This window comes from Coffea arabica, chromosome 7e, assembly GCF_036785885.1.
Source record: "Coffea arabica cultivar ET-39 chromosome 7e, Coffea Arabica ET-39 HiFi, whole genome shotgun sequence".
NCBI lineage: Eukaryota > Viridiplantae > Streptophyta > Magnoliopsida > Gentianales > Rubiaceae > Coffea > Coffea arabica.
Genome location: NC_092323.1, coordinates 17227961 through 17300049, shown reverse-complemented (window position 1 = coordinate 17300049; position 72089 = coordinate 17227961). Strand labels below are relative to the sequence as shown.

The window sequence follows — 72089 nt, the reverse complement described above, 5'->3', positions numbered from 1 at the left end:
GAACCATGATGAGAATACTACTGTTTTAGTAGCAATATGAACTGTGTGTAGCACAAATTGAAAGAGTAACCTACATGTTAGCAACCTTGAGGTTCATATACATGGAGAATAATGCTGAACTCCGTCTTTATACGAAGAATTTTCGGGAGAATATAATTGAAGAGGTACACTAAAGAATCCAGTCAAAAATGGGATGAAAGTGGTGAATATAGGCCAAATATTGGAAATTTCTTCAAGAAATTTTAACAAGTAGAAGCTTAAGTCCAAGAACCTCGAATGTGATTTGCAGCTGTTAGTAATCGATTACACACTAATTTTTATGCAAACGAATTATGTGAGTGGAAGAGTTTTTTTTTTTTTTTTTTTAATAAATATTTTCTAGTAGAAGAGAGATGGGATTGAAGAAGCAGCGAAAGGAAAAGTGGAGAACGAAAGAGTTCCAAAGAAGAAAATTATGTTCTTCATCATGTGCTTCACTAAGTATTTATATTTAGCTTCGTCATAGTTTAGAATACAATTTAAGCTACTATTCATTTACGTTGTTTAGCACATTATAGTTATTTATTTGAAAGATCATTTGTATTTAAATTTTTTTGTTTGTTTGTTATGTAAGTTACCATAATATTTTCAAATTCCTAAGTGTAAGGATAACGGATAACTGATGGGTCCTTTTTAGTCGTATTCAATTACCATCAAACATCCACATTCTAAAGTTATATTCTCTATAAAGAAAATAGAGACAGAAAATAATTTACTTCTAACATGATGTGGCTTTTTTTTTTTTTTTTTTTGCAATAATAGAAAATTCAACTTTGATCATGTATCATGTTCTGATTTGTTTACTTAGGTCAATTTGTTCTAGAACTGTGTTTGATTAACGTTCTTTGTCCTATTTCCAGAACTGTGTTTGATTAACATTCTTTTTAACAGTCAAATGGCAACAATTCAAAAGATTAGAAAGTATAAGATGTCCGGTGACTAATTGATTTATAAAAGGTAAGATTTAAGATAATTAATTGATTTATGAAAATTTCAGTAAGATTGTTACCCAAATTGGGAATAATTTCCAATTTATTGAGGTTTTTTCTTCTATTAAAAAAAAGTTAAAATTGCATTGCTAGGAAGGATCGAAGGAGGAAAAATTGAATACTGCCGTGAGGATTACAAACTTTTTTTGAAGTGACTTTATCCTCTCTCTCTCTCTTTTTTTTATGCTTCTTTGTCTTTTATTCTCTTTTTGATCATTTGTGGTGTATAATGGATTTAAGCCAAACGACCAACTATTGGATACAATTACCTCATTAGGTCCGCCAAAATGGGAATAACATTTCTTAGGGATTTTGCATAGTTTCAAATAGAATATGCCATAGATTTATTATTGGTAAACTTTCAAAGTTTGTATGATCCAAAGCATATCTACATTTACATCACCATTTCACTTGAGTTTGAAGTGAAACTTGTTGCTGAATATTAAAGAGGAAATTATTTCTATTTGGTTTTACCTAATTGAACAAACTTAAAATCAGGTTTAAGTTATTCACTTATCAAGCCAAACTCGAATAATACTCAAGTAGTTCTTTTTTTCCTTTTACATATTAAAATCAAGTCACACTCGAGTCGAGGTTGAAATTTTAATAAATATAAATGCCGTTCTCGTTTCGTTTGATTAGTTGGTGACTCAAAATTTGAAAGAACTCTTACTAAGCATGCTTAATGCAAGTATCGAATAGTTTAGTTTCTGTATAGCTAGGCTACCACAGAATTTGTTTCTTTAAGGGAAAAAAAAAAATTGTTCCTCTTATGGATTTGTTGTGGTTTCTCATAGACTCAAAGAGGTCCATGTTGATGAAGATTGGCCGAGTGATATTGTGCAAATATAAGTATTCTATGGTTTTCCCACTGAAAGACAAAAAGATCAAACCAGTCAATAAACCATATTAAATTTCCAAACCACCCAAAATGGCAAACGAAAAATCTCCATAAGGGCCAATATCATTGAACCAATGTTTTGATTCTCAGCCCCGGAGGATAAATCTATCATATACGTCTGTGAAAAGGACGGATACATTTATATTCAAAGTTGATTCAAACTTCAAAGATTCATCAGCAATTGGAGTGCTTTTCTTGGTGCGACACTTTGACTGAATGATAAATATTGGAGCAAAGAAAAAATGGGTCCCCATCTTAATCATTCTATATTATTGGTTGCAATCTCTTCAATACTCTCACTAGGATAAGGCCCCAGCTTTTGGTTTGGGGCCATCTTCTAGTGTTTGTATGCTGCAATAATCTTCTGATCCTTCCAACTAAGATCCCATACTCTACAGCTTTCCTCCTGTCTCTTAGCTTTAACCGTTCACTTTCACACCCCTCTTTGTTTGGATTGTGATTTTCCCTAAGTATAAATTTTAGCTTGTCATTTCAAACTTATCCCTTGTATCTAAACTGAAAATGCATTCAATTCTTGAGCTATTTTAGCAAGTTTGGAAGCATTTTTACGGTTGCATACTTGCCTAGTCGGAGTTGTGGGAGTTGATGTTCCACATCGGATTTAGTCCTTCTAGAGGCCAGCTAGTCCTGAGGCATCATTGATTGGTACTCATCTTCATCATTTTATCTCTTATGAGAATTGTTCATTGCCTGAAGTTTTTTTGGTTCATAAAATTGTAGAACTGGTTTATCAATCCACGAAAGAAAGAGAGATGGCTATTCCACCTTTGTTCAAGTGTCCTATCAGTCTAGATTTGTTCACAGATCCAGTAACTCTTTGCACAGGACAAACTTATGATCGATCCAGCATAGAAAAATGGCTTGCTGCTGGAAATCTAACGTGTCCTGTCACAATGCAGAAGCTTGATGATCTTTCCATGGTTCCCAACCACACCCTTCGCCATCTGATAGATCAATGGCTTCAAGAGGATAGCCAATTTTGTCTTGATTACTGCGAAATGATCAATCACGTCGATTGCATTTCTGTACTCAAGCACAGACTTGATTCAGAGGATTCCACATTGGAAGAAAAGCTTGAAATAGTTGAAAAAGTTTACATATTATCTGAAGAGCTTCCTTTGCAGAATACTTGCTTGATCCAACTAGACTTCTTTCCCTTACTGCTAGAAAAAATTTTCAGAAAGGTCAATGGTTCTTGTTCTGAAGATGATTTGAGGTTTTCCGAACGAGCATTGGCTTGTGCCTTGAAGTTGTTACCATTTAGCGATCTCACATCATTAAACATGCTTAAAGAAGAACCAGTCCTTGACTGCTTCCTTTCACTCTTCTACAGAGGCAATGTGAACATCAAGAGGTACTTGTGCCATATTGTTGAGGTAATTTCTTCATCCATGGAAACACAACAGGTTTCTATTATGCTAGGAAAATCAACCAAGTTGCAGCAAGAACTTCTCAATCTTTTGGCTGAAACTTCTGAAGCTTCTGAAGCTGGAATCAAGGCCATTTCAGCACTATCTTGTTTGGAAACAACTAGAGAAAATTTGGTAAGAGAAGGTGCAGTTGAAAGGCTAATAGCATATATCCTGGAATCCGAAAAATATCAAAGGAAATTAGCCCCAACAGCAATAGCAACAATCGAAAGGCTCTTGGTGGTGGAAAGTGCCAAAGAAGTAGTCATCAGTAATCCTAGTTGTGTCAGAGCTCTAGTCAAGATGGTTTTCAGAGTATCAGATCATCAAGGAAGTGAGAGTGCTGTGAATTCATTATTAGCCTTGTGTTGTGATTCTAATCATGCCAGGGAAGAAGCAATCTCTGCAGGTGTCTTGACTCAGCTGCTTTTACTCCTTCAGAGCCAGTGTAGTGGGAGGACCAAGGCCAAGGCAAGAATGTTGCTCAAGTTGCTAAATTCCACTTGGGTTGAACAACCAAAAGAGGCTGCTAGCCCCTAGTTGGTGCCTCAGGTGGAAAAGTTCCAGAAGCTGTATTATACAATCTCTTTCAGCCAAAAATGGTGAATTAGTTTAAGATGTACATTATTTGTCCAAATACACGTTCCAAGAGAAAAAAAAAAACAATAAAAAGAACCCAAGCAATCAAGCATGCCTTGTATTGGTTTATAGCTTGATGTCCAAGAGGGAATTCTTTGTCATTGATTCATGAGCATGTCAAATTCAACTTTTGTACCGACAATTGTATGAAAAGCTAACCGTCTTTTACGACTTAATCTGGTAAACTTTAGACTAATTTTAGAAATCATGCAACTTATTCTTGAATGGTCTTGCAAAGAATGTAAAAGTTCTGAAAGTAGTGGGAAATGAATAAGCATAGGGAGCCCTCAGTTCCATCTTACCAAGTTTTAAGGTTTGGCCAGTGTCATGGGGTTGGGAGGTTATGGACCCTATGGGGCACAAACAACGAATGGTTTTTGCATTTAAAATTAGGCCGCGTTTATATATTATATTTGAACTGCACAATTTGCGCAGGTTCAAGTATAGCGTTGACTATCTGGCCTAGCACGTACCAGCGGTGTGTGCTGCTGAACAACCTGCCATGGAAGAGAAAGAATTGGTAAGAAACCAATAAATAGTAATATAGAATGGCAGTTTTGTATGGCTTCCATTCATGCCGTATTTGAAGCTGACTTTAACTCTGTACCCGACCATCATCTTTCAGGGACCAGGCCACCGAGGGTTGTCGGTCAGTGAGAGCCGTTCCGAACAGTGTAATATTTTTTGAATAAGATGTAACTCTATGTAAATTACTTATAAAATTTTATAACAGAGATGTAAGTATTATGCATGTGATCTACATGGACAGTAATAAAATATCGTGCCTATGTTGTAAGGATGTATAAGCAGTTCACTCAGAATTATAAAATGTTCAAAAAATGTTACACCGTTCAAGAATAACCCTGAATTGAGAAACTAATTTATACTTTTTTATATTTCACAATTAAGCATTAGTTGGCTACTAGAGGAGGGGTTAAGTCCCTCCCTCGACACGAGCCGGAGGGCCGAACCCCCATGACTCCTTTTCTTCTCTAGAATTTTCTGAAGCATGGTTAAAGATTTTAGCTCCTTACGAACCTCTCAATTGATTCAATAGGTCTATCCGTCTCTCCTATCCCTCAGTATAGGACCAATTGTAATAATATTGTATTCCAAAGAAAAAAACTAAATAAAACAATTAAGCATTGAAGTCAGATATATCTCTCGACTCCAAATATGCCTCTAAAATATAGAAGGTAGACGCAATTTACCAACTTGCTTCATGCTTGTATGAAAGTGCCGAAAAAGCTCCAATGGTTAGACTATCTATTGGACTACTAATTCTCCCTCTCTGGATTCACACTTCATTTATTAACGTAAGGTGTAATTTTTAAAGCAATTAAGTAGACCTGTTCATGTTGCAGGGCGACGCATCTTCAATTATCAAGCTCATTAATGATGAAGATGATCTTCTATCTACCTTTCCAAGTTTTATCAAGCAAGTCGTGTTAGACGATATCCAGTAATCTTATTAATGAAGTTCTTTCTTTTCTCAAATTTTTTTTTTTAAAAAAAGAATATTGGGTATGTTAACATTTAAATTGAGGCTTCATTGTGGTAACCAAATTTTAGTGGCTTCTTATTCTGGGGATGATCCTACAGGAAATCTTCTGAAATTTTCTATCTCATAATAAGAAAGAAAAAGAAAAGAAAAGGGAAACCCCCCCCCCCCCCCCCCCCCCCCCCCCCCCCCTGGAAGTAGCAGAAAGCTCAACTTAAGGGTAGTACGAAATAATCATCTTAATAGCACAAATGTTGAGATGAATGAGAGAAAGTTGTAAACAATATTTATAGCAGATGTTATCCTAAATCTAATCAATGAAAAAAAAAAAAAAAAGAAACCATAAACAAGCCATTTGTCAAATGTTGAGCCAAAAGAGTTCCCAAAAAAAATTCCAGTTTGCACAGCAATAACAAGTTATACAATGTGGAAGCCAACTTGTGATATCATTGCTTAGATCAAGTTTTATACAAGTAATAGTGGCTAATAACTGAAGGGATCAAAATAGGTGTTAGAAGTTTTAGGAGAAACAAGGATTAGCAACAGCTACTTGAGGAAGTGTCAGATTCCAGTGGCTTTTCTTTGAATATGTTCTTTTTCACACCCTTGCAGCCCTCAGCTAAGAGGCTTTCAGTATCCAGAATCTGTTAAGAAACATAGTTCATTAGGAGTATAATAAAAATGAAAGAAATTGAATCCATCAACAAATGGGAGAAGTAATTGCAGCCCAAGGATTGAATAGCAGCAAAACTTGTTTGAAAAAAATCTGTTGATAAGGTCTACAAAACAAATTTGTTGATTCAGATTTGACTAACCTTCAAGATAAGCTCTTCGAAACAAAGCTGCACATTGAGTTGAGTTTTTGCACTGCATTCGATGAAAAGGGTTCCATATTCCTTAGCAAAATCTATTCCTTCCTTTTTGGTTACCGAACGTTCACCCTCCTGGAAGAATCAGAGAATTAGTGCCTGATATCTCTGCTCAAATGTGAAGAAGACTTCGTACTGGAATTGAGATCACAGAAAACTTCAAGAGTTTCAAAAACAAACAATGATAAGTGAAGAAGAATAAGAGTAGAAAAAAAGCAGCAAAAGGCGCATAATGTATGCAAAATGCAGCTTGAATCCAACCAAAACTGGGGGAGAGATGCCTTCAGGAAACAAAGAAGTCCAGAAGCAACACATCTTGGAGGAATTTTGAACATGAACAATGAAAAAGCTTCACATATCACTTGACCAAAATTTCATGTTTCAGAAATGGAGTGTATGCCATATGATTTGACAAGTCATGTAATGAATCAAATGAAAATCATCAAACAGAAGCACTAGACCCTCTTATGTAGTAGGACTATAGTCTACAATCAAACAAGAAATGAGGCCTATAATTGCATATACACAAGGAAAAACAGAATACGAAAAGTAAAGCATGAGATGTTTCGACTAATATAGCATGAAGGATACTTTTTCAGGTTCAGCGTCTTAGTTGGAGACAATGCACGAAATCTGTCAAGAAGTGATTTTACGCCCACTGGCAAAAGATCCAAGAGTAGGGAAGGACAAAAGTCCAACAGAAGATGGGACAAGGGCAAAAATCAATTCTATTAGCACCTAGTTCGTATTTACGAGTCTCTCAAGAAATCAGGACAAGTCCACAAACATGTAAATTCTTTTTGGTTATGTGCATATGTACGTGTATATTGGATGGAGGGCTATGGCAGGAAGAAAGGCAGCACATGATAATAAAATTTTAGCTACTGAAGGATTTGTGTTACACCATTAGAAGAAAAGAAAAAGATCATTCTCTTGGGCTGATTTATGTAAGAATTAGTTGACAAGACTATAAATGCTTCAAATTCTGAACTTTTAGATACTCATACCTGCTACTATTATCTGAATCTGAACCGAAGGAAATATTAAATTGGAGGTTGATTCTTTGAAATTCCCATGGCTATCTCTTATGTTTCTGGCACATTCATCTTATTTCACCGAAATGTTTTACAAAATCTTATTTCAACACAAGTGGTGTTATCCTTACAGTTCTTCAAATCAATTCCTGGATAGATGAACAAATTACCTTGTCAACTTTGTTTCCAACAAGCATCTTGATGCAATCTGGATTCGTTAAGTGAAGGTCAATCTCCTTGGCCCAAACTTCAGAAAGGTTGGTGAATGTTTCCCGTCTTGTTACATCATAAACTGTGTCACAACAAGATCAACAAAGTGGTAAAGTTCTATGGATGATGCATGTAAACAGGATCATCTTGCAGTTTGAATTGGAGAAATAGGTGTGCTTCGCCGAAACCTTGTGTCATGCTAATAACATTGATCAATGAAAATGTAAATGAAATACCCATGATAATCCCTTGTGCTCCTCTGTAGTATGAGGTTGTTAATGTTCTGAACCTTTCCTGACCAGCTGCACATTAAATCAAAAAACATCATAACAAGTTTTGGAGGAAAGGTCCAACCTGCTATCGATACAAGAATCGGTTATTCTCAGTCAGTCGGCTATTGTTTCTTACACCAGAATCCCTACATGAATCTATGTGGCTTTTATAGGATAGTTGGATAAAATACCAGATAGGAATAAAACTATTGAGACTCATTAGTACTTAGACTTTCACACTCAGGACTAAAGAATACTGGGAAGACATATATATTAGAACTGCCACTAATTTCCAAAATCTTTTAAATAACATGCTAATTCATTCTCTTTCTCACCCTCTTGCCATTATCCATTTCAAGTGATTTTCTCATGTGAGCCACCATGCTAAAAGAAGGCCTCCTGCAACTAGAAGAGCTATTGCTAAATTATCTTTGTTCTATACAACAGAGAACAGTCACTGACAACAAAAGAATTCCAGTAAAGACTCGATTGCCATTTTAAATTTGCTGCTGCAGCATTCCACTCCTTGGTAAAAAACACTCTTCCAAAGCTTCCTTTGCCCTTCCCAATCAAAAGTGTTAAATCTTTTGCTAAGACCTCATCAACAATGAAAAGAACTCCAACCATTTTTTCCCCTAGAACTATGACATTGATCAAAGGCATCCCCCATACTGACGTATGTTCGAACACATAAATGCCTGTGGAAAGTATATCTAACAAGAGATATCACCAAAAGTTATATAATCTACAGAAGATAGCAAGTGAGCATCCAAAACTTCCAGAATGTAAACTTGAAAAGTTCCATCAGTTCAACAAGTTCCAGGCTCATCTAGTAAAGTAGTCCAGAACATAAAAGGATGGTTATATAATTAACATGTTGTATTAATTCTTCAGCAGCTAGACAGCATCAAGATCAACATTTTGATCAATCAAAATCTCATGTAGAAAGCAAAAGCAGTAGATACAAAATTACTGAAACTGGACATTATACTACACCAAGCATGAATAAACAGCAGACTTGGCATCACAATGTGTTTCTTACCTGTGTCCCAAATTGCAAGCTTAAGCTTTTTCCCCCCAATGTTTACATATTTTACCTTGAAATCAACACCTATAACGTACAGAAATCGCATTAATTAATTTGAATGCAATTGGAAAGTCAAGAATACAACCACATTCACCTTTCTTGTTTATTTTTGTTATGGTGCTATGCGAAGTTGACCACTTACATCAATCAGAATGCAAAATCCATTTTTGAAGAGAATCGTAAAACTATCTAAAAAATTGAAAATTGAAAAACTGAACCATGCTTTTGCAAATAGAAATAACAAATTGGATACTCAGATCAAATAGTTTCATTCACATTTTCTCGCAATTTTTCTCATAGCAAAACAAATTTCAACCAACAAGAAGTTTCCATCATCAACCCAGAGTTTAAGGCTTTTCAAAGGGGAAACAAGGTTCATAGATTTCGAACATTCTGCCCTGATTTTTAAAATTTTTTCTTGTATACCCGACAAAATTTTCAAATTCCAAACAGAACCCACAATTTTCTTAGCTCTAAACAGTCAAGACTTCATCAAATCAAGAATAGATCACACGAAAACAAGAGAAAAAAATTAACGTAAAGATGTATATACCAATTGTTGGAGAAAGCTGTTCAAAAGCGTCAGAGGCAAAACTGACAAGAAGGGTACTTTTCCCAACGCCAGAGTCTCCAATTAAGAGTAATTTGAACAAGTAATCAAACTCCGGTCGATTCGAGGATGTCATTTCAGAATCCATCCCATTCACTCATCAGGTGTGAATGCTTGATTCGGTTAAAAAGTAAGGGAAATTGATCAATAAATTGCATTCATTCTCTTGTTAACGTAAAACTGCGTCATGCATGTAGGCATTCCAGTACTACATATACACGTATAAAATTGTAGGTGAAAATATTTTTCTTTCAAGTTAATCTTATAGATACTACTAGGGAGGGACAGCCCGCGCACGCGCGGGAATTTGGTACTTGTGATTCAAGATAATTAATAATTATTGTTTAATATTTTGTAGTATAGGAACTGAAGTATGATGATTTTATCATGTGATTTTAATAGAAAAATCATAAGTTACATAGTGAGTCAATAAAAATAATATGCAATGAGACATCCTTATCGTTATACCATATAAGAATCCGTTGTAATCAAAGGTTATGTTTGAATTTCAACTGCAAAGATAATGGCAGTTTGAAAATGTAAGAATGTTTGAAGTGTAATTGAAAAGTATCCAAAGGTCTCTTCTAAAACTTATCCAAGATGATAAAACATTTTAAAGTATCAATTGGACCCTTCATCTCTCGAATCTATATATGTTCGTGAAAAATCCCTCAAGCAATGCTTCTGATTTCTCCCTCGACTTAAACTCAACCTGAATTATCAAGTCAAGTTTATCCATCAATCACTTTGCGTCCAATCTAATCTAAAATAATTTTATTTTTGACTAACTATTTATATAATTTGGTGGGTATAATACGACTTAATCACATGTTTCTTACAGAGAATGCCCAAAAATGATAGATAGATAAGAAACTTAAGTGGTCTTTTTCGAAGTTTTGTAGAAACTATTCAGATTTGGTGTTTTTTGCTAGGGGCATTTCTTTATAATCTCATAAATAAGTTCAAATATGCATAATTGTTAAAGATCTGAATTGAAACTATCTTGATTATAAAAAATTGGTGCAAATAATATTTTCTAAATTTGAAATTGTAGAAAATGGTAACTAAAATCAGAAGAAATTTCTCATATGAATTCGAATTGCAAACTATAGGTAGAAACTGCTTAATGATATTTTCCAATGTTTACTTGTATAAGTATCCAATATAACATCTCTATTTAATTGACTCGTTTAAACTATGAATAATAGTTGCTTCAATCAAATCAAGAAACATTATTTATCATTGTACAACATACAATTATGAGTAAATGAATTAATACAATGCAATCAAAATGGTGCTGTAGCTAAAGCATTTAAACTCATCAAGTTCCACTACAAATTCTTTTAGATAGCATAAAAAAGTAAATTTTTTGTATTTGAAACTATATAAACAGTATAATACAAGAACGAGATCATAACATGGAAAGCAAATAGAGTGCAAATGACATCTTAGTACTATGTAGCATGATTAATTTTCTTTTTTAGTTTCAATGAAGTACAAAATTCTAAGTTAATAAATTTTACAATCATAAAATTCCCAATTAAAATAAACACAAGTTGAATTCCAAATCATATTACATGAAAAAATAACTACTTGAACCATAATTGCTGGAATGTAGTCAACAGATCCCTGGAGTCAAGAATAATAGGAGAAAGTTCATGAAAAATAAGGTTATTTGACTTAAATAAAGAGATAATACCTTGGCTGAGGAGGAGAAGATGATAAAATTACTTTTTTGATTATTTTAGAAAGTGACAACATTATCTCAAATTGTACTTTGACCAAAGACAGAATCTCTGGGATCTACTAAGAAAAACAATACAATTAGTCAGTTTTTGAAATTAGAAGTATCAAAAGGCAAACTATATGGAGTTCTTGAATAAACCAATCATCAGAAGAAAAAAAAACTACAATCGAAGAAGACAAACCTAAAGAACTCACCTCAATTTAAAGGAAAAACTATGCATTTCACCAAATATTTAATAGCCATAATAAAATCAAAGAGGTGAAACCGAAAAAAAAGAAATGGTATCGGCTAAACATGAGGAAATAAATATGATAATGATTGTTCAGATAATAATTAAGTTAATTAATTGTAATTAAAATCCAATTATGTAAACATCCAATTAATTCCTTAACGGATGAGAAAGGTTTCAGGAAATTGGAAGGCTTGGATGCTAGTATAATAAATGATTAAAAGGACTTTTATGTAATTCTATCAAAATACAAGCTTTATTCAGTTGTACTTGATACTCAACTTGGCACCAAATATTGTAACATACCAAACCTGCCCCTAACCTTAAATGTCTGAAAAGTTATATAAGTAATTATAGTGAAATTAAAACTATAATGACTTTTACTTAATGTTCCAATTACTCTTCAAATACTTTCACATTCCTAAAATAGCCTCACCCCTGCGGTTGAAATCTAGTCCTAAACTCGTTCTTATATAGTATAAGGATATTTATATATTACGGTTAGATATATGATACATATACAAAATTTAGATTTTAAATTCAAATTAAAATTAGTTGTAATACATTTAATTAACGATGATAGTGTATTCATTGTTTATGTATAAAAAGTTAATAATTTTCTTTTATATTAAAAATTTTTTTTGAGTAAATATAGTAAATACCCATGTGCTTACTTCTTTTTTTTTTTTTTGTCAAGTACCCCTGCGCTTACTTTTTTTTTCTGACAAAATGATAAGATTTTCCATTGACTAAAAGAAAATGTACAGATACGAGCAAAGGCTCGAGAAACTTTACAAATAGTGCTCAATTGCACTGAGGAAAATACCATTCCTCATCCAAAAAAATGCCTAAGACATTGAAACTTAAACTTTTACATCTTGTTAAAATTCCTTCACTAGCCAGCTCAAAAGAGCACATGTGAAACATTTTCTGTAATGCCCGAATGTCATCAATCAGAGTTGTTAAACAACTGTCAGGTGAGCTCGGATGCTTAAGCTGTCTCAGTAACACTTTGTTGTGGGACAAAATTTTGATTATGTCCCAGCGTTGTTCCAAAGCTTTACACAAGACCAGTTTAATTGCTACTGCAGCATCAATGAGCTTGGTTCCAAGTGATCTCTCCTTTAATGCCCATTCAGCATTCCTTGTTTGCAAAAATGTCTTAGCTATGACTCCAATTCCCACTGACAGTTGCCTTTGCTGACTTGTCAGGAACACCTCAAGGACTATGGACTCCTTCTCTTCAGTCTCCTGATACTGCACTGTCGAATTAGAGGTTGTTTCTCCTGTGCTCCTTCTGTCCTTGGTTTGCCTTAACTCCTTTTTTTCCAACCACTCGTGCTGCGCCTTGTTCATTACTCTCAATGGTGGACTTCTGCTTTGGCCTTCGAAAGCCTGTTTGTTTCTTTCTTTCCATACTTGCCACAAAATATTAGCAGTTAGTCCAATATGTTGAGCTCCTTCTGGTCTTGATTTCGCCTCTGATATTTTTCACCACCATCGTTTAAAATCTCCTTGCTAATCTCTAACTCCATCCCATTGAATTGGGGTCACCTTCCATATATCCAAAGTACTTGTACAGCTTAATAGGAGGTGTTCCACTGTCTCCTGGCACTCCTCACAGGCTCTGCAAACTGGATCACCCATTCCTGTCCTTCTAAAGATGGCTTCCCTCACTGGCAATGCCCCTGTAATGCATTTCCATATAAAAAGCTTAATCTTATGTTTTATGTTTAACTTCCAAAAAGTATCCCACATCTGCTTCAATTGCTGACTTCCTTCCCTTATGCTTGGGCCAGCTGTTTCTGAATTTGCCTTCTCAGCACTGTCTCTTTCCTTCATGAGAATTTTGTATCTAGATTTGACTGAATAACAACCTCCCCCGTTATGTTGCCAGAAATAACTATCCTCCCTGCCTATTAGACTTATAGGAATGCTCAAGATCCTCTCTGCATCAAATTGGTTGAAAATACTAAAAATGGTGTTTCTATTCCAGCACTTAAGGCTGATAAGCTCCTGCACCATCCTCAGTGAATTGTTCCAAGGTCTTGGGGTAGTAGGCTTACCAGTGGGTGTTCCTGGGATCCATTTATGTTCCCAGATGTTTGTGCTCCTTCCGTTCCCAATCCTCCTGATGACACCTTTTTCTATAAAGCTTCTGGCTCCTAGAAGCCCTTGCCAAAACCAAGAAGCATTCTTGTGAGCTTTACACCTGAAAATGGACTCTTTGGGGAAGTACTTAGCTCTAAGAACTTTACTGAGGAGGAGGTTGGGCTTGGTTAATATCCTCCAAATCTGCTTCCCCAACAAAGCTTTGTTAAAGGCCTCTATATCCTTGAAACCCAAGCCCCCTTCAGTTTAATCCAAAGTCAGTTTTTTCCAAGACAGCCAGTGTAACTTGTTTTTTCCATTCGTTTCTCCCCACCAGTAGCTGGCCATTGATGCAGTGATATCTTTGCATAGTTTCCTTGGCAGTTTAAAACAAGACATGGCATAAGTAGACAGTGCCATAGAGACAGCCTTCAACATGACCTCCTTGCCTGCACTACTTAGCTGTTTGTTTTTCCAACACTGGAGCTTCCTTTGAATGTTTTCTCTGATGAAGCCAAATACTTGATCTTTTGTCCTTGTTATCACCATAGGGAGGCCTAGATACTTCTCTTGTGTCATTTCCCCCATTCCACCTAGAGCACAACATACTTCCCTCCTCTATTCCAGAGAGATGTTCTTACTGAAGAACAATCAGCTGACCTGATGCCTCTTCATACATCTTGAGGATCTTCATAATTTTCTTGGCCTGTTGGGTGCTGGCCTTACAAAATATGAGTGAGTCATCTGCAAAAAAGAGATGCGTAATAATAGGCTGCCTACTGATTTTCAGCCCCTTTAGCTCGTTTCTTCCTTCTGCTCTCCTGAGCAGACTTGAAAAACCTTCTGAGCAAATTAGGAACAGGTAGGGAGATAAGGGATCTCCCTGCCTTATTCCTCTCCCTGGTGAGATGTATCCTTTGGTTTCTCCATTGCAGTTGAAGGAGTAAGTAACAGTATGCATGCACTCAGTAATCCAGTTGATCCATTGAGGACAGAATCCCATCTTCTGCATGGTTGTCTGCAAAAAATGCCACTCTATCCTATCGTAGGCTTTAGCCATGTCCAACTTGATAGCCATGTATCCATCTAACCCTTGCCTTTTATTTTTGAGGTAGTGCATATACTCATGAGCTATAATCACATTGTCCAGAATCTGCCTATCAGGAATGAAAGCTGATTCTGTATTACGAATGCAGATGTCTAGAACAGACTTTAGCCTATTAGCCAGAATTTTAGAGATTATCTTATAGATCACACTGCACAGGCTAATAGGCCTAAAGTTTTTCAGGCAAGTAGGATTCAGCATTTTAGGAATAAGGGAGATGACAGTGTGGTTAATCGATTTAAGCATACGGCTAGTATTGAAAAAAGAAAGAATAGCAGGAATGACATATCCTTTTAAAATGTTCTAGAATCTTTGAAAGAACAGGGGTGACATTCCATCCTGTCTAGGAGCTTTCTCAGGCTGCATGGAGAAAAGTGCATTTTTGATCTCTTTCTCTTCTATTGGTTTAGTTAGCTTAGCATTCATCTCATGAGTTATGGAATAGGGAATACCCTCTAGAACCTCTGACATATCCCTTCTACCTCCACTAGTGAAAAGATCACGAAAATAATCTGAGATTTCAGAAACTACTTCCTCCTCATTCTCTGTCCACGAGCCATCCTCCTTCTGCAACTTTTTGATTCTATTGTTAGTTCTCCTCCCCTTAACATGTGTGAGAACCCGTAATTTTTTCATTTTTTAGGTTTTATTCGGTTTACTGGCATGTTTTTCTGCATTTTCTTTATTAGGAATATTTCTAGATAATTTTTATGAGTAAATATAGTTTTTAGGTGATTTTTCTAGTATCGGTTAGTTTTTAAGAAATTAAGAGTGTATACCGGATGTGGGACCCGCTAGTGCAAAAAGTTTGAAAAAATTCGGCCAATTTGGTTAAGTTTTGGATATTGGGTTTAATTTACCGGGTGTTAAGAGATAATTAGAGGTTACCAAGTGGAGTGGTGTGAGAGGAAACAAAGTGATATGCATGCATTAAATAGGGTGACAAGTGTCACCATATGATTAAATCTTGCATTTTGACTACTATTCACCTTTTTACCAATTGACCAAATAAACCAAAAAATTACCAAAATCATCTTCATTTCAAGCTTAGTGTAGCCGGCTTTCTCTTCAAGCAAAAGAAAGGAAAAGCTCTCCAAGTTCATGCTTCAATCTTGCTCAAATCCAACAAATCAACCATTTGATCTTGTATTGTCTCCATAAAACTCCTTAAGTGAGTGGTTGTGAGGTGATTAGTGGAGTGGTTTGGAGGATTAAGGTCCCAAGTTGTTCCTTTTCTTGCATTTCAAGGTGAGTAGCTAGGGAATGCTTCCTTTGGTCTTGATAATGTCAAAGTAATGATTTGTGTTGATTAAATGCGTGATTGGGTGAAAGATTTCTTGAATTGGGTTGAGATTGGTGAATTTTTCTGATTATTTCATGAATTTTCTGTTTCATATGTGTAATATGGTGTAGCTTTGCATGATGATGGGAATTGATCTAGAATGAAGTTAGAAGGTGTAAATTGTGGTTAATTGCAGAAAATTTCTGCTTTGGAAAGAAATTTTGGAAGTTAGGGTTTCATTTCTCCTCATTCTGCCTGGCACTGTTCATCATAGTTAGAGACCGAATTAGCCTTGGGTTAAAACATGAAAGTTGTAGGGAATGATATTTTAGAGATGCCTGTAAAATTTCAAGTCAATCGGAGTAGCGTAGCTTATGAAAAGACTGAAATACCCCTGCTGCCCTGTTTCTACCCGAACTTGGTAATCAGCTTTGGTAATTGGTTAATTTGATTGGGAATGCTTCTGATTTGGTTATTGACGCCTTCAGAAGAAATGTAGCCTGGTGTCTTAGCTTTCGGATGGCTTTAGAATAACTTGATTTGGACTTAGGTAGCCTGACTTATGATGTTTGAACCAGAATGCGGTTTGTTAACCAGTTTTTGCGGTTCTGGTTTAGTATATTGAATTTTGACCTGGTTGCACTAGAAACTGGATTGAGTAGCCTTCTTCAACATTGTAGCCCTACCTCTTAGCTTCGAAACGGTGTGTATTGCATCTCCATCCGATAATCGTAGTGCCAATGGTGCCAAAACCGCAAAATGATGTCAAAACTGTTTTTATGGTTTAGAGCTTAATTCCATTTTCGGATTTCCCTGGTTTACTCTAGTGCTTATACATTCTTATGGAGCCCTATTTTGGTAGTATTTGGAATTGGTTTATGACCTGTAATCGAGTCTTATTGTGCTTATTTGAATGTTTTAGGACGTGACGGTGATCCAAGACGCTCTTTGGACGGATGTTTATGAAATATCATTTGCTTGCTTGGTGAGTATACTACTCACTTGTTTGTTTACAATGTGGCTTTATTATATTGAACTTGATGCCTTGAAGGCTTATTTGCACTGTTGAAACTGATTAAAGTGAGCGTGTACTTGATCGTCTTCACCCCCTTTGGTATTATACACGACTGTCTACTGTTTCACTGTGGTACTTGAAATGTACATGGAAAACTGGATTTGGTGTCGTGTGGACGAGAATCCAACGGCTTTTACTGTTACTACTGAGCTCAATCCCATTGGTAGTCGATTGAATCGAGCCAGCGAGGGCTTGGTCGTGAAAGTTGACGAGCCATGGGGACTGTTATATGGAATCTTGTAGTAGTGAAACTCTTGATTCCGGTATACTCGAGTATTACCAAATTTCTACTGTTTGGAGTTCGGGCCCGGTAGGGGTATGTTGGGTGGCAGGAATGGACGTAAAGTGGAGCCTACGGTTGGTTACTCTTAAACATTGACAGAGGGTCAATGAGGTCCGATCAAGAAAGCAAGCGAGGAAAGGGGTTCTTGAGAGCAGCCCGTATCCTTTTATCAACACTATTGATGTGTGCCTTTGCTTACTTTTGATGTATTGGAATGAGAAACTTGATACTTGCTTATATGAACTTTGCTGCTTGAGTGATAGTATATCACTGAGCGTAAGCTCATTCTGTTCCTTTTGTTTTCCTTACAGGAATATAAACACTTTTGGAAAGTCCATGAATGTTGGTTGCCGAGTTGTGCTTATGTAAATGAAATTTTGAATAGCTCTTTTAAGCAAACTCTAAGCGCATTTTGATCCAACCAAAAAATGTTGAGTTGTAATTTGCAAACCGTACTTGTATAAACTTGTTGGACAACTTGGGTATGCCCTTTTGTTATGAAAGTGCTAAATTTCAAGATGTATATGTTTGATTGATGCTTGGTTGGATTCTGACGTGTCGGTTACTATTCGTGGCCGACTCCGTTTTCATTTTTTTTTATTTTGTACTTTTGACTTGTCTAAGCGCTTCTATGTTCCGGAACGTGTTAGATCGCTTTACATTGTCCCGTTAGTCCTGGCGAGAGTTAGGCAGGCAGTCCACTACTCCCTTTGGTTCGCCTTAGGGGAAGGTGGGACTGTCACAGGTGGTATCAGAGCCTAAGTTTGAATTGGCCTGGGCGTTTTAGAAAGGCTCGACTTGAGGATTATGTTAAGTATGTTTCTTAAGGTTATTTACATTTATTTACTCTTTTGGTGTAGGATGGACGGACGAGGTGAACCTAGTGATAGCCCTCCGGGCGAGCGACCTCGTGGAGCGCTCCCAGTGATCCCATACCAGATTCGGCCAAGAGGGGCCGTTGTGCGTTGGAGCCCGGCTAACCGCCTCCGACGTTGCGAGTGTCGTCACACGTACGCCTACCCTAACGCCTTAGTGTTGGCCGTGGCTGAGGAGCGTAAGGAGTTGGCCGAAGATAAATGCTAGGTTTGAGGCCGAGGTGAACCAGCTTAGGGCGACCAACGGGAAACAAGCTGAGCGCATTAAGGAGTTGGAGTACGATGTACTTGAGGTAGAAGATAGGGTAGACGATCTCTGCATTCAACTTAGGGAGGCCCGTGAGCGTGAGACTAAGCGAGCTCGGAAGGTTAGGGTTCGAGCCGCGTCAATCCTGAACCTCTGCGCCGACGTGCTCGAGGAGGTGAGCGACGAGGCATCGTGCACCGGGGCCGGGGCGTCGGGTGAATCCACCCCGTTGGGTGGGTCCACTAGCCCGACAACGGACTAGGTTGTGCCTAGGATCTTTTGGGATAGTTTTGTTTCTGTATATAGGACGGATGGAGAAAGAGCCTTAGCTAGCCGTTTTGTACGTTGGATTAGCTACATGTATATTCTTTTGATAAGGCCATTCCCTGGTGGATTTTCTATGTTTATACTTTATTTGACTGTACTTGGCTTGACTGGTTGTTAAGATGTGTGTTGTTTGATTTTGTTTGGAATGTATATATATGTTATTGTAAAAGCTTTTGGGATTTTATTTACATGCATTGTTATTTTATTGTTCTAGTACGTTTGCCTAGATCAAATAGATTTTATGGAAGGCACACGTAGTGGACGGGGACGTGGGCGTAGGAGTAGGCAACCTACGCCAGACCGGGGTGCTGGGAAAACCTCCTCTGGATCTAATCCTGAACCGAGGGTTGACCCCAACATGCAGATAGCTGCCGCTATGCAGCAAATGACCAACCTGCTGGCACAAGTGGTGCAGCAACAAGGCCAAAACCCAAATCCTAATCCTGGAAACCCGGGCAACCACGTCGAAAGCGACGATAGGGCACTTGAGAGGTTCCAGAAGTTCGCACCACCGAAGTTTATTGGGGGACCCGACCCGGATGTCGCCGAAAGGTGGCTTGAGAAAATGATAGACATTTTCGCTGCCCTGAACTATACCGAAGAACGGCAGGTGACTTTTGCCGTTTTTCAGCTGGAAGGGGCGGCCCGTTCCTGGTGAAATGTCATTGGGCAAAAATGGGAACGGAAACAAACGCCCAGGACTTGGATGAATTTTATGAGAGAATTCAACGCGAAATTTTTCCCTCCTCTAGTTCAGGAGAGGAAGGAAGATGAGTTTATTCGACTCCGTCAAGGGGCTCAGTCTGTAGCGGAGTATGAAAGCCAGTTCACGCGCTTATCCAAGTTTGCCCCTGAGTTGATTATGACGGAGCAACGGCGGATCAGGCGTTTTATCCAGGGCGTGAACGTGGAGATTCAGAAGGATCTCGCGGTGGCCCAGATTAACGCTTTTAGCGAGACTGTTGAGAAGGCCCAACGGGTAGAGAGCGCCAAGGTACAAGTACGGAACTTCCAGGCGAAGAAGCGGGGTTTTCCTGGCAGCAGTTCCGGGCAAGGGGATAAAGGTACCCTCTCCAAGTTCGGACGAGGAGTTGGAGGTGGACGACAGACGGGTTTCGGCAGAGGGGCTCAGTCCAGGGGTAGCTCAGCTGGGAGAGGCCAAGGCGGAAACTTCCAGAAGGGTTCAGGTTCGGCGTCCGGTGGGCCTTGTGGGTACTGCTGAAAGCCGAATCACTCCGAAGATAATTGCTGGAAGAAAGAGGGCAAATGTCTGCGTTGCGGAAGCGCAGACCACCAGCTTGCTACCTGCCCAATTTTAAAGCAAGACGAAAAGAGAGCTCAACCCACGCCAAAGACCAATACGGGACCAGTTAAGGGAGATGGGATGAAACCTAAGGTCGCGACTCGTGTATATTCGTTGGAGCCCCAGCAAGTCCCAGATTCCTCTGAGGTCGTAGAAGGTACGATCCCTATTTTTCACCGCTTTGCCAAAGTTTTAGTAGATCCTGGTGCCACTCATTCCTTTGTTAACCCTAATTTTATGTGTGGCATTGACATAAAACCTGCTAGTTTACCTTTCGACCTAGAGGTTAGTACGCCTACGGGAAATCATTGTTTGGTTACTAGTTTGGTTTACAAGAATTGCGAAGTTTGGGTAGGGGAGAGAAAATTGTTAGGGGACTTGATTAGCCTGTCCATTAAGGGGTATGATGTGATTTTGGGTATGGACTGGTTAGTTAAGTATAATGCACAACTAAATTGTAAACAGAAGGTGGTAGAGTTCCGTATTCTTGGGAAGGCGACCCTGAGGTTAGATATAAGAGGAAGATTAGCCTCATCTGCTATGATTTCGGGCATTCGGATTCGAAAATTTTAAATAGAGGGGCACAAGAATTTTTAGCCTTTCTAATCAACACCCCCACAGATAAAGTAAAGGTAGAGAATGTGCACATAGTAAGGGAATTTTCGGATGTATTCCCTGATGAGTTAGTAGCTCTATCTCCGAAAAGAAAGATAGAATTCAAAATAGACCTGCTACCGGGAACCTCACTTATCTCAAAAATTTCGTACCGAATGGCTCCTGCGGAGCTCAAGGAGCTGAAATTACAGTTACAGGACCTTTTAGAGCGGGGGTTCATTCAAGAGAGTGGGTCTCCGTAGGGAGCCCATGTACTGTTTGTGAAGATAAATGACGGTGGTTTGAGGATGTGTATCGATTATCGGGGCCTGAATAATATTACGGTTAAAAATAAGTATCCACTGCCCCACATAGATGAGTTGTTTGACCAGTTGCAGGGAGCGGTGGTCTTCTTGAAACTGGATCTCCGCCAAGGGTATTACCAGTTATTAATCAGGAAGGAGGATATTCCGAAAACCACTTTCAACTCGAGATATGGGCATTACGAGTTCGCAGTTATGCCCTTTGGACTAACCAATGCCCCTGCCGCCTTCATGGATTTAATGCATAGGGTTTTTAAGCCCTACCTGGATCGATTTGTCGTAGTCTTCATCGACGACATTCTGGTCTATTCCAAGACACGTGAAGAGTATGAGCAGCACTTGAGAGTTGTCTTACAAACCCTAAGAGACCATCAACTGTACGCCAAGTTCAGCAAGTGCGAATTTTGGCTGGAGAAAATTTCTTTTCTGGGACACGTAATTTCTCAAGAGGGTATTTCAGTTGACCCGGCGAAAGTAGAGGCTGTAACTAATTGGAAGAGGCTAGAAAATCCCACCGAGGTTCGCAGCTTTCTAGGGCTGGTTGGGTATTACCGGCGTTTCATCAAGAACTTTTCCAAACTGGCCGGTCCCCTAACTGACTTGACAAAGAAACATGGTCGGTTCATTTGGAATGCCCGATGTGAGACAAGTTTTCAAAAGCTAAAGAAAAGATTGACCATGACTCCAGTTCTAGTCTTGCCTAACGGAGGTGACGGGTTTGTCGTTTACACCGATGCGTCACGGGAAGGTCTAGGGTGTGTGCTGATGCAGAACCGAAATGTGATATCTTTTGCCTCGAGAAAGTTAAAACCCCACGAGCAGAACTACCCAACCCACGATCTGGAGTTAGCCGCAGTTGTTTTTGCTCTGAAGAAATGGAGACACTACCTATATGGGGTTACTTTTGAGGTTTATTCGGACCATAAGAGTCTTAGGTACCTCTTCTCACAGAAGAAATTGAACATGAGGCAACGACGGTGGATGGAATTTCTGGAGGATTACGACTGTACCATCAACTACCATTCAGGAAAGGCGAACGTAGTGGCTGATGCTTTGAGTCGCAAGGTTCAAATAGTAGGGTTGATGATCAAAGAGTGGGATTTGTTAGAATCCGTTTGTGAGTGGAAATCCTACCTTGGGAGTCATAAGGTGAGTTTTGCCAATGTTAAAGTGACCTCCACTCTACTGGAATGCATTAAAGAAGCGCAAAAGGAGGATTTGATAGTACGGAAGTGGGGAGAGAAAGTGAGAAAAGGAGAAACAACTGATTTCAATTTTAGTCCTGAGGGTATTTTAAAATACCGAAATCGAATAGTGGTGCCGAAGGATGAAGCGTTAAAAACGGAGATTCTAGAGGAAGCCCATCGGTCCAATTATACAATCCATCAGGGTAGTAGCAAGATGTATCAGGATCTGAAAGAAACCTATTGGTGGGACAATATGAAAAAGGAAATCGCTCTGTACGTGCAAAAATGTCTCATTTGCCAACAGGTTAAGGCGAAGCATCAAAAACCATCGGGCTTGTTACAGCCCCATGAGATACCAGAATGGAAGTGGGAAAATATCACAATGGACTTCGTTCTGGTTTGCTGCGAACGCAACGAGGACACGATGCCGTTTGGGTGATCGTTGATCGATTAACCAAGTCGGCCCATTTCTTACCGGTAAACATGAAATATTCCATGGACAAGTTGGCTTATCTGTACATGGACGAGATTGTAAAGCTACACGGTGTTCCTGTGAGTATCGTCTCCGATAGAGATCCCCGATTCGTATCTCAATTTTGACAGAAATTCCAAGAAACTCTAGGGACTAAACTCACTCTAAGCACCACCTATCACCCTCAGACGGATGGCCAATCGGAGCGAACAATCCAAACTCTCGAGGACATGTTACGGACTTGCATTCTGGATTTTGGAGGCAACTGGGGTCAACACATGACCTTAGTAGAGTTTGCGTACAACAACAGCTACCATTCGTCGATTCAAATGGCTCCATACGAGGCACTATATGGACGAAAATGCCGATCACCGATCTACTGGGACGAAGTTGGCGAGAGAAAGGCATTAGATCTAACCACTATTCCATGGATGGAGGAGGCGCGAGAAAAGGTCAAATTAATACGGCAACGACTCCAAACTGCTCAAAACCGACAAAAGAGCTATGCGGACAATCGAAGGAAAGACTTGAAGTTCGAAGTTGGAGACCGTGTTTTCCTCAAGGTTACACCGTTACGGAGCGTCACGGCGGGTAGAGGAAAGAAATTGCAACCGAGGTTCGTCGGACCTTACAAGATTCTCCAAAGAATAGGTACGGTAGCGTATCGGTTAGAGCTGCCATCCAGTCTCTCCCGAATTCACGACGTCTTCTACGTCTCGATGCTAAAGAAGTACTATCCCGACCCATCTCATATCTTAAAACCAGAGGAAATCGACATAGATGAATCGCTTGCTTACGAAGAGAAACCTGTTCAAGTGCTTGACCGGAAAGTCAAAGAGCTGAGAAACAAGCAGATTCCGTTGGTTAAGATACAGTGGAGAAACCATGGGGTAGAGGAAACTACCTGGGAGATGGAAGAAGAAATGCAAAAGAAATACCCTGAACTTTTCGTGAGTTAAGGTGAGAAATTTTGAGGGTGAAATTCTTTTAAGGGGGAGAGAGTGTGAGAACCCGTAATTTTCCCATTTTCTAGGTTTTATTCGGTTTACTGGCATGCTTTTCTGCATTTTCTTTATTAGGAATATTTCTAAATAATTTTTATGAGTAAATATAGTTTTTAGGTGATTTTTCTAGTATCGGTTAGTTTTTAAGAAATTAAGAGTGTATACCGGATGTGGGACCCGCTAGTGCAAAAAGTTCGGAAAAATTCAGCCAATTAGGTTAAGTTTTGGATATTGGATTTAATTTACCGGGTGTTAAGAGATAATTAGAGGTTACCAAGTGGAGTGGTGTGAGAGGAAACAAAGTGATATGCATGCATTAAATAGGGTGACAAGTGTCACCATATGATTAAATCTTGCATTTTGACTACTATTCACCTTTTTACCAATTGACCAAATAAACCAAAAAATTACCAAAATCATCTTCATTTCAAGCTTAGTGTAGCCGGCTTTCTCTCCAAGCAAAAGAAAGGAAAAACTCTCCAAGTTCATGCTTCAATCTTGCTCAAATCCAACAAATCAACCATTTGATCTTGTATTGTCTCCATAAAACTCCTTAAGTGAGTGGTTGTGAGGTGATTAGTGGAGTGGTTTGGAGGATTAAGGTCCCAAGTTGTTCCTTTTCTTGCATTTCAAGGTGAGTAGCTAGGGAATGCTTCCTTTGGTCTTGATAATGTCAAAGTAATGATTTGTGTTGATTAAATGTGTGATTGGGTGAAAGATTTCTTGAATTGGGTTGAGATTGGTGAATTTTTCTGATTATTTCATGAATTTTCTGTTTCATATGTGTAATATGGTGTAGCTTTGCATGATGATGGGAATTGATCTAGAATGAACTTAGAAGGTGTAAATTGTGGTTAATTGCAGAAAATTTTTGCTTTGGAAAGAAATTTTGGAAGTTAGGGTTTCATTTCCCCTCATTCTGCCCGGCACTGTTCATCATAGTTAGAGACCGAATTAGCCTTGGGTTAAAACATGAAAGTTGTAGGGAATGATATTTTAGAGATGCCTGCAAAATTTCAGGTCAATCGGAGTAGCGGAGCTTATGAAAAGACTGAAATACCCCTGCTGCCTTGTTTCTACCCGAACTTGATAATCTGCTTTGGTAATTGATTAATTTGATTGGGAATGCTTCTGATTTGGTTATTGATGCCTTCTGAAGAAATGTATCCTGGTGTCTTATATTTCGGATGGCTTTGGAATCACTTGATTTGGACTTAGGTAGCCTGACTTATGATGTTTGAACCAGAATGCGGTTTGTTAACCTGTTTTTGCGGTTCTGGTTTAGTATACTGAATTTTGACCTGGTTTCACTAGAAACTGGACTGAGTAGCCTTCTTCAACATTGTAGCCCTACCTCTTAGCTTCGAAACGGTGTGTATTGCACCTCTATCCGATAATCGTAGTGCTAATGGTGCCAAAACCGCAAAATGATGTCAAAACTGTTTTTATGGTTTAGAGCTTAATTCCATTTCCGGATTTCCCTGGTTTATTCTAGTGCTTATACATTCTTATGGAGCCCTATTTTGGTAGTATTTGGAATTGGTTTATGACCTGTAATCGAGTCTTATTGTGCTTATTTGAATGTTTTAGGACGTGACGGTGGTCCAAGACGCTCTTTGGGTGGAGGTTTATGAAATATCATTTGCTTGCTTGGTGAGTATACTACTCACTTGTTTGTTTACAATGTGGCTTTATTATATTGAACTTGATGCCTTGAAGGCTTATTTGCACTGTTGAAACTGATTAAAGTGAGGGTGTACTTGATCGCCCTCACCCCCTTTGGTATTATACACGACTGTCTACTGTTTCACTGTGGTACTTGAAATGTACATGGAAAACTGGATTTGGTGTCGTTTGGACGAGGATCCAACGGCTTTTACTGTTACTACTGAGCTCAACCCCATTGGTAGTCGATTGAATCGAGCCAGCGAGGGTTTGGTCGTGAAAGTTGACGAGCCATGGGGACTGTTATATGGAATCTTGTAGTAGTGAGACTCTTGATTCCGATATATTCGAGTATTACCAAATTTCTACTGTTTGGAGTTCGGGCCCGGTAGGGGTATGTTGGGTGGCAGGAATGGACGTAAAGTGGAGCCTACGGTTGGTTACTCTTAAACATTGACGGAGGGTCAATGAGGTCCGATCAAGAATGCAAGCGAGGAAAGGGGCTTTTGAGAGCCGCCCGTATCCTTTTATCAACACTATTGATGTGTGCCTTTGCTTACTTTTGATGTATTGGAATGAGAAACTTGATACTTGCTTATATGAACTTTGCTGCTTGAGTGATAGTATATCACTGGGCGTAAGCTCACTCTGTTCTTTTTGTTTTCCTTACAGGAATATAAACACTTTTGGAAAGTCCATGAATGTTGGTTGCCGAGTTGTGCTTATGTGAATGAAATTTTGAATAGCTCTTTTGAGCAAACTCTAAGCGCATTTTGATCCAACCAAAAAATGTTGAGTTGTAATTTGCAAACCGTACTTGTATAAACTTTTGGACAACTTGGGTATGCCCTTTTGTTATGAAAGTGCTAAATTTCAAGATGTATATGTTTGATTGATGCTTGGTTGGATTCTGACGTGTCGGTTACTATTCATGGCCGATTCCGTTTTCATTTTTTTTTTATTTTATACTTTTGACTTGTCTAAGCGCTTGTATGTTCCGGAACGTGTTAGATCACTTTACACTGTCCCGTTAGTCCTTGATAGGGTGTTAATTGTTGGTATTTTTATTATTAATTTTCCCTTCTATCCCTGACAAATATTGTGTTAATTGCTGATATTTACTCATATTTGGTATTTGGAATCAATTTCAGGAATGAAGCAGAAAACTACCAAAAAGGAGGGACTTTGTGAAAAATATGGAGACTTCTAAGGGTTTCAATCCTTGGGCCCTTGAATTGGTGGGGGACCACAAGCTAGTGAAAGGCATTTGGTCATTTGGGCTTCAAAGAAAGCAACGTAGAGAGACTTGGAACAAGAAGTACTTGGGAGGCTTTGTCCACATGTGTGGGGACCACCTAGATAGCTTTTAGTCATCTTTCTTTTGTTGCTTTAAAAGGGGACAACGTACAGAAGAAAAAGATATCTAGGGCTTTAGTTTTAGTTTTTTAGTTTAGTTCTAGTTTTCTTTCTTTGGACTGGCCTCTGACACACGCCAGGTATTCGACAATATTCCCCAACGGGGAGATTTTCTCATGAGGCGTGGTTAAGCTTTTCTAGTCAAGGGGACAACTGACGATTTGGTTCGACAATTACTGTGAGATCGAATCTGTTTTAATTATTTTCTTCATTTATTGGTATTTATATGTTCCTTGATTTTAATTGCTATGGCCTTGTGTATGATTGATTAGTGCGCAATAATTAATTATTCATATAGGCTATTTTTGCTAAATAGGGGTAATTGAATCCGTAATTGTTCGTTATCTCTACCTCAGTAGCAACTGGCGTAATTGGGTTTATGTCAGGGGAGCATATGATCTAATTTAAACAAACCCTCGTAGCGTGTTTGTTGGTTAGGATTGGGCCTTTCTAATTATTAATGCAATCTAGAAATTAAATCCTACGGTCGTACCTAGGGTTATTTTTTGGTTAGAGAAATAGCTAACGGTCGTACCTTAGCTATCGAGAAATTAAGGAAGGGTTGGTTGTTTATCGCGTGCATGACAACTATAACTAATCTATTGCTAAATGTTGGAATTATTTCTGCATCAATGATCAGTGCTTGAACCATTTCTGAAGTGTACCCTTGGCTAGAGTTTTTCTTAATTATTTCTTTTAATCAATTATTTTCTGCACTTGATTTATTTAGTTAGCATTTAATCCAAGAACCTCCCATACTCTGGACTCTAGAAGAAATGAATTATCCCCAGTCCCTGTGGATTCGACCCTACTCGCCGCTATATACAAAATCTGTATTTTTCTTGAGTAGGTAATTATTATTGCACAGGTTCGGCACCTGTCAATTTTTGGCGCCGTTGCCGGGGACTGGCGCTAGTTATTTGTTTCTTTTTAAGTTCATCTTGTTTTCATTTTTTTTTTTTATAGTTTATGGCTGCTAGCATTCCATATTTTGATGATAGACCGGACTTTGTTCCTGAATGGGGTTATGAGACTCATGTTTTTCCTAATGATCAATGGGTTGTTGCAAATTGTGGAACTTATTTTGACTCAGGTTATTCAACTGACACATGCCCCGCATTTCAAGACAATCTAAGTGCTCCAATTGATATTTTCGGAGATTTTCCACCCCAATATCAAATGCAGTATGACCCTTATTCAAACGGGTATGATCAAGGATGGTGGGATAATTCCAGTTTTGATTATGCAACCGGGCCAATGGATTTTCAACAGCAAGAGTCTCAACAACCATCGTCCCTGTCAGGGTACCAGCAGCAATACCAACCCCGACCACCTCCGCCCCCTCAATCTGGTTCATCTACGGAGGAGTTGCTGAAACAAATGATGACAATCATGGCGCAAAATCAGCAAAGGACGGAGGCAGTTATTATGCAAAATCAGCAAAACACAGACTCCAAAATGCAGGACATAAGGAATCAGATAGGTCAATTGGCCACCAGAATGAACCGTTTGGAGTCCCAGAACCAAGGGAAGCTGCCATCTCAACCGGAGTTGAATCCGAAGAACGTGAGCGCAATGATCATAAGGAGTGGGAAAGAAATTCAAGGGCCTGAGCCTGTGATCCCTAAGGACAAGGATGACGAGCTGCAAGATTTTCAAGAAGAGAGATGTACAGATGCAGTTGAAAAAGAAGCTGAAAATGAAAAAATGAAACCCCAACCGCAACCCATTCAAGTGAAAGAATCCAGTGGAGAATCATCAAATGTGGTGACACCACCTCCATTCCCTAACCCGCATTTTCTTAACTCTTACTCCATGATTTCTGTTAATGATATTGATTTTGTTATACCGGAAGTTCTTGAGTCTCATAGCAGGAATGAGTTAAGAGTAGCTATGGTCAAATATCTTGAACCGTCGAAGGCTCTTGATGGAGGAGTGGATGAAGAATTGCGATCAATGCTTGATTACTTGGCGCCATCAACTAGTTCATGGAAGACCGTAGCTCGTGTGCTCAAAGATTACTCCATCTATGAGGGCTATCAGAACTATGTAGAGGATGAAGCAATGAGACGAGCCACAAGATTTTATCCTCCATGAACAAAACATGATAATGTCTAGCCAAAGACATTAAAGAAAGGCGCTCATTGGGAGGCAACCCAATTGTTTCTTTTAGTTGTTTGTTGGTTTCGTGTCTTAGTTTAAATCTATTTTCCTTGAATTTGACTGATTTTGGGTGTTAGTTTTCGTTTTTGCTGCTTTATAGGTGCCATTCAGTCATGACGCGCCCGCGTGGTGACGAGCAGGAAGCTAACGATCAGAAACTTCAAACTTCTGGGAGCTCTCTCGCCCTCATGACGTGCCCGCGTGGTGATATGCAGGAAGCTCACGACCTGAACTTCTGGGAGCTCTCTTGCCCTCTTGACGTGCCCGCGTGGTGACGTGCAGAGAGCTCACGATCAGAAACTTCTGGGAGCTCTCTTGCTCTCTTGACGTGCCCGCGTCACGTTCGTGGGAAAGGTCAGGATTCAAAAAAAAAAAAAAAGAGAAAAAAAAAAAGAAGAAAAATTTTTATTTAAAAAAGTCGAAATCAATTTTTCGAAAAAAAAAAGGGGAAATATTTCCGTGGCTCAAAGAGCCTCATAATTGGAAGAAAAGAAAAGAAACATTTTTGCCAAAAACAAAAACAAAAAAAAAACTATTTTTTTTCTTTTTCTTTCTTTCTTTCTTCTTTTTCTTTCTTCCTTTCTTTTCTTTCTTTTCTTTCCTTTTCTTCTTCTTCTCTGCCGTTCCCCTGTTTTTCCCTTTTCCTTCCTGTCCTTCATTCGTCCGCCGCCGTCGCTAGCTCCTCCTCCAAGCCCGCGAGCCGCGTCTCTGTCCCTCCACCAGACGCCGCCGCCACCTGCAGCCCACAGTGACGCGCGCCGTCCATCCCGCAGCTCCGCCTCTTGTCCAACCCAACCTCCCTGGTTCCAGAATGATGTCGAGAGTCCATGGTGAAGCCACGAATGGCACCAGCTCCAGCTGTGAGTTGCCCCACAACTTCCACCTGAACCGCCCCTATTTTGATGACTTCAGGGAAGTACCGTTGCCCCTCTCATTCCTTCTGCTTTTACATTATCACATTGAGGGCAATGTGTCATTTAGGTGTGGGGGGAGCAGTTATGGTGCTAGTGTCTTTCGTTCATTTTCTTTTTCTTCTTTTTAGTGATTAGCTCGTATGTGATGCCAAGTTTGATGTTGGATTATTGACTCTGTTTCTACTATTGCCAATTTTAATAATAAAAGGGTATCAAGTTAATGTGGTTGAATTCAAGAACATCTCTTTGGTGAATATCAATAATTGTTTTACTCTTATAATTTTTGGTTAACTTTCCTAGGCATAGGGAATGATTATTGGCATTTTTAGTGAATTGGTCCGGTTATTAACTTTAGTTCTCCATGTTTGGAAATGAGGCTAACTGATGCAAGTTTTCTTTTGGTTCTTGTGTTATATTGAGTTTTTGTGATTTTTAGCTATGAATAAACTTGACTGTACTCCGCTATTAGTTACTACTGAGTAACCGGGGATCTGCACCTAAAAGTGTTGATTCTCGCGTCAAAAGGTAGTAATTCATATGAGTACGTGGTCACGTGGCGATAGAAGCTGAGTAACCGGGCTCCTTCATCTGGCCAATGTTGGAGTTCGCGTCAAAAGTCTCTAATGGCTAGCGACTAAGTCTTTTATTACTATTGAAAAAAAGAAAAGAGAAAAAAAAAAAAAAAGAGAAAAAAAAAAGAGAGAAAAGTAGAAAAAAATGTGAAAAAAAAGTGAAGGTTGTGTTAGTGTGTAATAAAAGTCAGCTTGCCGAATTATGGATTTAATGTTGAGATTTTGGTTAATAGTTGGACCATTTGCTGATAAATGTGAGCAACCATTCCTTTTTCTTGGATTAGTTTGCTTTAAATTGGAAGAGTTGGTGGTTGGGAAGCTAACCGGGGTGATTTTTCTTGGATCTTAACTTGTGAAGCTTGATATATGTTTTTCTGGGTATTTTGGCAATACTGTATTTGGAGCAATAGCCATTATTAAATTTCGGTGTTCAATTGCTGCTCCCATGCTTGAGGGCAAGCATGATTTAGGTGTGGGGGGAATTGATAGGGTGTTAATTGTTGGTATTTTTATTATTAATTTTCCCTTCTATCCCTGACAAATATTGTGTTAATTGCTGATATTTACTCATATTTGGTATTTGGAATCAATTTCAGGAATGAAGCAGAAAACTACCAAAAAGGAGGGACTTTGTGAAAAATATGGAGACTTCTAAGGGTTTCAATCCTTGGGCCCTTGAATTGGTGGGGGACCACAAGCTAGTGAAAGGCATTTGGTCATTTGGGCTTCAAAGAAAGCAACGTAGAGAGACTTGGAACAAGAAGTACTTGGGAGGCTTTGTCCACATGTGTGGGGACCACCTAGATAGCTTTTAGTCATCTTTCTTTTGTTGCTTTAAAAGGGGACAACGTACAGAAGAAAAAGATATCTAGGGCTTTAGTTTTAGTTTTTTAGTTTAGTTCTAGTTTTCTTTCTTTGGACTGGCCTCTGACACACGCCAGGTATTCGACAATATTCCCCAACGGGGAGATTTTCTCATGAGGCGTGGTTAAGCTTTTCTAGTCAAGGGGACAACTGACGATTTGGTTCGACAATTACTGTGAGATCGAATCTGTTTTAATTATTTTCTTCATTTATTGGTATTTATATGTTCCTTGATTTTAATTGCTATGGCCTTGTGTATGATTGATTAGTGCGCAATAATTAATTATTCATATAGGCTATTTTTGCTAAATAGGGGTAATTGAATCCGTAATTGTTCGTTATCTCTACCTCAGTAGCAACTGGCGTAATTGGGTTTATGTCAGGGGAGCATATGATCTAATTTAAACAAACCCTCGTAGCGTGTTTGTTGGTTAGGATTGGGCCTTTCTAATTATTAATGCAATCTAGAAATTAAATCCTACGGTCGTACCTAGGGTTATTTTTTGGTTAGAGAAATAGCTAACGGTCGTACCTTAGCTATCGAGAAATTAAGGAAGGGTTGGTTGTTTATCGCGTGCATGACAACTATAACTAATCTATTGCTAAATGTTGGAATTATTTCTGCATCAATGATCAGTGCTTGAACCATTTCTGAAGTGTACCCTTGGCTAGAGTTTTTCTTAATTATTTCTTTTAATCAATTATTTTCTGCACTTGATTTATTTAGTTAGCATTTAATCCAAGAACCTCCCATACTCTGGACTCTAGAAGAAATGAATTATCCCCAGTCCCTGTGGATTCGACCCTGCTCGCCGCTATATACAAAATCTGTATTTTTCTTGAGTAGGTAATTATTATTGCACAGGTTCGGCACCTGTCAGTCCTGGCGAGAGTTAGGCAGGTAGTCCGCTATCCCCTTTGGCTCGCCTTAGGGGAAGGTGGGGCTGTCACAACATGAGCATGGAAATACTTGGGGTTCTTGTCACCTTCTCTTAGCCAGTTGCAAATTAGTATCACATTCACTCTTTTTATGTCGTGTGTGCCACCTATAGTTATTAACCATGGTTTCGACAATAACTCGGTAGGTTGACATGACTAGTTATCAATCAGTAAGTGGTTGAACCAATAAATTAATAACTTGTTAGTTTTCAAATAAAATTTACTGTTTTCGTCCGATTTTTCAGCAAGGAAGAGCCCAATTACCATGTTTGGGACGCACCATCAATCATGAATAATGCCTTGTGACTTTATAAGAATGAAACATTATTATTCCGGAAAAACAAAATATTATCACGTTATTAGCATAGTCCTTGGCATTAGCATAGGCATGTGGAGTTTTGTAAATTCGTAGTGAGTAATAAATACTTTTTTTGTTGTTTTATCTCACACCCTTCCTCATTCCCTTTCCACTTCTCCTGTGAGGCCCAAAATTTGAATCTTGAATTTGGATGCGAGAAGAGATTTAAGAGCCTTTTCTTGATAATTGGATCAATTGCAATAGTTAATCAATAAATACTTTGTTCTCAGCATAAATCAATATTTTTGAACTCGAACCGTTAAATGAAACGAATAAATTTTCGGTTCAAATCAGTTCAACCGTTTCAATATGGTTCAAATATTTTTCTTTTTTTTTTGTTCTTTCATTTATTATGTAAATTAGAGGACTTTAAAATTAGAAAAGAGAGTGAGAGAAATTTAGTTTGAACTATAATTTTGACCGATTCAATTGATTTTTTAAATTTATTAATGAAACAGATTAATATTATGGCCAATTTACGATTCGACCGGTCCTACTGTCCGTTCGATTCAATTTTCAAAACACTGACGCAATTCATTACAAATTTACAATCAAGTAAGTCCACGAAAAAGGCTATTAATAACACGAGACTTCCCCCGTGAAGAGCGGCTCCCTCATTTGACCTTTACCGCAAAAGCACCGTTTTGTCCCCATTATTATTTCGGTCACACATTTCTCCCTTCATCATTTCGGTTCCCGTGTAGCCTCCACCACATTGAATCCTAACAATTATCAAGTAGAATTGCTCCACGTCAACCAAAAAAAATCTGGGCTCTCCATCGCTTTATGCTTTTCGTTAATTTGTTCCAAACATCATACTTCGGAAAATACTAGATCCCTCCTCCGAGTAGGCTCCGACACCAAACAATCAGGATCACGCTTTTCACGTACTTTCCGAGATTATCTTATCACGCCAACCCTAGTAAACCCATGCGCGCACTAAGCTAAACGGGGCATCCGCTAACCTTTGAACTCCCCTTTTCACCAACAAAGTCCAGAACCACACAACACGTATAAAGACACACATTAGGTTGGAATTAGTAAATGAGTCCACCTAAAAAAAAGATTAATTTTTCTTATACCGACAGTGTATACACTGTCAGTTTTGAATGACTAATAATTATATAAAATTTGAATTAAAAATTTAATTTTTATATATATATTGTGAATCTGACAGTAATAATGTATACACTGTCAACGTATTACAAAAAAAAAAAGATATTTTTGAATGATAGACATAAATATGGAGAGATCTAAAATTAAAGTGACGTGCCATCTTTTAATTTATTTATATCGTATGTGGCATAGTAGATGAGTTGTGAGTTGTTATACTGCTCTATGGCACAGGATAAAATGTGGTCCCACGTTTAGTTCTAAGTGAAATATTTACATTTTCCCCTGAAGTTTACTCAATTCAGAGATAGGTGATAATGTTTAAAACATAGAAAAATTCTACCATTTCTTTGGGGTATCATACCCATAATTGTAATCCAATAAATTCTTATTACATCATTTAATAATTTAAACTCGTAAAATCATCTAATGACTAATATCTCTTTCTACACATGCACCTTTTATATTTTCTAACTTATCCAAGAGCATAGCATAGAAAACATGACCTAGTAAATTTGGATTCAAGAAAGAATTTTGAATCTACACGCGTGAAAATAAGATATAAAATGCGTATATCCAATTTGAAGTAGATTATTTGGCTAACTATCATGATAGGATAAAGAAAATTTATAAATAACCAAAAAGAATGGGAAAGGAACTCAAAAACTCGAAAGTTAAAAGGTTAGATGTGGAGATTTCATATTACTTTCCTTTTCAAACATTAGAAGCATCTTATTTCAACGGCGCCACATATATATGTTTCTCTTTTCGGTGGAGGATCCAACCAATGGTGCCCAATGTTATTGATTTCTGTCATGCACACATTCTATTCCCGTGGCTTTCAAATCAAATGAGCATAATACAAATGGGCTATCAAATTCAAAGGTATGCCCTCTCTTTTTCTTTTTGTAATTTGTTCTTCGGACAGGTCAAATCTCTCTCTATTACAATATTGTTTTGAACGCGGACAAGTCGATGAACCAGATGAGCTTCTAATCTACGGTTAAACCGTTCCGGTCAAATAGCAGCCGCTTTAGACATCAAATCTTTTTATTTTATACTAATGTTTTAAAACTCAAACTGGTTGATGAATCAGATTAGCTTCTAGTTATATAACTAGGATAATATTGAACAAAAAAAAAAAGAAAACAATTAGCGGCAATCGGTTCAATCATTTGATTTTTATTGGTTTTTTCCGGTTAACCAAAATTTGATTGGGTTTGATTGATGCAGTTTTCCGAGTTTAATATAGAACTAGAAAGGTGCTATACCGGATTTTACAATTCAACCAGTTGAACCAGCCAACCGATTTGACTTGGCAAATCACTGATCTGTACACAACACACGAGCCTATTAGAGAGAAAGACAACATGTGAATACGCCAAATGTAATGACATGTATTTTGATTGTATTTGAAATTCCCGAATTTTAAATTTTTAAATCTCTTCTACCAAATGATGAATTAAAAAATCTGAATTTTTATCTTTGAGAAATTAAAATCTGAATTAAAATCTCTTCTACCAAATCGTATTTAAACTTTGAGAAATTTTGGCAAAAAAAGAAAGAAAGTAGAGAACAAATATGCATACGAGTAAATTTTTTTCCTCTACACCCTAAGAACACATAATAAGCACACTAAAAAAACACGAAATCATCCAAGCTATAAATTTAACATCTAGGCATCTACCTCTGAATCCATACAGTTTGGCCAAAAATATTTATCCTTCTGCCAAAATACTGAAATAGTGACACCTTTTAAAGGCTACATAATGGAAGAAACTATATCTCAATTTTTATTTTTAATTAATTTTATATACACTAATATTGTATATTTTGACACGATTGGATGTATGATGCAAATATAAAATTTAAAAAATAAATTTTAATTAATAATTTTATATTTAACGATAATAGTATATATACAAATAGAAACGTGAATAGAAATGTTATCCTCTATTTTTATGACAAGTATTTGAATAATTGCACTACAGTATGAAGTCTAGGTTGCCCTGTCTTTCTTCCACCGTTCTGATTTCTATACATAACTACTAAAAAAAATGACATCTATTCCTCTCTGTTCATGAAAGCAAGAAGGAAAACTCACACACATAATCGCACAGACACACCTCAAAACCCCGCGCGCGCGCGCGCGCGCACACACACACACCATATCTGCTATCTATGTTGCTTCAGAACTTCTGATCGGCACCATATCTGCTATCTATATCAAGAACAACTATCCAGAAAAAAAAAACCATTATATTTTTTCAATTTTCACCTTTCAGAAATCTCCCCACCTCTTTCCACACATGTTCGTGCGTTTGTGCATGATTTTTCATGCAACGTATAGAAATTCCAGAAGTAGATATTAACAGAGATGATATCAGAAGGTGATCAAAACTCAATTTTCAATACAATAAAGGCCAGTTTTACAAGGCCTTCATGGGCAATTCTATTGCTTATCTTCGCAGTTTTGACCCTTTTCACCCTTCAGATCACCAACAAATCAGTTTTTCCGATCCCACCATTATTTCCGGCGACAATCGAAAACTCGGGCTCGGGCTTTGGGGGCCCGAAGAGTTGTTCTGGGTTCTTCACGGAGGTGCCGCCGAGAAAGGTGGTGAAATCCATTTTGGAGTTTGGTGGAGTTGGCGATGGAACAACGTCAAATACGGCGGCGTTTAGGGCGGCTATGGCGTATATGGAAAGTTTCAAAGACAGAGGTGGGGCCCAGTTGAATGTCCCCAGAGGGGAATTTTAATCTCACCAGTAATTTAACGTTATTTCTTGAAGAAGGTGCAGTAATTTTGGGATCAGAGGTAAAAATTTAATGCTTGGTTAATTTATTGGCTTTTCATTTCTGTTTAAGGTTTTTTAGACTAATTGTTCATTAATTTTTGAGAAATTTGAAATATGGATTGTGGATACTAATTTGACAAAGTTGTAGAATTAGTAAAATTATTTAATCAATTTCTTGTGGCAGGGGTTTGATGGGGTTTCTTGTAGTTGGAGTTGGATTGTTGCTCTCTTGTCTAATCTGCTGATTGAGAAATGCTGAAAAGATCACATAGCATTCAACACTTTCTTGTTATCTATTTAAAATAAAAATTTCCTATTATTTTCCAAATAAATAATCTTGGTTTTGTTTTGTTCCGGTTGGAGACATAGATAGCACACGACTACTTAAGTAGTTTGTTACTAATATTTTTCCTATTCTTTGGACAATAACTTCTTTTTTTTTTTTTTTTTGTTTTGGAAGAATGACATCTGTTTATTAGTAAACTGGGGCTTATATAAGAGATTAATTTATCAATTAATTATGTAATTTCTCTTCTTTTTTACAATAGGATCCAGAGGACTGGCCTATTATTGAGCCACTGCCTTCTTATGGAAGAGGAAGAGAAAGGCTTGGAGGAAGGCACATAAGCCTCATCCATGGCAACGACCTAACAAATGTTGTCATTACAGGTAACCACTCTAATCAAGATGCCACTACTTATTTTAATCAAGGGACAAAATCAAAATCTTTTTTTTTAATTGCTTTATTAAATTGGAATAGTCAATACTTGTTTTATGTGCCCTTCAACCAGCTTGATCCGCTGTTGACAACTGGTTTCAAAATAATTAAAACAAAGAATCTTGTTCAACACTAATATTTTTTTTATTTGGGCCCTTCTTTCACTACCTTTTTTTTTTTTTTTTTTTTGTCGTAACGGTACTTGTCTAAACTACTTCTACTCCTAGGGGGTGGGGGAGGGGGGAATCTACTCTATGGGAAGGTCCAACTGAGTCGGGAGAACCTGACGGGGACTGAACCACCATCAGACCAGACGGGTGCACCACACACCCGTATGAATTTAAAACAAATCTTCTATTGAGGCACATTGATGGAAGGCAAGGTTTGAACCCTTGACCTCCCACTCCACAATTAATGTGGTGACCAACTCCTATAGAGGGAGTTGGTTTCTTTCACTACTGTTTGATTATTGAGTTTTGTAATGATATGGGATCCGTTTGGATAGTATAATTTGAGAAAAGAAATTTGTAAATATTATCTTGCGTGCATCATGAACGCTAATATTCACGTTTATCACATCACAAAAATTAAGGGCTTACTTAATGCCGGTGTTGACCGCAAAAGAAATCATTTACTTTCTGAATTGTGTCTAAAAATGTGAGGGACACGCAATGTAGATGTTGATAGTAAGGAGCAGGTAAAGAAAGAGTGTTGACTAAAGAGGCCTAATCATACCAACTAATTGAAGTTTAAGAAGGGAGCATGTGAAACCTTAACACGTTTTGAGGAGGACAATATTTGAACAGAAGAAATACTAGAAATGTCAATTTCAATTTTATGTGGGATCAGAAGAAAGAAAAACAGGGTTTTGAATTTGAGATAGAAGAAGATGTTTCTAACCTGTACCACAATTTACTGCTGATCATATGTACATTTAAGAAACTGCTTCATGTGACTGAAGCATTCTGCTGCTTCTGCATGTGAACTGACAATTTCAGCATCCTCAACTTCCATCTTTCACGGGCAAAGACTTGTCTAGGCTGGTTCTGTTTCTTTCTTTCTTTTCTTTTTTAAATTTTAATTGATGGGATTTATTTATTATGTTCTTTTTTTTTTTTTTTTTTTGGTTTCTTTGGCTGTTTGGCTACTGATTAAGAGAATCTTTTTCCTCCAATATGATAAGCTTGATTTGAGTCTAATTTTGTACATTTTAGAAGAAAAAGCCAAATGGTTTTGGAGGTGGTAATATTTGCTTGTGGTCCATAGGTAGTGCCACCATAGAGAATATTGATTAGTGCTCAGAAATCAAGGGCGTCTTTTATATATTGCCAACCTTCTAGAGAAAAGATGTGCAGTTCTTGATTCCTTTATAAGATATTATTTATGGAAATTCTAGTATTTTTATAAGGGTAACTTCGTAGTAACATGAAAATTGGGGTCATGATGGCCTCTCTAAACTTCTTTCACATTTTTTCTACAATTATAATGACTCATTATATTCTACAACATGTAATCTAATTCCACTACCATCCAAATATTTCTGGCAATTTCGTTTCAAATTACCCTTTCATTTCAAATTATTAGAATAGTGAATTTTTTGTCCTTTTTTTTTCTCAATTTTTTGCCTAGATAATTGTTAGAATAATGAGAGAAATTACTGTAAGGTTGGCGTAATTAAAAAAGTGGAGGAGAGATGTTTTTCTAGAACAGACATTTTTTAGAATAGAAATTGTTTGATTGATTTTGAATTTTTTTTTGCTTAAATAGTTATTAGAATAGCAAGGATAATTTAATATATGATTGGCGTAGGAGGGCTCAATAAGTGGATGGTTTAAGTGCCAAAAGATTTGTTGAAATAACCATTTTACTTTCACAATTTTAGATTTTCTCTTCCATATTTTTTGCCAAAAAATTAATAAGGCAGTGAGGATATTTTTGTCAACTCATAAACTGTGACAGTAATTAGTAGTCCCATCTTAGAGACAGGGAAAGAAAACGATACTCCTAAAACTTTAGAGGTGATAAGTGATATTAGCAAAAAAAACTCAAGAGAGGTTTCCAAACTATCCCTCCGGTAAACTTACACTGGGTAAGCCGAATTCCTATGAAATCCAAGGAAAATCGGTACAATTTTTGAAGACTGTGCTCATGAATTTCTGTCATCTAAGCTTCATTTAGGTGTAATTTTTTTTTTTTTCGATACAATAGCATCCTACACTATGGGAAGAGGAGGGCCTGAAGAGGTTCTAGGATAATTCGGAGGGGACTGAACTATCACCAGATCAAACGGATGCACTACGCACTCATCTGAATTTTTAAGCAAAGCCACATTTAATTGTGACAAATTGATAGAAGGCAAGGTTTGAACCCTTGCCACCCATTCCATCAAGTCTTAATGCATTGGTGGTGACCACCAACCAAAGACGAGTGGTTTTCATTTAGGTGTAGACTTTCCAGATTTAGTGACTATCCTGTTTAAGCATTCCTGATCTGATGGTGACATCTGACAACTGCTCAAATTGTTTTCTTTGCTAGTACTTTAACTGATTACCCTTTTTTCCACCTTTCTTTTGTCACAACTGATGAAATCTTTTTCTCTTTTCAATCATGTCCACCACTTTGTAGGTCAGAATGGTACAATTGATGGGCAAGGGAAGATGTGGTGGGATCTTTGGTGGAATAGGACTTTGGAACATACCAGGGGCCACCTTGTTGAGCTCATTAACTCTCACAATATTCTAATTTCCAACCTCACTTTTCGAAATGCTCCATTTTGGACCATCCATCCAGTTTATTGCAGGTGCAGTTTGTTGTTATATTTCAGCCCTTAACCTTTTTTTTTCTTTGTAACTTTGTAAAAGAAGAAAGAGCATAAACTATTTGTCAAGAAAAAGATGCAGATCTATAAGATAATAACCTATAGCCAGAATAGTACAAATCTTATTGTCTTGATTATTGCATGACAAATTCATGCTTCTGTCATCATATACAATTGATCAAATCAGTAGCTTCAATTTGGTCCACATACCTAAATAACCAACTTTCTTGTCTGTCATCATCTTATGTAGCACAAAAATCAAATCCTCACACTTTCAGTTGCTGTTTTGTATTTCTTGCAGTAATGTATTAATAAAAAACATGACAATATTAGCTCCACTCAAAGCCCCAAACACAGACGGAATAGACCCAGGTACAAATTTTATTTCCTTATTCAGTGGCCATCCCAATTTTGTTCCCCTCCCATGGGCTTATACCTGTTTTGATAAAGTGTGTTTAATTTCCAGATATTGGATCTGTTTGTTTGAACCTGTTTCCTAAGAACATGTATTTGAAAAAGTTAAAAACACATTTTTCAACCATCCTTTTAACTATAAAGATGCTAGAGTAATTTTTTTTTGTCAAAACACTACATATTAGTATGGCACATATATTTTCTGAAAACATTGTCAAACACTACATAGTAGTGTGGTACATAAATTTTACGAAAACACCTACCAAAAGCAACCACAAAAAAGAAAAAACCAAACAAGACCAACTTTCTCAACTGTGTAGAGTCAGTCAACCCTCATAATTATAAGCACATTTTAGCCTAATGACTCATAAAGGCATGAACAAAAAGCCAAGACATTTAGTTTACCTGGTTTCCCCTGATCACTAGGTCATGCCATGCAGTCTATGAGGGTTTTTGAACAGCTTAACCATTCTAATCACTTCTTAGGCAAAGTCGGTCTATTCGATTGCACTTACCTATCTAGAGAATGTAAAATTTTGATGCATTTGGTTTAATCACTTAGAGCTATGGCTTTATAAGTTGAAGCTTCTAGATATTAATGGATTATCTATTTTAATGTGGAACTCTAAAGAGACTTGCCTTTGCATTTTCTAATGCAGATTCAAGCATGAATGTGTGCATTGAGGATTGTTACATTGAGAGTGGAGATGACCTTGTTGCAGTCAAGAGCGGTTGGGACCAATATGGCATCACCATGGCTCGTCCAAGCTCGAACATCATCATTAGAAGAGTTTCAGGTACAACTCCAACATGTTCTGGGGTTGGAATTGGAAGTGAAATGTCTGGTGGAATTTCAAATGTTATTGTGGAGGATTTGCATGTCCGAGATTCTGCAGCAGGTATTCGGATTAAGACTGATAAGGGAAGAGGGGGATATATCGAAAATATCACCATAAATAACATTAAAATGGAAAGAGTGAAAATACCCTTGAGATTTAGTAGAGGTGCCAATGACCATCCTGATAAAGGATGGGATCCTAAAGCTCTTCCACAGGTTAAAGGCATCGTTGTGAGTAATGTGGTGAGTTTGGATACTAAAAAGGCTCCTTTATTAGAGGGCATTGAGGGTTCTCCTGTTGAGGGCATTTGCATGAAAAATATAAGTATAGTTGGCTTAGCTCCATCAATGGCATGGAGCTGTGAATTTGTTTCAGGTTATAGTTATGATGTTTGGCCAAAGCCATGTCAACAGTTGCAAAAGAATGACTCTATACCTTGGTGTTCATGCACTTGAGTTTTTGTGGGCGTTACAATATTTGGACTCTGTCCTACACTGACAGTGCACTATTTACATCACGATCGGGTCTCAGGCTTGGATGCCATTTGTACACATGGCTGGCACAAACCTATACGGGTTGGTGTAACAGAGATTATACGCTGTCAGTGTATAAAAGATTACACTTGCTCTTATTGGCACTGGATGGCAAAGTATCTTTAGGATGCAAAAACAAGGGTAATTCACAATTGATGATTATATTTGGCATGGCGAAAGCAAACACGAACAACGGTTGGCCTAATAACGTGGTCTTGGTTGATTGATATCCCAAGCAGGCTAGCAAAATGATGCCTGATATTTTGTTGGAATTCAACAGGCTGCTTCTGGCGATTTTTGTTATTAGGTCGCCTGTGATCGAATGTAGGTGGCTTGCCGGATTTGTTCATTCATGGTTGGTAAATTTTTCAGCAAGGTGGAAAGAACAACTTTCTTTTCTTTTCTCTGATTTCGACATGGCAAGTTTCTATGCAACTGTTGTAGAGAAAGGCAAACTAGGAACATTGTACAGAGGGAGGGTTCAAAACAACCAATGACTTATATGGTGCAATATTTTGGTACTGCTTAGGGCACCTACTCGAAAATTTTGATTCATACAAGCTACTGGACAAACTTGAAATAGCAAAATCATGAGTTAATAATATTTTGTGAAGTTTTGCCTTGTCTACTTTTATCTTTTTTGGTTTTGCTTTTTACCTTATTACTCTTAGAAGGTACAAAAATTAGTTGGATCTCTTGCACATTTTTTTCAAGTCATAGAGTTAGAGAGCCATTATTCAAAAAAGGCACGTCTTTGAATTTGATATACAATTTGCTTGTTCATGTTCAATGCATTAACTGAAATTAAGAATGTCAATTGGTTTTAGGTTGGCTCCAACTATTTCATTATGTCTTTATTCATTACATTGCAATTCGTATGTGCTTACAACTTGCTCTGTAACTTTAGCTTTGTCATATGATACTTTAATTCACATATAATGCTCCTGTTGTAAGAGTACTTAAATTTTCGTCAATTTTGATAGCTTTTTCTATATATCAAGTCCAATTACGTGTATTTTGTCTTTAGGATGAAATGGTATATTTGATTGCTTTTAAAAAATTTCTAGGTTCTTTTGTACCAATAGGAAATTAAGTGAGAAGGCTTTCAAAGCACATTGAGCTTGAGTGGCTCCAACTCGGTCCAAAGCCTGATTTATTATGTGAACCAAGAATGGTCCTTTTATGTGACCTTCGGTAACCCAAATTTAGACAAAAAAAAAAAATCAAATTTAGAATGGGCTGGCCTCGTGCTTATTCAAAAACTCGTTTACGGAAAAAACCCAATTTGCACTACTGACCACATATTGGCACACAAAGGCAACAATGAATGAAAAAAGTAAGGCAAGGTGCACAAGTTACTCACCTCTTACCAAATTTTTTTTTCGGGCAACAATAATATTGTACAATCTAACCTGTCCTATTCTACAGGAAGGGGAACCTAAAGAGATACTGTGTAAGGGGTAGTAGGTACACAGACCTGACTAGACTAAAAGGATTCTGACACCTCTTTTGAATTTTTTTTTCACTATAGATGGGGTTTGAACTCCCGATCTATAATCCAAAGAGAGATTTAGTCCTTTTTTGAGCTCACTTCTTTCCAATTGATATAGAAAAAAAATATAAAATATGATTACCACAGAAGAAAGATGCTTTATGTTATAACCATCTCCTATTTTTCCTTTCTTCCGTACATAAAGTTAATCTTAGACTCCATTAGGGATCATACGATACATTTTAGAATATATGCTTATTAATATATCATTTAAAGCACAGATATACTAAAGCATAACTAACCTCCCTAATTCAGATTTTGTTTAACATATTTAACCCCTATTTAAAAAAAGGTAAGCTTGAAAAACATTTAAGCAAAGAGAAATTTATTTTCATTCTACAATTCCCTTTAGTTGTCCCTCTTGTTATTTTATAGCCAGAATTTTACATTAGGGATAATAAAACGTTAGCAAACGAAGGAAAAAAAAAAGTGTGGGGATCGTAAGAATAATGGAATGAAATATAGCAACAACAACCATCATGCATATTACTTTTACAATAACAATGCTTATTTATGCTGCCAAATTTGGATATAGTGGGAGTTGGGATTAAAAAGATTTGAAAAATTAAAGAGCAAATTTTGAAAGTACAAAAGCTACAAGTAGAGTTTCTTCAAACTTAGGAAGTAATGCAATCTCCCAACATCTTTCAACTTAAAGAACAAAATTGTAGCTCTAATTACAACGCCACATTCAGAATTTTAAGAGCCAAAAAACGAAAAAAAAAAAATCAAAACAAGCTCTAATGTCAAAATCTATATGTTACTCCAATTCCTCGTTTGACCCCAACGTACTCTTGTCTACGTGATACTATGTAAACTAATACTGGTATGGTGAAGGAGGAGGAGAGATGGGAAGCAATGTGGAAAATGTTAAGACTTTTAGAAAGAAAAAAGAAGATGACTAGGTGAAAAAGAACGTAAAAAATAGACCAAAATGGAGAAGTGATCCACGAGGAGAAAAGATAATCTAATCAGACTAGAGAAGTCAATTAGAGGAAAGACAAGGAATGATTGAATATAAGATAGGCATAAAGGTTACACTTAATTTGCAATAAGGATATTGATTAAATTCCAAACCATGCTACTAAATATAATCTCTTTTATAATTGGTATATAACTTTTATTCTTTTCGACGGTGATCTATCTAAAATTTTAAATTTCCCTTAAATACATGAAATCTCAAATCTTCCCTAAAGAAAAAATCTCTATTCGTTAATGGATAAATGACAATCCTTGTATATAAGTTGTATACTTGCTAAAATGTGAATTGCATCCACGTATCAGTATCTGACTCTTTAGAAGTATTCCCATATCCTAATTTTGAATTACTGACAAACTAGACATTTAAACACATATCTATATCTGCCTCTCTTACTCGAGTTCAAGTGACATAGAATGAAGGTAATTTGGTGAACATATGGACTAATTAATCTGGTAGATAGACCAGTATCCAAATTTTGCACCTTCAAAGGCTCCTAAATTGGCACCAAATTATTTATTTTCGTTAATACTACGGCCAAAATTTTCTATTCCCAAAAAACGGAGAATCAACATGCCAAACTCTATGGTGAGAAATAGTTTCTTAAAACAAGCCTAAAGCACTGAGGATTGGATGCCTTGTGATGTTTGACCTTAGGTTCCATCTTGATAGTAAGAGTTGTAAGTTCAATACTTCTAAGCGTGATATTGTTAGAAACCTCAGGGAGGTTTCTAAAATAATCCCTTTTGGTTTTGCTTTGTAGGTCAAGCTCTAGTTGTTTGTGAAGCTGCATGCACATCACCAACTCCTAAACCAGTTTATTTTTCCTCTTTTTCTTTTTGGTTTCATATTTTCTATCTCCTCCCTGTATATTCTCAACCCTTTTTGGAATCTTAAGCCTTTTCTCTCTTGGATAGGTAGTCTTGGTAAGAATACTCGAAACAACTTATTTTGGTCTAGAAAACCTCAAGTAATATGCCAACATAATCCCACAATTCTGACACTAAACTTTGAAGTAAAAGTTGTAATTACTTGAGTTTAAACAAGGCACTATCCTAATACATTTTCTTCAAAGACCATATGATTGGTCTAATGGTCTTTAATCTAAGTTACTGAAGTTATGAAAACTAGGGTTTGGTACATTAAGTAGCACTATACAGAGGCACAGCTTAAAGGGTGAAGATTTCACATTAATCAAAAAGTCAATTTATATTACAATGAAAACATAAATTATACACAAATCAAAAAGTGAAAACTCCCAACTATCTTTAGATCAACAATTAAAACTCTGAGACAAACAAATCAGACTTAACAATTGAAGCTACATCTAAATTCTGTTAATAGCCCCCAAACACTATGTAACAAATCACTAAGTACTCCTTTCTTGTACATTAATACCTGTACGTTTGCATATAGGGCAAAGATTTTTCTTGAGAAACCATTTTTTAATGCAGTCAGCGTGGTATTCATGTCCGCAATCAAGGGTTGCAACTGTCTCCTGATTCTCATATTCGCATTGGCACACTGTGCAAATTTCATGTTCTTCCTTGCAATCTTGATTTGCAGGTGATTGATATTTTTTCGTTTTAAGGTGCTCTGAGATGGTTTCTTCTGACAAATTACGGCTCTGATTAATACCTTGGAAAAATTGTTGTAATGCAGCGATTAAATCGTTTACTGACTCCCAAGGGAAGCCGCCATGATTCCCACCAGCATTGCTATCCAAATGATCTCTTCCAGAATCCTGTGTTTTACGGGCAAAGTCATTCAAAAATTTCACTAGAAAATCAAGATTTTGGAGGGGGAAAAAGGAAAAGCTCAAAAAACATACTAGACTTTTAGGAAAGAAATTTACCACTTGTTGTCGAAAACGATTGTAATAGATGATATATATTGATAGATTAGATTCCTGAAACTGGTTCCTGGGCTGGTGGTTCTCCCTCTGATCCTCGTCCTCCCGACTCGGCCATTGGACGTTTTCCAGTACCATGTTTTCCTGTTCATTCTCAGGCTCCTCCTCCAGAGGCAACTCGAGGCCAGAACGTGGTGCCATGTTTTCCTGTTGCTCCTGAACGTCATTGACCGGAGGCGGAAGGTTCAGGTCAAAATCTAGTACCATGTTTTCCTGTTGAACCTCGTTCTCCTCCCAAGAGAAGTCCATATCAAAATCTGATATGCTGTTTTCCCTGAATCCCAGTTGATCATCTTCAAGCTCATCCTCCTGATGAGCCGGTTCGACGTTTAAATCAAAGTCTGGCATGGTGTTTTCGTGTTCAACATCATCTTCATCATCATAGTCACCATCATCATCATGCTGATCAGGTGCCCGTGCCACTATATAAATCATGCTGAGGACTCCGCTAGTCTGAGGATTTGATGAAGGGCTATAGTGTTGGGGCAAATTATTATTGCTTTCTTCCATATTTGATTATTGATTAATCTTTTACTAAAGAACGATATAGAGGAAGAATTATGCTAGTAATTATATGCTTATATAGAAACAAAACCAAGTCGTATAAGGTAGGGCAAAAAACCGCGGTGGCCCTCAAACTTTTTACTTTGCGTACTTTTAGTCCTCCAACTAATAAATACGTAAATGTAGTCTTCTAATTAATAAAAATGTGTAGTTGTAGTCCTTCCGTCCAATTTGACTGTTAAGACAGACGGGAAACACATCACACATTGCTCACATGACATTTATTTTTGGGATAATTACAAAAAACTCCCTAGAGGTTTCTAAAAATTTCACTCAGCTCCCCTGATGTTTGGAAAATTACACCTACTTCCCTTGATTTGATAGTTTTAGTAACAAAATCTTAAAATAATATTGATTTGGTCAAAATTTTAAATGAATTTCCAAAAACACCATTGTGCAATGAGTTTTAATTTACTTCCCTATACAATTATAAGATTATCTGGTATAATTATAATAAAAATGTGCCCAATTTTTCAAATTCGTACCTACTATTGATAAACGGCAATAATAATAATTTTATCATTGTGATAGAATACTTTTGATGGTATTTTATTATGGATTTAAATTTATAAGATAGAAAAGAAAATGTTGAAATAATTCATTTAGTATTTATGAATTTTTTGAATAGTTGGATTATCATAATTTAATAGTGATTTTGGACCATTTTCTTTTGATTTATTGTTAATTTTAATACCAAAAAATAGAAAATAAAGATCAATAAAAACATTGGATTGCATATAAAGTTAACTCATCAAAAAAATCACTAATTGGACATTTGATTGCAATAGAAACTAGAGATAAGAGTGATAGTTTTACAGTTTTACAGTTTTATTGGCAAAAAAATTTTAAAAAAAGGAATAAGAAGGAAAAATAATAAAAAATAATAAAAAATAATTTTAAAAGTCATTCTAAATATAAACATACCAAACAAGGAAATTTCATTAAATATTCAAGGGTAGTATTGTCATTTTAAACGATAAGAGAGGTATATGTAATTTTTAAAACATCAAGGGAGCTAAATGAAATTGTTAAAAACCTCAAGGGAGGTTTTTGAAATTATCCCTTTATTTTTTGTATCATTTTTGTATCTTCCGTCCATCTTAACAGTCAAATTAGACAGAAGGACTATGACTATACATTTTTATTAATTGAAGGACTACATTTACGCACTTATTAGTTGGAAGACTAAAAATGTGCAAAGTTGAAAGTTTGAAGACCACCGCGGTTTTTTGCCCTATAATATAAGATTGGATTGTCCTTCCCTGTTCCATACAAGAGTATACTTAAGAACGATATCGAGGAAGAATTATGCTAGTAATTACATGCTTATATAGAAATTATTACCAAATCCAAAACCAAGTCGTATAATATAATATTTGATTGGCCCTCCCTATTCCATACAACTAATCTAAACACCTGTGCTACACACACAGTAGATCGTGTTTTTGGCAAAAATTATAATCGATGGAGGAATTTAAAAAGAGTAAGAAATGTACGTAATTGTTCGTCTCATTTAGGGCACATGAAAGTATAGTTAAAAAATGAGATTTTGTAGCAATAGTTCAATATACGATAAAAACATCCCCATTATTTATAAATTATCACATTGATGGAAGTTAAATCCTGAAAAAAAAAGAAGTAGAAATCTATATCATAAATTGAGCGACATAAGAGTTCAATTAAATATAACTGAATATTTAATTTGATAAGTAAATGAAATACTTACAAATATTTTGCCTTTGATTTGATAATCTTCTATGAAGGTTGGAACATTCTTCACACCAATCAACTCTGAGTACGAATGCCGATATTTGGGGGTTTAATTAATTCTGTTGAATTTTGTGGAGTTCGTACTATAAATGAGAATGCACGATTTTTGTATGAATTAATGTGTTGGTCGAACAATGTATCGCAATTTTCCTAACAATTAAGAGCATGTGGAATTTAGAATTATCATTTGTTTAGAAAGTTTGTAAATAATATTGTATGAAAATATATACATATAAACAATTTATACCTTCCCTTTCAAATCTCTACGATAAAAAGCAACAAAGCAAAATGTGAATCATGCATGCCTGCCTTGAAGAGCAAGAGGTTACCACTGGAATATCTAACTTGTATGTTAACATTTTATCTGTTAAAAGGAAATTGTGATATACAATAAAAAAATGTAATTAAAATTAAAGATATATGAAAATAATTACCTGACAATAGTGTCGACTACATCATTATAATGGATACACACCATTTTTGAAAGATGAGATTGACATGGTTGTTCACAATTTTTGCATAACTTATAGAACATATTGTCTATATTAATGCTTTGAATGTAAGCAAGTATCCAAAAATATTTAACCTAAAACCATTCAACAAATGTATAGATTACAATTATTAATTCAAAATAATATGTAGATAATTGTTCATTAATAAATTAATTGAGAGAATTTTTACCGTAGGTGTGACTGCAAATGTTTCCTCCTTTGCAATTTGGCAAGTTTGAAATTTAGGCCTTGATGAAATATTTGTAGGCGGACATGTTCTATGGTGAAATTAAGTTAAGGGCTAAGATTGATACTAGAAAGAAGTTGGAAAAGATCAATATCAGAAGGAAATTGAAAGAGATGGTAAATTGTGATTTTTGGTAAAATTATGTTGTTATCTCTTATTATTGGGTTGGAGAAGTTTTAATCAAAATGGAATTGCCAATTGGAGGAGTATTAATTGAAGTGGGAAGGTATGTGAAGGGAGGTGTGTTAGTTGGAGTGGAATTCTTATTTGATGAAAATGTGGTAGTGTGTTTTAAACGTGGACATTATGTATTTTACGAAATAAATTAAATGTAAAATGCTAGAAAAATGGAATAGAAAGTAGGAAGGTGTGTGGAGACTTGTTGCTAAAAGCCTCTTCTCAAATTTATATAGATATAGATAATATAAGAAAAGAGATTGGGTTTGCGACACTTGGGCACTTTCTTATTTTTTTAATGTATTAAAAAGATTAAAAAGGAGAAAAATAGAAATCCAATAGTAGATGTTAGATGTCTCGATTTACCCCTTTCAATAGATGACTTAGCCACGATTGTACAATGTAAGGTATGATATTAGACACATCATTCCTTATGTAATTTTAATATGAAATTTTAACAGTTTTGCAATAGTTTTACTATTATTTTTAAAATTCAAACAGAATAAAGAAGAAAATAAAAGAAACAATAAACTAATAAAGTTAATGAATTCATACATGGAAGATTTCATTCTTGTACTTACAGTGTAATGTTATTAGTGATTACTAAGGATGCATTTGATAAAATTGAAATCCAAAATTTGATATCTCAATCCAAAAATTATTGAATTGTAAATACTAGAATCCCAACGTTTGAGTGTATTCTGCATTAATTGACAAGTGAATAGTTTATTACTTATGTTTTGGAGTAAGGTTTGCCTACACAATTTAGACCTACTTAATTAATTAAGATATTTTAGTTTTCATTTTCAAACATGTCTAAATATATTAAATTTGAATTCATTAAATTTAAATGATGAATTGAATTATCAAATAAGTCCAAGTTAGTGTTTGTGTGTCTCGCTAGGAAAAGGCGAGTACAAAAGAATGGAAAATTGATGCGCCTTCATGTGCTAAAGAGGCGGAAGCGGCAAAGGCGCGATAAGTGGCCTATGCCAGTGAACCGCGTCTTTGAGTTGCTGCTATTAGAGAGCACAAATTTAACACGCTACAACTCCACGCTTTATGCTTTTATGTAGGGCGAGCAAAGGGTAATCTTTGAGCTCAACCTAAAGGTGATAGTTTTTACTCAAATTTTGTCTAACGAATGTCGAATGAGCACGTATTAGGAGGATATTCATATGTTAATTTTTGGAAAAAGTAAGGTAAATTGGGAATTTGTTTAAATATAGGGGCCAATAAATTTAAATTTGTTCATTTAATTGATAAATTATGTGCAAATTAAATGTATTAACTAGTGTCTCCTTTGCAACACATTTTAAGTTTAACTATTAGTAGGGAAATTGATATTGGTTAATTACGTTGTACCCCTTAAACTTATGCCATAGTTAAACTTTGCGCCCCTAACTTAGAGGGATATTGATTTGGGTTTGCTCCCTTTCACAAATTACACATTATAAATTAAGATAACAAAATAATGTGTATTTTTCTTTTCATGAAAATGCCCCCTTTAGAGTTTTTGGATGAAGTTACTATGATTCATGAAATTTGTAATGCTTTTTACATACCTTTCAGTCATTCTACTTCTTCACTTATAAAAGTATAACTTAAATTAAAACATTTTTCTTTATCAACTTATAACTAATTCTCTTCTTTTTTATTAATTGCAAAAAAAATAAAAGAATTCTAAAGCTTCTTCCTTTTCATTTGTTTTGTGTGCTTAATAACCAAACAAATTAAGTAGAAATTAGGTACATAAAGAATGTCGTGTCGATGAATATTTAATCAAGAGTTATGATTATCATTTGATAGCTAATAGTTATGTGTTACAATTAACCAAGTACATTTCAATATTTTGGGTGCTATTGTCATACATAAGCATAGGAGCACGACTACATTACACATACACTTCCCTAAGTTATTATTATATATTTAATCTACGTCAGCTTTGACTTAGAGTCTGTTTGATAACATAAAAAAGTGCTGAAACTGAATTTTTTCAAATATTCAAAAGTTTTGGGTGTTTGATAAATAAAAATTCATTTGCTAAATTCATTAAGTGGGGCTGAATTTGTGTGTATTTTTTTAGCACAAGAACTGTAACTGAATGCTTAATTCTGATAAGAATCAACAGATTTACTTCAACTATCTTATCTTATCTATCAAATCTACCATTATTTGTTAATTACGTTCAAACTTCTTATCTAATTAAACAATATGATATTCTCTATTCAAAATCTTTATCTAATTAAACAACCTCTATTCTCTATTCAAAATCCTTATCAAATTAAAATCCTTATCCAATTCTAGATTTTCTATTCAAAATATTAGATGTTATATGAATTATTAGATCGTAATGTTTCTTTTAATGTTTTCCATAATATATTTCAACTTTTATATTAATTTGATTTAAAAATAAATATTGTCAGTTTCTTACCTAACAATTTTAAGCTAATTAAATCATAGATTCTATTTCTTTTTTGGATGAAAAGATAGAAGGGCAAAATTGTACAATTTGACTTGTTAAGCATTTAGTTATAAATGTTTATCAAACAGTATAAATACGTTCAACATTAAGATTCAGACATTCATATATTTCTTTTCAGTGCTTAAAATTCAATAAATTAATTATTTTAGTATTTAGATTTCAAAATTCAGATTCAGTTTTATCAAACGAAACCTTAGGATGCATTTGATAAAACTAATGTCTGAATCCATTAAATTATTGAATTGTTAAGTATTAAATCTGATACATTTGAGTGCATATCACATTTAGTGATAAGTGAATATAGCTTATCACTTAATTTTGGGAGCAAGTTTTGTCTAGAAAATTCAGTGCCACTTAATTAAATTCAGATGTTCAATTTTTTGTTATCAAACAGTCTGGATATGTTAAGATCTGATTCCATTAAATTTAAATGATAAATTGAGTTATCAAACAGGGCCTTAGACATTGCATTAGGCTTGGACTTTATTAAAAGTACATGTATAAATTTGCTTTTTTGACATGTAACATGCAATTTACACTTGTGTAAACAATTCTTTACCCCTATAATGTATAAAAGATTAATTCTTATATTTAATAATGGTAAGAAAGTCTAGACATATAACAAAGTCTTTAAGTTTTATCATAAGGGTATTTTAACAGGTGTTGAATTGGCAGTCATTAATACATTTAAATTTCACCCAATCAATCATATATATACACGCAATATAACAATTACTACATTTTCTTGCATTTATTAACTTTTCCTAATTGATCTTATCTTTTAAAAAATTTAACATTTGAAGTGCATTTTAACGGGTGTCCAATAGACAAAACCCTTTTTCTTTACACAAAAAAGTTTTGATGGATTGAATTTCAATCATCAATACGAATCAAAATATGCTTCGAAACCATAAGTTGCTTATGGGTTCTTACAAATTATCTACCACTACATTGATGACCAAATTTGTGTTTCTATAACAATGGATTAAAGATCATATCGATCTTTTCTTTTCTTTCTTTCTTTTCCTACCACTAACCAATGTTAGTGGGCTCGAGATGGATGGCTGGACTCCTAGAGCTGAGCAACGGAGCTGGCTGACTATACGATTTCATGAATTATTAGTAAGAGTCAAGAAAGGCTGCATACCGTAACGGAAAACAATGAAAAATAAAGGATAAGTGTTAAATCCTATTAGTTATTATCAATTGATGCCATTAATTCTCTTCGACAAATGAATTATTAATTGTGGTTACAAACTGAATAAACCTGTTATTGTTATGCAGCTAAGCAGAATTAACAGACAACAAGAAAAGTGCTAGACATTCAGGAAATCATGCCACCTGCTTCAAACAGGAAAAAAAAAACCTTTCATTCGCTTAGCTATTTAGAAACGAAGATCAAATCTGGGAAGCCATCTCGCCACACAATTCTGTCCCAGGAAAAAGAAGTTCTAGGAGAAATTGAACAACTAGACCTTGATGCAAAACGGATGCAACGCAACCAGTACCAGTAGTAGTACAAAAGTTAAAAGGAATCAAAAGAAAAAAAAAACATGTAAAATGAGTAAACTTTGCTGGCCAAATCCAGCATACTTCGGAAGACCAGTAATCCATTATGGTGGAAACAAGGATCTTTAGATCAGTATAACCCATGCTCATTTGCTCTTCTTGAATTTGTTCCACTGAACTTGCAGAGTTGGGAGAATCATACACCTCAAGTATTCTAGAGTTGGAATATGCACCAAAGAAGAAGGGGTCTCTTCCAAGAACTGACAGCTTTCCAATACTAATTTCTGGAGATGAGGAAAACTGTCCTCGCATTCAGAGGCTATCCCTTGGACAATGTCCAAGGAAGCTATTTTCATGAATCTAACTTTAGCGAATTGTTCTACTTCCATGTTCCACTTTTCCCCCACAAAGGCTTGCTTGAGTAGTTTGAGAACCTCAAGGTTGGGAAGATTCGCAAGTGCTGATATTTTGCAATATGGCAAGCAGAAGCCCGATAGAGTCAAAAGGGAATTGAAACTCAATCTGGTGTTGCACATCACGAAGTGGAGTGAAAATCAAATTGAGTGATTCGAGTCAACTTAGAACTAGAATCATGATGTTTCCATCACAAGCAAAATCCTTATGGAATTCCAAGAGCTCACATTTGAGCCTGCAAATATTTGGAAACTTTCTGAGTATCTTGTCCACGTCTTTCCAAGAAGAAAAATTCCACAGGAAAAGGTATCTAAACTACACAATTGCAACTAGTTATCAAGATTGTCGGTTGGCAATTGAAAACCAAACTTTAGAAACTCGTCCTTTATGTGTAAATGCCTTAGTTTCCTGAGATACCATTTGGTATCTGGCAGTGAAACTGATGTTAAAACTGTTTGCACAAGAAAAGTTTCCAAATTTGAGAGGTTGCCTATTGATGATGGGATGGAGACCATCTCACCTAGAACTGCCAAGTACTTCAAGTAAACAAGCAATTCTATTTCTCTAGGTAAATCATAACCCAGATGAATTTGGCTTAAATCCAACACTCTTAACAAGTTTGAAGATGCGAAAATGAAACTATGATCACACCAACTTGAATAGTACCTTTCACCATGATTGAAGAACAGTAAAGAGCGTCTGGTGGAAGAAGATAACCTTTCCAACTCCGTAAAGTGCTCTGGCTCAGAGTTAGCGCTTAAGCGGCGTAAGTTCTGGGGAACATTGAAAGTAGACAGTTCATCATACCCCCGTACTAGCAGCAGAAATTTTTCTTCTTTGGCCTTGGTTACACAAAACTCATGTAATAGATCGTGAATTCAACAAGCTTTTACCCCACCAAGGGATATTTGTCTGGGAACCATGACTATGCTTCCGCCAATGAGATCTATCATGTAATCCTTTGCCACATCCTCTGAGCTCTTGAATTGAGTTTTTGGCACAATTCCTTTGGCCACCCATAATCAAATCAACCTCTCGGTATTGTGTTCATGGTCTTCTGGAAATGCCCCAAAATATAGAAAGCAGGCCTTCAAATTATCTGGTAAATGTTTGTAACTCAGCTCTAGTGCAGCTGTGCATTGATCTGTAACAGAAACATTGCTTGAACCCAAATTTTCCACTACTTACTTTCCAACCATCTTGGTCCACGTTAGCTAAAATTCCAGCAAGAATGACAATTGTCAGAGGTAGTCCTTGACACTTTTTCACGATTTGCATTCGAAGTTCACATAATTTTGGAGGCAACTCTTTTCCAGGAAATAACTTTTCTGTCAGCAAATGCCAGCTCTCAACATCAGTGAGTTGCTGAAGAGAATGAGGTTCGTTGTCGAGCTTATCTTGTCGAGCAACATCGTGCAGTCGACTTGTCATTGTCAACAGTACTCTACTTCCATTTGCGTCATTAAGGAATGAGGCTTCCAACCCATTCCTTGCTTCAATGTCCCATACATCATCCAAAACAATGAGATATCTGTTTCTTTTCAAACGTCTGTAGAGTTCTTCACACAAATCTTCTTCTTGTAATTAAAGAAAATTGTCAGGAAGCTTGAAATCAATATAACTCAAGATGTTACTTTCTCGTATGTTACAACTCAAGTTTTAAATCCTCACATGAGTCAATTGATTTTCAATGTTGCCTCATCCTCAAATCCAACCACTACGTCATTGATTATAGGCTTACTTTCTCGTGATGGCCGGTGATTGAGTCTCTTCATAACTTGCGCAACTTTGGCATCAACCTTTTTGTTATCAAATATGTTGAAAACCTCAGCTTTAATGATCTTAGTGTCCTCTGCAATGGTATCAAATGACATTGAAAAAGAATCTAGAGTTTTTCCAAGTCCAACCAGTAAGGACTAAGGAGTCAATAAGAAACTCAACCCTGTATGCAACCTCTACAACACGATCCCAATGTTCTTGGAGATCCTGATCTTCATTGCGCAATTCCACTATTTTTCCAAGAAAGAGCGTAAGAAAATAAGCTCCTCCTGGATTTTTTTGAATAGGATAATTTACAAAAGCAGTTGACCCAGCCTCAGGACTTAAAAGATCCTGATGTTTTCTAGAAGGAAATCAATAAAACCCAACTCATTGTTCCTAGGAAAGTTGAATGATGATGTTTCTGGGCCTTTTTCTGTAACTATTGCCTTGACAAGCTTAATCCTTTCGAGGAAATCAAAAGACATCAGATCCATTTCCTTGACCCTGCATCACAGATCACGGGGGCAGAGAGCTCTCTCGCTCAACCAGCTTCTTCAACTTCCCCTTGAGAATGGCTCTCCCGGATCTTTGTCCCACATAGAATATTTCCAGCAGTTGATCCTTCAGAGAAATCATAAGATGAGTACCAGACTTTAGTCTCTGAAAGATTACATAGGAGAGAATCGATGAAGTCTGTCAAAAGTATGATCATCCTTGTCTTGATAACTTTGATGCAGTAAGGGCTTGGACACAAGTCTCATGGACTTGGGGTTCTAGAGAAATAATCTTCTGCAGTAGTTCTGAAATGCTTTTCTGGATTTCCTTGCGCATTTCATGGTTCAAGTCAAATCGGTGCATATAAGAGAGGCGGGCTGCATTAATAGCAACAGTTTGAATGTAAGTAAATAAAGGCCCCAATTGGCTATCTTCAACGCCCAGCAAGGTAACAAATCTAATGAAGTTTTTCCAGAATTTTAGCTACTCTTCAAGGGCAATTACCAAAGAATCTCGATATTGAGGGTCTTGCCAGTACGACAAATCCACTAGATTCTCCAAGAGAGAGTCCATGAATTCCATCAGGTCATCTTTTACTACTGAAGAAATACTAGACTCCCCTGATGAGCAATCCGAGAAAACAATGTACCATCTGTTGATTTCCTGCTTGAAAGATTCAATGCCTTGTCTTAAATCTTTGCCCAGAAATATCAAAACGTCATTCAGAAATCCATGTTCCAAACCAGTGTAACAAAGGAAGTGAATATCCTGTCCCTTCTTTGAAATGGCATCTTCAATCTTGATCACCAGAGCTCCTAGACTTGCATGGTCAATAGCTTTATTGCTCTGTTTGCCGTCAGATAATAAATGTACATGATCGCTGCCCCACTTCATCACACACTGAAGAAATGTTCTCAGATATCTCACCCCTTCTTCCACGATTCTCAAAGCACGACGTTCCCCTTCTGGACAAAATGTCCTCCACCAACTGCAGATCATCCCAGGCGGAAGAAATACGAGTAATACTACTGTTGGCCATCCACTGAAAGGAAGAACAAGTACGGAACCAAAATGGAATTCAATTTGGAGGTAAAACAACTCCAATAACTATGGCCAGGAGATTAAAAAGAAAAGTGCAGAACTTCAGAATCAGGTGCTTTCTTCTCTCTATATGCATAAGTTGCTAGTATATGCTCACTGCTATCAATGACAATATAATCTCAAACAATGGGCTGAAGGCTGAAGCACAATTTTAGAGATTACTTCAAACAACTATGGAGACGATCTTTCAGAGATTTCAGCCGCTGGCTCAAAGTTGGCCTGACAACAATCACCATATGTTTTTCCAATGCAAGTTTAACAATTCTCATGATCCATTATCTTCCGGGCGAAATTTTATGACTTAGACACATAATTGCACACGTAAACTAACATGGAACATCATTGATATTCAGATAGCCCTTTCTTTTTTTCTTTTTTTTTTCTTTTTAATAATTTTTTTTCATGCAGTGTAGAGGTGAAACTTATGAAGCGGGAAGAAGACGGATGATATTTAGATAGCCGTTTCAAAGAACGATTGGTAAGCATCTATTTGGCTACGGTACAAAATGGACTTTGATTCTGCAGCTTTCCCATGCATTCCAGATGAACTACGCAATACCTTGAAAGTTGAAACCACCTGTGTTTTATCCGAGTAAACGCCCATGGGCACCTTCACCTTATTGACTGCATGGCGGACGCAATAAATGAACAAAGAAAAAAAGAGACTTCAAGGCAGTAACCATGCCAGGAAAGCAATCAGGCAAGGAACGTGCTGCCCCTTATCCATATTATGAAGTATTAATATCTAGGTAATGCATCCCGAAATGAACTGCTATTTGGCCTAAAGCAGAAATGGAGCAGTCATCAGTCTGCAACCACTTGTGTATGCATGCATAAGAGAATTTAACACAAATTTGAATCAGTCAACAAGCCTGAATGGCCATAGTGCTCGCTGTTTGCAATGTTCTCTAACAGAAACATGAGCAGCCAATTGATTGACTTGTACTATGGTGAGAGCCAAGTCAAAAAATATTAGATCTATCAGATCAATAATTACAGCACAACCTTCGATGGAGCTCAAAAGCAACAAATGCACCCATTAGGGTTTAAATCTCTTCAGCAAACAGAAGTTGAGTTTACGGTCTGAGGACTAGAGAAATTTACAAAGTTAGATCCAGCCCGTCAAACCATATCTGTCAGCAAGATTGTACATTACCAGCTGATCCCAGGCATGGCCAAAAAGATGCTCTCCTCCTATGGCAAAGGTAAGAGCCCACGAAGTGAGAAGAACAGTGAACACCACGAACCCAATGGCTGATCCAACAACATCTGCAATAGAAAAGATATGTTCAAAACATAAAATAACAACAGACAAAGATACCAGGGATGAAAGAATATACGTAGAGCTTAATCGGGCTCTTGAATAAACAGGGAAAAAAATTGATTTGAATTGTTTCTGCACAACATTAGACAACCTACATGCACAATTTCATCAAAATCCCAAAATACCCCTTTTGAAACACGAATATAGTGTCTTATTATATCCAGATTCTTTGGAAGGAAGATTTCCTCCCTGGTCTATTTGAGATGTTTGATTGAGCTGAAAGCAGGTAAGACCCATGATCCCAGGGAATCAAAATAAAGGCTGTGATCCTAAGAGGACAATGATAAAGAATGAACAGCTTGTGAACCCTATTACCAAACCAAAAATTTGGGAATTTAGGGGATACTGCAACATATTCCTTCTAAGTATCTTTCTTTCTAAACAGCATGTTGAGAAATTATCGAACAGAAACAAAGAGATGCTCCCTCGTGAAGTTTAAAGCTAGTTGGAAACACAGTATGAGCAGATGCATTGATGTCCGAAGCATCATATGGTAGATATAGAGGTTGTTTCTCCAACGCTTCAACCTCCTTCAGAGTCCATAGATTGGAAGGTCGAATGGGTTACCATTTCCAACCACCTTGCTAAATATTTCAAACCACTTGTTCTGCTTCAACATTTCAGATAATGCTAAATCTAATAGACACTTGACTAAAAGGAAATACAAAATCTTTTCAATAACTCTTGCTTGTTCACTCCAAAATGTTGAAGATGTTGCTCACAGCCTTGATGTTAGATTACTGAGCTCAACTGCATTTATTTCTCTAATCATTATCTGTCTTGTAAAAACTAACAATTGTAGAATTATTTAGAATCTTTTCTCTACCTGGGCTAGATTTAAGTAGATGCTCTAAAATCAAATGAAAATGACTTGACAACTTAGCCGGGACAACTTGCAGAAGTTACTAAACATGTAAATGGAAAAGAATAAAATGGAAGGAATGACAATTTGAGCAGGCAAAGTCAGGAAACAAGACTGAGGGCCAACATAAAATTCTTTCTGGCAGCTCAATCAAGAGGATGGGCAGAAGATAGAGGTCATTAACAAGTTTCTTGCTTTTGAACAGAATATTCAGATTCTAATATTGCAATCAAAGAAGCTGCTTTAAAAATGAGCACACAACTTAAAGCCTCATAGATTGGGATATCAACGAATTATCAGAAGCAATTCTGAACCATTTTTCTTCCATGTAAAACTTCCTATCTCAACCATCCCATTGGAGTAGGAAAAATAGGTTATTTAACCAGAGTACTATTTTAATATTTGATCTGTTCATAAAAGAGAATAAGCATGACGAGATTATGGCATAGAACTCAGAAATGACATAGAAACACAAAAGAACTATATCACTAAAAGTTAATAGAGAAAAAGAAAAGGACTAAGAAAAATAATGCAAGCATAAATTTGAGGTTTCAATTTTCAATCCACTTGCACCAGCAAGAGCTCTGCAAACCACTACATGGATCTCATTTACAAACATTAAAACTATATAACCAAATCATTTTAAAAAAAAAAACACTAACTGTATCCCAGTTCATGTTAAATTCTATTTCACCAAAATACAAAACTGATTCAACTGATCAAGCCCAATTCCTGTGATTTAGCCAAAAAAAGGAACCTAAATTAACACATCATACATCCCCAACCAGACTCTCCACCAATATGATTAGTTATGTGCTTCAAATCTCTGTTCTCATTTATGAGAATCTTATGCTGCTGGTTAACTAACTTTCATGAGTATGTCCTTTGTTTGCTTATGGTTGCCTCTGCTTACAAACATGACTTAAAGCTCATAGAAACTAGTGATAAATGAAAAGAATTTGATTTGAAACCTGTAGCAGAGTATTGGAGTTCTCTAAATGGTAATACCAAAAGTAAATGCATTTGCTGAAAGAGTGAAATCTTTTCACGATAGACCATGTAGCTAAAAACTTAAGCTAACTTGCTCTTCACAGCTTCTTCAGTCTGATAATTGTATAAACCAAAGATACATAAAGAATCACGCACCTTCATCAAACTACTCAAGAAACAAACACGGCATTCTTCTTCACGAATATCCAGATTTAGAGCTGTCAATTCCAATTTTGTATCTTTTCAAAACTAAATCAATTGTTATTATTTAAGAACCTCAACCAATTTATCATATCTCTTACATCCACAAACGAAGCTCAACTCTATGCTAGTCATTTCAAATTCCCAAATTCCAATGCAGCTTTATTCCTTCTCAAAAAGCAAGACCATTCAGAACAATTAATCAAAGATAAGAACCTCAATAATTGAAAATATAGGATAAATTCCAAATACAAACAAAATAAACTCTAAGTGAAACCACCACCTACACTAAAAGTCCGAAAATCCCACTTCCCTTGTTGGATATCACAACCAATATATTTTGTGCTTATTTTTGTTGGCAGAGGTTAAACATCTGACAAATTTTACCTAGTAAACACCAAAATCTAAGCAAACGTGCTCCTAGGAAATCGGTATGCTGTGTGCTTGGATAAGTCTCCACTTCCCACAGTAATCCTAAATAATTGCAGTCATATAAGTGATCATACTAGAAAAGTATATAAGTGCTCATGCTGGACAATTATATCTTGCAATCAAGGCCTAATCACTCCACTGTTTTGAGGTTTCATTTTACAAAAACAGGTTTTGAAGCAGTTCAGCAGCATCAAGTTCTTAAAAAAATGATCTCGGTCAACGCACCACCTAGTGATATAAATTGATTTACATTGAAGTTTAAATCCACCACTTGACACGCAAAAGCCCTGACAGAGGGCATAATTAAGGTTGTTTATAATCAAATGGCATTTCTGCTGATGTTTGCAAACACACATACTCTTCAGTGTACAGGTAGCAAATAGCAGTACATTTTGTAAAGAAATCAGAACAAATGCCCTTCACGATAAATATACAGAAATTGTACCCTCTTTATAAATTAGGGCCACAAGTGTGCCGTTTTCCCTAATTTAGAAAAGAATAAAGTCTCGCTCTATCTACAATCACAACTGAGAATCAACAAGAGAGGAATTAGATGTCCTACATTCTAATCACCTGCCTCCTCCCTGCTTCTTAAATCCCACCCCTCCCATGCTGGAAAAAAATTAGAAAAAAAAAACCAACTAGAGCCTCAAATATAATCAACTGAAGGCCTATGTCCCAGCAAGCTAAGCAATGATTACTAAAACCCAGATACAGATGTCACTTACAGATATAAAACTACAGAAATATCACAATCAGACGAATCAACTTCATTAAAATCACATAAAAATTCAATCTATTATGCTTCAAAAAGAATGAAGGAACTTACAGTAACGAAGCTGTGGGTGACTATGTGAGGTGGGTTTTCTGAGAACAGGCCAAAAGTAGAAGCAATTGACAGCCCAAAGCCATGGCAGCAATAGAAATCCGAATTTGAAGAATTTACGAGCTTGCCCTATTGATTCTTCTTGTGATAACCCCAGTGGTCCATCAATAGTTGGCCATTCAACGTTTCTTCTTCTATCTCTTGATAATGGTGAGATTGAAGAAGTAGCATTACCTTGGCTTCCGGCAACGGTGTCGTCGCCGCCGGCGGTGAGGGCGACAACGGCGTGATCGGGATTGGACGGTGCGTCTGCACTTGACCTCTCCATTGGTTATGAAATAAGTCCTGAAAAGCAAAAACAGAGAGTGGGGATTTTAGCAAGTATTTTGGGAATGGTTAATTGCATTTTACCCCCTTGATTAACATCCAGTTTCACTTTGCACCCAACTAAAGATTTGAATTGTAATAATAACCAGTATCCTTTTAACAATGTGAAATGCAGGCAAATGATCAATGTTTTGGACTAATTCCTATTATGGCAAAACTAAAACATAGACAATGATCGAGCTTTCTTTGTTGCCTATTTAGTTCTTCATATTTTCTTTCAAGACATTTTGATCCTTAAAAAAGCTAATCTGTTTAAATTTTCTATCGTCCTTTCAAGAATTAAGTTGTAATCACAGAAATGCTTAAAATGTTTGAATATGATCACTGAATTCAGGCCAAAGAATTTTCTGATACTTGGCATATGTGCTTGAAACTAGGATCAATTAAACTATGGTCTAAGTTGGTTACAGAATTCTCGAAAAAAAAAAATTCTTTGGAGGAGGTGAGAAGTTTTTCTCAATGGACTTGGAACGAGTGACACAAATGTTAGATGACGGGTCAGCTTTTTCTCAATGAGCCCTGATCCTGTGTCTTTTTCTATTGTTCTGGAATCCCAGGCAACCAGCTCGGCTCCGTCAATTTCTTGCTCTTAATTTTTTTTTTACAACGATAGCATTACTATAACCTATTCTAGTATAGTTTAGGAGGAGGGAAAATCTAACAGATGAAGAATCCTATCGGAAATAGCCATTTCAATTAAGTGGCAATGTGGGAGGTAAGGGTCGCCTTGATCCACTCGAGTTCCCATGTGCCATGCAAAAGTGTATTGGTGCCTAGACAAAATTGTCAGAGTTGACGACTTAAGATTGCCCATAAGTCAGACATGTATGTACTAGAAAAGAGCAAGAACACCTTAAGTACTGCAGATTTCATAGGCATTTTATGCATTTTACATGTAATTGTTAGGCTCTTTGGAGATTGTTTTACAAGAAGATGAAAGATAGTAAGATCAAGTCAAAAAAGTAGATGAAAATGTCTACAGAATTCTTCCATATCTAACTCATGCAACAAGAGTGGTGGTTGCTGTAGGAGTGGATAAGGGGCCTAAAGTTGACACAGTTGGAAGGTAGATTGGATCTTAAACAAGCACTGCTGGTTGATATTTGTGAAAATGGTAGCAAATTGTTGGAACCCAATTGGAGAGCAGCCCAAGGATTAGAATTGGAGATAATACTATGTTTACTTCTCCAAACATATAATACTCGCAGTAAATGACAACCAACCTTTGTGTATGAGGCAAGAATGAAGAGGCTACTGATTGGTGATCAGGGCTGTATTCGAGTATAATGCTTTAGGAAATATTAATCAACATGACTAACAGAATGACTAAAATGGCATAAAAATAACTAAATAATTTGAAAACTACAATACAGAATATCCAGAAGGTCACGGAGTCTACTACATTGAACCGTAGACCTTTTTGAAGCCAGTCAAGTGTTTGTTACTATCCGGACTTGGGGTCTTACACGTTCCAATTTAAATCAATTGTCTAGATCTAACATCGTCGGGTATAAACTCGTACAATTTCAATGTAATCGTAATTTTTATACAGACTCAAATTTTACACTAAAGTTATGCCGGTTTACACCAAATGTTGTAAAAATTAACAACAATTCAACTTTTGAGGCATCAAATCCGTCATTACCCACTTTTTTTTTTTGGGGTCAACTCTGAATATGGGCTCTTCAAAACTCGTGCATGCTGCTTTGTTAGAGTCTATTGCATTTGGTATGGTTCCATCACTGTGTAAGACCCAAAAGTGGGCATGCCTCCCACAAATTTGCCACAATACGTGGCTGGTCTTAGTTGATCATCTCCCTTTACCCCTTCCCCTAGATTAGGCTAGATTAGGTTATAGGACATCTATCGTTACAGGAAAAAAAAAAGAATAAAGCTTGCGGGCAAAAATTGCTTGCTTCAAAATGTTTTTTCGGGGGGATCGATTACCCTAGCCTCTTGTGTAATGTCAAAATCTCTATCAATAAAATGAATAGAGCTTACAAAAAAAAAAATTGGGCAAGTGGCATTGGCCATTTTGACCAAATTGGGCACTTCCACCTATTCTGAATTTTTGTAGTGTTAAAAAAATGAAATAAAAAAGAAAAACACAGGAAAGAGACCCATTGGCTCTCCAATCAATCTCTTTTCTCTCCTAAACCCGTCCCCTGTCTCCCAGCCTTGCTCAATTCACAGTTCCGGCATGAAGTGAATCCCAGCACCTGCAGTACCTTTTTTCCCCCCCTTAAATATCAAAAACAAGGAAAGAAAAGGTACAAACTTGTCCAAATGTTCACAATTCAAAGCCCAGAATCTTTAATGAAACTTCCCTTGTGGGTAGAACACTGCCAAGTGAATTGATGCATTTGCAGAAAGAGAAAGACAAGGAAATTGAAACAGGTAACCAAAAAAAAAAGGGAGGTCTGAGGAGAGAAGAAGCGAAAGAAACGAAACATGGGAGGTAGAAAACAAAATAAAATGCTTGCAACATAAAAACTACTATAAAAGTAATCCAGACAGATGGATTGGTTACAAAATTGCATGCATTTGATCAAGAATATATTTGTTTGATGTAAGCAGCTTGTCTAGCTTCAATAAAACCCCTTATGGTGGAAGGATCACCGTGCATTACAACGTGCCCCTCTTCCATATAAACAGCTCCCTCTGCATACTCGAGTTCTTCCAAACGATGGGTTACCCATAAAGCTGTAATTCCTTCTGAACTAGCCAAGGTGCTTTTAACTGCTTTTATCACCCCAACCTAGAAAAAGTTACCAAATAATCTTGTTCAGAGAGCAGTGTAATTTTTGAAAAACTTCTAAAGATAAAGAATTTGGAAAGAAGGTTTTCTATATGGTATGTTTTTGGAATAGAGAACAGAAAAGTTTTTATCTCATGGCTGTCCAATAGAACCATATTTCTCAATGACACCTATCTAAGGGGTCTAGGCTTGGCCATTGCATTACGACACATCTTGCAATATCTTTTTAATTTTGTCTTTCTAGTATTTCCAGTCTTTTGCAATTTCTACACCTCAGACAATAGTTACTATCCAATATTCCTAATCAATGCCTCTATTATTCTCCTTGGTCAAAGGATAGTAACTCTGATGTGCTCATTGTAATGCTATTTACCTTCAATTCTCTTGTTTCTCATGCTTTTCGCTGAAAGCCAAAATTTACTATGAATGTCTGTCAAGTACAATCTTATACATAACTAGCTTCCTCCCAATTCACTCCTGAACAGTTCTATAATTCAATTTCCCTCTCAACTTCTCTATTTTTTTCTGCAACCTAAATAAGAAATATTCTGTAATTTCTACAAAGAAAATAGATTCAACAAGAAAGTTTTGTTTCTTTCATTTTAACCATAGAAACAGTTTAACCTTATAATTTATTTCAAGCAAACCATATCAGAGCCATGTACAAAAGGGATGATTTTTGGTCTTCATGGAAAGGCCAAACAGACAAGAAGTATCTCTTTGTCCCTTCACCCAGACCTCATTCAGTTTATGTTTCTGTACATAGGAAGCATCTTCTGTATCTTAGTGGCGGTACATATATTAACTTAGATAGTAGGTCCAGAAGATGCAATGTACCTGATCGGTATCATCCAGAAATGTAGTTAACTCATCAAGTAACAATACTTTACATTTCTCTGCCAAAGCTCCAGCAATAGCAACTCTTTGTTTCTGACCACCACTAAGAGTTTGAACTGGTCTCTAAGAAGTACAAAAGAAATGCAACATCTCTTAAGAGCTGCTGCAGATTGGATACATATACATGGTTATTTACAATAAAGACATCTCCACGACTTACTTGCAAGTATTCATACATGCCAACAGCGTCCAATGCCTTTTCAACTCTGGATGTAATCTCATCATGGGTTAAGTTAAATCTACTTAGACCAAATGCCACATCATCTTTGACAGTAGGCATCACCACCTGCAAGCAAAGTAGATTTTGTTCTTTGACAATTTGAAATGTATCTTGTACTTGTCCTTTTTCCTTTTTTGTCAAATCACGTTACAAATTATTCAGTATCTATCAAAGCATCAAATTCTAATAGCGGGTAACAAGAAATATATTCATCTAGGAAATTAGTACTCATAGCTTTGTCGAAAAGAAACTGTATGTAATACCCATGCTGAAGAACAGACAGCAAATAAAGAAGAAAAATCAGATGCTCCAAAATCCTGTCAAAGAGTCCTCCTTCATTCAGCAAGGAGTTACCATTACCATGAAGCAATGATGCACAAACCAGCTACTTCAACAGAGACAATTTATTTAGTCAAAGATATTATCACAAAAGAAATTATTCATTGCATTCTATATATCAGTTCAAGAACCAAACAAGCCAAGTCATGTTGTTTAAACATTCAGAGGTTGAATGTGATGCCAGTCAGAGAATGTCTATTATTTGTCTGTGAAGAGGCTAGCCACTTTGTAACGCTAGGAGACACTGAACTACAAGTCAAAAGACTCAAAACTATTGTTAACCCAAAAACAAATGACATTAATCTTATTATCCAAAAAATTAATCTATCTATCCAAAGACTTAGAGTGATAATGCATTTAGTTTCACGTGAAAGGCCATCAAGCATTCATCATGTTTACTTCAACTTTAACCAAACTAGACATACTACTCCTACATCATTAGCTATCTATACTCGTAAACTCTTCCTATTGGATGGTAAAGGATGGCTCACAGAAGAAAAGGAAAACTCATTTGCATGGCAGATGATGTTCCAATGTAGTATAAATACATATCCTCATTGAACAACATCATCGATATCACATAAGCACCAACTTTAGGGTATCCAAACATCATGAATATCCTATAAGCTCATTGCTAAGGGACTGCAGAAGGACTTCCAATAGTAGTAGCTAGTTGGTAAATAGGAGACATATTTCAGGACCAACACCTTGAGAATGAGGACTCTCAAGCACAGTATTCACAAGAACTGATGAGCAAAACTTACATTACCAAACATTAATATGAAATAGTTTTTTAGTGAACTCAAGACTGATTTTCGCAAGCCAAACCAATCCAGAGAAGCACAAACACAACTAATTTTTGTCTTTCTTGGTACACCTAACGTCAACCACATTGGTAAAAGCCACAGCAAATTCATCCCCAAACCTAAACTATGAACCAAGACCAAGCAATAATTTCAATTTTTCTCAATTTCACAGTATATCCAATCCCACATGCTTCGATGAAAATAATACAGCAGCAGACTATAAAAAGCAAAATGTGAATGGCTCATGACACCCTGACCATTCTCCCTCACTCGATTGATTAATCATCACTTCCACCATGCAGCCTAATTTAAAACCTGGAGTTCATCAAGCTGCAAACATTTTAGTCCAAGATAAAGAAAACAAAATCATTTCTTTCCCTAGGCAAAGATTATTACATAATGTGAAAAACGTCAACATGCTATTCCTCAATCAATCCTTCAACAGCAACCAAATTTTAACTTTGAACAAAATTTCCAAAACAGAAAAGAAGGACAAACTACAAAACAAAAAACCAGAACTTCATCGACTCACCTGATGGTCAGGATTCTGAAACACAAAACCCCTAGGCTTTTTCACACGCAAGAACCCTTCACTTGGAGTCAACAAACCAGCCAAAATCTGCAACTTTAACAACTCAAAACCCAAATAACAAAAATAAAAGAGTACAAATTTTTTGTCTGACAGTTAGTAAGTACTTTCAAGAGGGTAGATTTTCCAGAGCCATTAGGACCAAGAAGCATCCAAAGCTGCCCGGAAGGAATGCTAAGGGAGCAATCTTTAAGAATTGGTTTCGACTTCCCCTGCTTTGTGGTGACTGAATAGCTCAAGCTCTGACATTCAATGGCCAAATTCTCGACCAGCCCACAACTTCTGCAGAAATTCCAGACACCAGAATCAACTATCAACAGAAATCTTCCTGGAGCTTTTTGGGGTTTAAGGGAAAGTGGGGAGAAGAGCTTACCTGGAGGGGTGAGAATGGGGGATTGGAAGCAAGGGGAGTTGGAAGGCAGAGGAACCAGTAATGGAGGATAGATTCATTTGGGCTCATTGCCGGAGAATTTACAAGAAAAGCATATTCCATTTTTCATATATAATCTGTATAAATTCATTTAAGAAAAGCATATTCCATTTTTCATATATAATCTGTATAAATTCATTTGGCCTTCCAACTCCCTACTCTATTTTTTTTAATATGCATACTAGTAGAATTTTGAATTTTTTTAAATTATTAAATATACCTTCATGCTTTTTAAATTTAAAATGCAACAAGTTCCTCCATTAATATGGAAATTTGATTTGAAGTTTATTCATGAAAGGTAAATAAAGATGAAATATCATAAGCCCTAGTACAAGTAAAAAATTAAATTACAATTTTACCCTTCAATTAAAGAGCATCCACAATGCTATTACATCTTGTGGAGTGTAATCCACATATCACGTCAGCATTCCACTTTCTCCTCTTTTATTACACTTTTACTCATAATGGATTACACTCCATAAGGTGTAATAACATGGGTCCACAATTAAATCAAATATTTATTTTAATAATGCATAACTCATATCCCATAAATAAATAAAGTAATTTTTAAAAATAATTTTGTTATTTTTAAAAAATAAAGTACTAACTTTCATTAAATTTTTTATTTTCTAAAAATGATATTATTAATTTTTAAGTTTGAATAATATATCTTTTTCTATCTTTCAAAAATAATATATTGTTTTTTTAAAAAAATAATTATGCAGGAAATTAAACAAATATTTGATACCTCAAATGCGAAGATATCATAATAATCCATACTTAATTAATAATTCGGCATGTAATTAGTTGAACTCCATAACATAATATTACATAATTTAAATCAAATAAAATACAAATAATAACAAAATGAATACTAGAGTAAAAGAAATAATAGAGTAGAATAGTGAGATATGTTTTAAAAAAAGTGTTGTGTGTTTATATAGAAGGCTAAAATCTAACCGTTGGATATAACCGTTAGAAAGCTAAAATGTGTTGTGTGCGGGCAAATTTACCGTTGAAGCTAAAATTGGATGTAACCGTTGGTAGCTAGAATTATTTTACATTTAATCATGGATCCCACCTTCTAATGGATTACACGCGTCATATCCATGATGCGCGTAATGTCTATGACACGGCTCCAATGGGAGACCGTGTCATGGAGCGGTGTAATGGAGGGCCATTACACCCGCGCTGTGGATGCCCTAAGTAATATTGACTTAAAGAATCATATAAAAAACAAAAAAAGGAAATAATATCCATTGGTCATGAATTTGAAAAAGAATCAATAATGGTATTATTCTTGAAACCTATATTATGACATCACTAAATTAAATTCAAAGTCATACTAGGCTTTTCAAGTGAAATTTTTTTAATTAAAAATTGACATTTTTGATTAAATAAAAACAATAGTAATAAATATAACGCCAATCCTAAAACCTCCTACATTCCTTATTTCTTACCACTCCATCCAACCCCTTTCTACAATATAGATATAGATTTGATCTAAAATCGATTCTAATTAGATTTGAATACGAGTGTAAAACCCAACTACAAAGAATAACCTTAGGTATTGTTAACAATTTTGTGCATTTTTATTATTTTCTTCGTATGTAAATTGTTAACACTACTATCACTTTTATATTCTAAATCTTTCTTTATTGTTATTATTAATAGAAAATTAATAAATTGTTTCATTTTATTTTCACTCAACTACAATCCATCGTCTCCATTTACCGCATAATCATCGTCCTTGGCTGGCTGCAGTCTAGTTCGGCTCAATCCAGACCATGCCATCCATTGTTAAAGGTTATATAACTTAGTTTGGGCTCCGTTTGGAATTGCGGTACTTTAGGTAGAAAGTACTTTTAGGTGTTAAAAATATTTTAAAATAATTTGATGAACATCATCCTATAAAATTAGAAATAAAGCTTCCGGTGTGAAAAGTATTTTTAGCAAAAACTCAAATTTAGTGCTTTTAGAGTAGTTTTGTTGATTTAAAAAAAATAAATTTAATCATTTTATCCTACATTATAAACTAAATAAAGAGATAAATGTTATGAAACAATTAAAAGTATGGATGTCCCTTTGTATTCCCAAGAGGATTAATTCTTGATTTATGGATACATTATGTATAGAAGTTACAATCCATAAATCTATTCATGTAGTGGAAGAACCGTTTCATAGGTTTCTTCATATTCTTGTAATAGTGGGTGTTTAATAGGATTGATGTTCCTTTAATCTTGTAGTACCTATATATAGAGGTACATTGACACCCTTTGGAAAAACTTTTGTATTAGTTGGAATAATAAGAATCTCACTCTCCATTGCTCCACTTCTTTCTCTACTTCTTTCTCCAATATTTCACTTGATATTATAGTACCTTATTTTATTAGTTTTATAACACGTTATCAGCACGAGTCTCTACTTTTGAGCAAAAGGTGAAAACGGAGCCTCTACCTTGAACAAAAGTGAAACACAAGATTTTGCCGAAATTCTGCCCGTATTTCTTCAAGTAACTTCTGAGGTAAATTTCTGACTCACAAACTTATTTCAATTTCTTATGGCTAATATTTGAATTATCACAAAATACAAGTACCTACTGTTGAGCAACCACTAAACACAAACATATATTGTTTGACATCTTTGAGGTAATATTTCTCCTTTTAATTCTACTTATTTATCTTTATAATTATTTGTTATAAATATTTATATTCTGATGCATTGAGTTTTGGAGATGCTATTACAGAAAATCAATTATGCTTGAGGATTCACGTGTTCTTTGAAATATTTAAAGAAAAAGATTCGATCACCTGAAGATGGTCGTTCTTTAACGAAAATATTTGACCGCTAGAAGATGGTCATTATTTCAAAAGCCTGGTATGATAAATTTACCTGTGGCTACAAGAGCATAATTATGCAATTTTCAGAATTACTTCTCAGTTGAAATTGTGTCGAGAAAATTTTACTCATAAGATATATTGAAAATGATATTCTCCACAATTAATTTCTCGAATATGCTCCTGTAGTAACAATATTAAGAGAAATTTTGAGAAGTATTTTGTACTTATTGCATGCTAATTCTAGTCCATTCCCAGAAGTGAATGCGACTAAATTTCAATTTATTAGTTATGGTTGTTGCCATGACTATGATTCTGGTAAATATATATTTTACCATGACAAGAGAAAAAGTTACCACTTAAAGTGGGATAATAATGATAAGGACAAGAAAGTATGAATCCTGAAGATAAATGTATCGAAGTACATATGAGGAATCAAAATTATAATAGCATCTTCACATGGCCAATTTCTTTAAACACCCTGAAGGTGTATGATGCTTAATTTAATTTATGATAGTAATTGACTTTTCTTCCTGAAGAAGAAATGAATGTTAAACATTTGGGATCAAAGGATTATGGTGATGATATTTGTCCCATAAGAATTATGATGACAATGATATGTGTCTCATTAATAAGTGCTACTATATACACTATATTCCAATGAGAGAGACAAACACAATCAGTGGTAGTGTTTAATTGATTGAAAACTCCAGAAGAGCCACTACTATATTTCTCCCTGTAGGAGAAAAGTTTATCATAAATAAAGCACTACTTTTTACCATGTCTTGAAAAATTTATTGAATTTGAATATCCGTTGAAATGGATATCAAATTGAGACATTAAATGAGACAATAATAGAGATCATGTTTAGAAATCAAATGAGA

At 36.2% G+C, this 72089-nt stretch overlaps 5 protein-coding genes across 6 annotated transcripts; 2 read left to right on the top strand and 3 right to left on the bottom strand.

Moving 5' to 3' along the window:
* Window positions 1-2180: 2180 nt before the first annotated feature.
* On the top strand, window positions 2181-4174 carry LOC113701159 (U-box domain-containing protein 26-like). Of its 2 annotated transcripts, none has more exons than XM_027221685.2 (2): window positions 2181-2595; window positions 2776-4174. In XM_027221685.2, exon 2 carries the CDS (start codon window positions 2844-2846, stop codon window positions 3897-3899), a length of 1056 nt encoding a protein of 351 aa, XP_027077486.1. In that variant the 5' UTR covers window positions 2181-2595; window positions 2776-2843; the 3' UTR covers window positions 3900-4174. The 2 variants fall into 2 exon arrangements, with proteins under 2 accessions (XP_027077486.1, XP_027077484.1); XM_027221683.2 differs by having other exon boundaries at window positions 2671-4174.
* Window positions 4175-5928: 1754 nt separating this feature from the next.
* Window positions 5929-9781, bottom strand: LOC113700963 (ras-related protein RABC1). The gene is made up of 6 exons (XM_027221391.2): window positions 9525-9781; window positions 8927-8995; window positions 7849-7914; window positions 7573-7694; window positions 6315-6443; window positions 5929-6143 (listed from the first exon to the last, which is right to left on the bottom strand). The coding sequence occupies exons 1-6, from the start codon at window positions 9667-9669 to the stop codon at window positions 6036-6038; spliced, it is 639 nt and encodes a 212-aa protein (XP_027077192.1). The 5' UTR covers window positions 9670-9781; the 3' UTR covers window positions 5929-6035.
* Window positions 9782-35697: 25916 nt separating this feature from the next.
* Window positions 35698-42478, top strand: LOC113701506 (probable polygalacturonase). Its single transcript, XM_027222210.2, is given in 6 exon segments — window positions 35698-36474; window positions 36476-36548; window positions 37077-37197; window positions 39872-40046; window positions 40366-40436; window positions 41138-42478. Coding segments are annotated over 6 exon segments (1443 nt in total). The 5' UTR covers window positions 35698-36106; the 3' UTR covers window positions 41773-42478.
* Window positions 42479-58082: 15604 nt separating this feature from the next.
* On the bottom strand, window positions 58083-62289 carry LOC113701264 (probable gamma-secretase subunit PEN-2). The gene is made up of 2 exons (XM_027221831.1): window positions 61946-62289; window positions 58083-58576 (listed from the first exon to the last, which is right to left on the bottom strand). The coding sequence occupies exons 1-2, from the start codon at window positions 62268-62270 to the stop codon at window positions 58416-58418; spliced, it is 486 nt and encodes a 161-aa protein (XP_027077632.1). The 5' UTR covers window positions 62271-62289; the 3' UTR covers window positions 58083-58415.
* A 2499-nt stretch (window positions 62290-64788) lies between these two features.
* LOC113701102 (ABC transporter I family member 10-like) lies at window positions 64789-68501 on the bottom strand. The gene is made up of 6 exons (XM_027221603.2): window positions 68312-68501; window positions 68046-68220; window positions 67882-67968; window positions 66145-66270; window positions 65925-66047; window positions 64789-65087 (listed from the first exon to the last, which is right to left on the bottom strand). Exons 1-6 carry the CDS (start codon window positions 68386-68388, stop codon window positions 64878-64880), a joined length of 798 nt encoding a protein of 265 aa, XP_027077404.1. The 5' UTR covers window positions 68389-68501; the 3' UTR covers window positions 64789-64877.
* Window positions 68502-72089: the final 3588 nt, after the last annotated feature.

Excerpts from the sequence above, each read along its gene's own strand:
- LOC113701159 (XM_027221683.2), top strand. The coding sequence starts at position 2,703 with ATGGCTATTCCACCTTTGTTCAAGTGTCCTATCAGTCTAGATTTGTTC.
- LOC113700963 (XM_027221391.2), bottom strand. The coding sequence starts at position 9,669 with ATGGATTCTGAAATGACATCCTCGAATCGACCGGAGTTTGATTACTTG. Across the intron at positions 7,695-7,848 it reads AGCACAAGGGATTATCATGG|TTTATGATGTAACAAGACGG; the intron begins GTATTTCATTTA and ends GTTGTGACACAG. Across the intron at positions 6,444-7,572 it reads TTGGAAACAAAGTTGACAAG|GAGGGTGAACGTTCGGTAAC; the intron begins GTAATTTGTTCA and ends TGATTCTTCCAG.
- LOC113701264 (XM_027221831.1), bottom strand. The coding sequence starts at position 62,270 with ATGGAGAGGTCAAGTGCAGACGCACCGTCCAATCCCGATCACGCCGTT. Across the intron at positions 58,577-61,945 it reads TCACCCACAGCTTCGTTACT|ATGTTGTTGGATCAGCCATT; the intron begins GTAAGTTCCTTC and ends TTTCTATTGCAG.
- LOC113701102 (XM_027221603.2), bottom strand. The coding sequence starts at position 68,388 with ATGAATCTATCCTCCATTACTGGTTCCTCTGCCTTCCAACTCCCCTTG. Across the intron at positions 68,221-68,311 it reads CCCCATTCTCACCCCTCCAG|AAGTTGTGGGCTGGTCGAGA; the intron begins GTAAGCTCTTCT and ends GAATTTCTGCAG. Across the intron at positions 67,969-68,045 it reads GAAAATCTACCCTCTTGAAA|ATTTTGGCTGGTTTGTTGAC; the intron begins GTACTTACTAAC and ends TTAAAGTTGCAG.